Source organism: Amblyomma maculatum, chromosome 4 (genome assembly GCF_055883805.1).
Source record: "Amblyomma maculatum isolate TAMU_Amacu chromosome 4, ASM5588380v1, whole genome shotgun sequence".
Taxonomy (NCBI): domain Eukaryota; kingdom Metazoa; phylum Arthropoda; class Arachnida; order Ixodida; family Ixodidae; genus Amblyomma; species Amblyomma maculatum.
In genome coordinates, this window is record NC_139347.1 from 6,152,157 (window position 1) to 6,224,245 (window position 72,089).

The 72,089-nt window shown below is 46.1% G+C and overlaps 1 protein-coding gene across 1 annotated transcript; it reads right to left on the bottom strand.

The window, feature by feature from the left end:
- Positions 1-25,587: 25,587 nt before the first annotated feature.
- On the bottom strand, positions 25,588-53,963 carry LOC146190241 (uncharacterized). Its single transcript, XM_084599754.1, has 6 exons — positions 53,910-53,963; positions 50,526-50,652; positions 48,424-48,512; positions 47,358-47,459; positions 32,750-32,803; positions 25,588-25,851 (listed from the first exon to the last, which is right to left on the bottom strand). Exons 1-6 carry the CDS (start codon positions 53,961-53,963, stop codon positions 25,588-25,590), a joined length of 690 nt encoding a protein of 229 aa, XP_084455880.1.
- Between the last annotated feature and the right edge of the window lie 18,126 nt (positions 53,964-72,089).

A 72,089-nucleotide genomic window follows, 5' to 3' on the forward strand; every position in this document is an offset into this window, starting at 1 on the left:
AATCTCGATCAATAAACGCTGCTCGAATTACAGTTCTATACACGGGTAAAAAAGAAAGAAGACAACAAAATCCTAGCAGAATTTTGCTGCATTTAAGTCGCCTCCAAGACTGTTGGGCAGGATTTGGATTGCAAATCTTGGACTAACATTTTTACGTATACTTCATTTTTGCCTGCAAGCTGCTGATAGATGTATCGTGAAGGCCCTCTACATCACTATTTCTGTTGTCAACTTTAATCAAAACATTTCCCCCTGAGTTTTATTTCCCTTCATATTCCATACGCAACATTACCATTTTGCTTCTGCTAGATATATTGTTAGTGAGGGTTAATGGCTCAGCCAGCAAGCCAATAACAATGGGCTACAAAGCACGCAATTACTTGATCAGAATGTATTCCACAAACATTACCCACGAGTACGCCCTTGCCATCATTTTAGAGGTTTTATAAGTGGAGTTTTAGAACTTGGGCGTATTCCCCCGCTAAACGTGGCAGTAAACTTCTCAATAAGCGTTGGAATCCCTCTTCCGACATTGGGTTTGCAGAGAACATGTCAAATAAAACTTGAAAATTAGCTTAGTCTTAAGGTGGACATAAGTTCTTCGTACGCCCACAGACCGTTTAAATGAGAGAGGATTGGAAGCCGCATTGCGAGGCAAACGCGACGTTCCCCAGAAACCCGCTGTCGTAGCAACCACCAGGACACTAGTCATACAAGCCGTAGCAACGCCTTCTATCTCATTAGCGAAAGTCGCGAGGAACGGATGAGCAATAAAGGATTGGCCAATAAATCTGTGCGTACGGGTTTGGTAAAGCTGCGAGATGGCACCACGTGACTCGACTCAGATCCATGCTAGCACCTTCGCACCTTCATTTGCTGGCACTTTATCGCCCATCCATCGTCCTGACATAGGCTGCTGGGAGGCACTAGCCTTGTCAAGATATCGGTAGTGATGTACTAGCACCCCGCGCTTGAAGCGAGGGGTGCTAGTGTCTATGCCGCAGCCTGAAAAAAAACATCGACCATGCAATTGACATATGGCACTTTGCAGATTACAATGCCGGATTCTGCTTGATCTGCGGCGTGGCGTGACGAGCCCGATGGCATAATCTGGGCTAGAATTAGCTGCCAACACAGGCAGCTCCTTTTTTATAAAAGGGTGAGATTAGAATCGAACAGCGTTCAATATCGCGTGCTGTCGCTCTGTGTGGCTGTTAATGACTGCGACATGGCAACTAGCGTGGAAAAACACAAAGGACAGCGACAAAAGGTACCGACGAGACAGCACGCGCTAGACTTCAACTGACGTTTAATGCACACGTAGCAAACTTTATACACTCGCATTAGGTGCATGCTCAGGAGACTCTCCCCCCCCCCCCCCCCCTAACCTTTATCAAGAAGCATGTTGTCATAACAAAGAGTAAACATTTAAGCCGAATTGACGCGTAAGTGCTTTGACAAATATATTATCTATTTTTTCGCGAGGGCTATTGAGGGTGTGCTCACGCACTTATCCCCTGCCTTATCAATACAAAATGCCTCAAATATCTTCCTATCACCCTGCCTATGAAGCCGCCTCAGCTCTCTCAAGTGGCTAAAAAGTGGAACGCATTTTTCTTCTTTACTGCCTGTGGTTTATATTCCGCATTTGCGGCAATGTGCGGCCAAATGGCCATCAGAGCTGCGCCAGTAGTCCGGTGTTTTCGCAGTCTTTCATTAAGGCACTGGCCTGTTTGCCCAATATAACACTTACCACAGGTCAGTGGGATTAAATACACCACATTGGTGCACTTCACAAACCGCGTGGCGTGTTTCGTTGCGCAGGTTTTTGCCTGGTACGCATTGCTGACCATGCGGTACATCCTAGACAGCTTTTGTGGGGCTGTCACTTTCCCGCCGCCTTATTGAGGATATGGGACAAGTTGTGCATGTAGGGCACAGGCACCGGACGTCCCCGCAGGCCGTCATTACTGAAGCCTTCTGTCTTGCGTCGGAGCTCTTTAATAAGGCTCTGTCTGGGAAGCCAGCGCTACGCAGACGGAGAACCTGCTGCTGAACACTGATGCTCACTTGGTGCTCACAGGACTTCTGAAGAGCGGCTCTTAGGCAGTTCAGAGCTATCCCTCTTTTTACGGTTTTTGAATGGGCCGAATTATAGCTATGAACTGGCTTTTTTGAACGAGGGAATGTCGCAGTCATTAACGAATACACACCAACTAGCCCAACTGTCTTCCATGATCTGTGTAGCTATTTCCAGACATCACAACCACGCGATGCTGCGCAAGTAATTCTATAAGGCCATCATATATAGCTTAGCCTATGAGTCATCAATAATTAACCATGACCCAACCTTCGACCGTAACCTTTCACGATCACTTGAACTATGATTTAACATTTGACCTCAACCTAAACCATGACCCAAACGAATACTGCCAACACACTGCCATTGGAGTAACCAGATTCAGCCTCGTATTCTCTTTTTGCATAAAAAGCCGCGCCTGATGAAAGCGCTCAGGCAAGCACGCGAGCATATCAGGGAAAGCACACTATAAATATCTTGGAAACACGCTTCCCCGTCAGAAAACAATGGCATGCCATTCTGTCCATTCACATGATCCCTGCCTTTTCAGCACAACAATACTTCAGAAGTCCCCAGAAAAAAAATATTTTTTTTTATGTCCCGCCGTTGCACAATATCCAGACGTTATTAACGCGAAATCGTTGCTATGTTCACAGATTTCTGTCCGCAGACCGTGTCCGCAGACCGTGTCCGCAGCAATTGCGGGTAATTGAGAAGTGGTAGTGGTTAATGCGTGGTGTCAATCGATAGAGGGTGATGTAATGTTGTGTCCGAAATAATAATTAGGCCAAAGGGCAATTCGGTATATAACTAGAGGCAAAAAATTAAAAAGTAAAGGCGAAAATAGTCTCATTAGGCTTGGCGCCACATTTGAATGTATCAAATACTAAAATACCTAATTAAATCAGTCAATTAGGGTGACGTCAAAGATGTAACGTCACGCAACCGGAAGTAGAGCCGAAAAAGGGCGTAGGAATTGATTGGCGCGCAATTTGAAAGCATAGAATACCAAAAAAAAAAGGGAAAGCATGAAGTGAATAATGTGACTTCAAGGATGTGACATCACGCAACCGGAAGCAGAGCCGAAAAAGGGCATAGAAAGGGATTGGCGCTCAATTTGAAAGTACCAAAGACTAAAGTAGTTAATTAAGGCAGTCAATTAGGGTGACGGCAAGGACGTGACGTCACGCAACCGGAAGTAGAGACGAAAAAAAGGCATACGAAGGGATTAGCGCTCAATTTGAAAGTACCGAAGACTAAAATGGGTAAGGAAGTTGGCTGGCTTGTAGTTGGCTTGCGGGGTTTAACGCCCCAAAGCGACTCAGGCAGGCTATGAGAGACACCGTAGTGGAGGACTTCGGAAATTTCGAGCACCTGGGGTTCTTTAACGTGCACTGACAACGTACAGCAAACGGGCGCTTTGCTTTTCGCCTCCATCGAAAAGCGGCCGCCGAGGCCGGGATGCGATCCCGCTTCCTTGGGAACAGTATAGTCGAGCGCCGTAACCACTGCGCCACCCCAGCGTGGTGGATAAAGAAGTGAATTAATTTGACATCAAGGATGTGATGTCACGCAACCGGAAGTAGAGCAGAAAAAGGGCATAGGAAGGGATTGGAGCGCAATTGGAATTTACCAAAGCCTAAAATGAATAAACAAGTGAACTAATGTGACGTAGAGGATGTGACGTCATAAAATCGGTAGTAGAGCCAAAAAGGGGCGTAGAAAGGAATTACCGCGCAATTTAAAAGTATCGAAGACTAAAATGGATAAACAAGAAGTGAATTATTATGGCGTCAAGGATGTGACGTCACGCAACAGGAAGTAGAGCTGAAAAGGGCATAGTAAGGGATTGGCGTGCAATTTAAATTTACCAAAGCCTAAAATGAATAAACAAGATGTGAATTAATGTGGCGTTGAGGATCTAACGTCCCGCATCCGCAAGTAGAGCCGAAAAAGGGCATAGGAAGGGATTGGTGCACAATTTGAAAGTACCAAAAAGTAAGATGGGTAAACAAGAAGTGAATTGAGCAACTAGAAGCAACCAGAAGCAACCAACATCAGCACCCTGCTTTCGCATTACTCCAATGCAGATTCTGCAGTGCTCTTAATTTTAATCTGCAGATCGAGTGGCCTCGGGGGAAGCCACTCGGCAATTGATACGCGTATAATAAGAAACGAAATAATAAATTAACACACATGCATCGCGCCGCATCATCCCTGCTGTATGTACAACCCTGGCTAATAATTTGCCCCCATTGGGACGTGTGAGTAATATTCATACCAGCGTAGGCAACTTAAGTGTTGCCTTCTGATTTCGCGCCTTTTAGAAAATTTATATGTCTGTTGAAGCATGCCCGATCCGCCAAATACTCTACTCTAACCGGCGCTCGACAGAATATCTGAATAATGGATAGATACTTGCGAAATGCACTACGTTTACTGCAGCACGATGCATATCAACCGGGAAGACAAACGCAATACATATTTCGAAAATTTCCTTTCATCTCATCACTGCACAAACAAGCAAAAACTCATATGGTGTTTACTAGTGTGTAATACCAATGTTGGAGTGTTGCCTGCCAGCAAAATCTTTTTCGCGGACAGGGCAGTCTCTCCGAGCGCTACATGTGATTGACATTGAAAGAAACTAAAACACGCGTTGCCTTGACAACCCTTGACGTTAAGTCGCGCACACAAGTTGGGCTAGTGAGCTTCTCCGGTACGCCGAACGCAAAGCTCCGGGGCGATCCGTTTGCGCACGCTTTCTGCTCGCATCGCTCTGTTCCCGCAAGAATCGGTATTGCAGGGCGTTATCCGCTATGTGATTCGTCCGACCGTGTTACGAGGCAGTAGAAACGGCTGCACGAAAGTAAACACCATTGGCGCCTTCTGGCCGAATAAAAAAAAAAAAAAACATGGAAGCCCAGGCTAGGGAAAGATATCGAAGGCGAGGAAGCAACGCAAGACTAGGATTTATTTGTACCGCGCAGGAATCCTCTCTGTTTTGTGCACCGCCTGGATACTGCTATTGCCGCAGGGATATTTTTCTGCTTTCAGACTAAAGCAACTTTCGGTCTCTTCGCCGATTTACTTTCTCTGGACACAGTTGATGGGAGCAGCCAACAAATATGGCAGCTAACTTACAGAAGAAGGCGGGAACGGTGCGTCTAAGGCAAGCGACACTTCGATCGTCTAGGTTGCACTTTTGGCACTGGCGCCGAACCGTAAAGCCAGAGATATAGAAGCGCGGTCTGCTACATGCAAGCTGAATGCATCTCGGGGAGCACACAAGGCGAAATCATGACGTTAAAAGGTTAGAAAAAGAACTTTACATGGAATGTGTGATGAATTGCAGAAAATTCAATATTTTTTGTCCAAAATATACCTGACAAAGGTTGAAAGGGAAGCTCTGTTTACGTGTACCTTTCGCAAGAACTTTAAATCAGGATGCTTTGTGTACACCCTGCCTTGGTTATCTTCACATCTCATACAGAGCAGGCAAAACGATAAAAAATTATCCAGTATGCGTTTCATGTCCTGAGGAGACAATGCGATTATAGGGAACCCAAGCTCAAGTTTCACAGCGCGACGGCAGAGCCGCAATTCTCGCCTAGTGTCGAAATGTGACACGTGCAGACGCTAGGGTTTGTGCACGCGCTGCGAACGCATTGCGCCGAGCGGTTTTTTCGCGGCGCAGAAACGCTTCCGCCAAAACAAAACAAAGGTACGAAGTGCGGTTGCCTCCTGGACAGCCACAAAAGAGCGCGAAAAATCAAGAACGAGACGCACGTGTGAAATTCTAAACATTCCTCTGTCAGTTCTTCTGTTATCCAACCAAGGGGTCTCGTTTTGAGACGTCTCGCATTCTTTGTGGAAACGAAAAGAGACAAGTTATCTATTCTGCGTAAATTCGGAAATGTAGCCTGATGAATTGGAGAGGTAAGAAGAGTACAATGGTCTAATAAGAACATAGCATACAAAACGAAGGGGATGGAGGATTTTCCTGTGTTTCCCTCCCCGCGTGTAAGTTGTATTGCCGATTTCCTAAGCTCTCTCCCCGCATTGTGATCGGTCTGAAACCGAACAAATCAACAGATATCTAGCGTACGACAGCCGCGACTGTGTTCATTTGCCCTAACGGGTACCTGCATTTTCATTTCCACAACTACCGAGAAAATATCAAGGAACCAGGCGTTGGAAAGCACGCCTTTCTAAGAAGGTTACAGATTTCCGCAAACTGGCCAACAAAACTATGTCGCAATACAACGGCGCACCTGAGGCTCGGTCACACTTCGCGCCACATGAGTGCAAACCTAATATCATCCTATATAAAGCGCAATCATTTCATAAGAACCGAAACGAATTACACGAACACCTGTTTTTATGAGCAGTGCGAACACAACCAGGAAGAAATGCAGAGCGCTGATAAATCTGCATTTTTTCTTGATTGATTTCGTGCTGCTGATGCATATGGATCGCAACCAATTGGCGCGGAAGACCGTGTTATTCAGAACACCTGGTTTCATTGCGCTGGGATTTCCCTCTCGAGCCACCGAGCTGGTTATGTCCCCCGAGCACGCATGTTTCACACAGTACTATGCCTTTTAGTCGAGTAGCATTCTTTGCCCGTGAAGAATAACTTCTTTTCGACTGCATGGTTTCGGTTTGTGACATCGCAATACAAACACAAAACCATATATACTTCGCATGCTACCGGTCAAAATGGTAGTTAACGAGCGTACCGTCTCTCACAGTTTTGATAATGCTTTTGCATGTTTTGAAAATGTTATATGCGACAATATAGATACATAGTAGACTTAACTCGAGAGGCACTTCCTACACGATGTTGTCGCTCACATGGAAAACGCATTTCGCAATCAATAGTAATCCATCGCCGACAGTCGTCTGCTCTATAATGTAGACGTGAGTAAGAAGTTTCTCACCTTTTATTAAGTTGCTTCCTGAATTTTCGCGGCAGCCTGGCCAATCTCCAAGACAGAATGCAGGCGATACATCGCGATGCGTCTGCGAGAGCGCATACACGAGCAAAAGAAAGAAAGCGCGCTGCGCACTCGGCGAAAGCAGCCTTCAGCGTCCCTATTTGTGATTTTCTGTCACAGATAACGCTCTGGTGCATGAGAAGCTTCAGCGCCGCTCAGCGATGCTTTGGAAGCCACAGTGGCGGAGGTCTCAGGAAAAATTTATCCATATAATGCTCTCTTTTCTAGTTCGACGGTAACATCTAGTGAAAGCGCGTCGCACAAGCTCCGTTGCTGCCCGAGCGTTCAGACACAATAAAATTCCTAATCGGCGAAATAATTTTAGAGCTGATGCGCTGAAAAAAGCAAAGGTGTTCACGTCTACGACTGGATCTGCACCAGAAAAGTATCTCTTGAAAAACCAAATGCCTAATTAAAAATTATTTACAGCACGATGATAAAAATAAACTGCCAATTCAGAAGGATAGGTTTCATTTCGCTGCAATGCGTTTCCCATACGTTGGGCGTGCTACGCGTTGTTGAGTCACTGGTAGGCAACATTTGTGGCCAAAGTGTTCTCGATTATGAAAGCTACGGGATGAAGCTTCGGCTGAGCGGAGGAACCAGCACAACTTCATCTAGGCGTTTACAATCCCTACGCTCCGCAGTAATAAAGGTATACGAAAATTCTAAAGGCACATAAAAACGGGCATTAATATCTCCGTTTGCCAGAAAATGCGGCGTTGGTATTGTGATCATCAGCTTCGTCATTGTGGGCGTCCCGAGGTAAAAATCACGAGCATACCTATAAAAGGTGCTGCTAGAAATGTGGCATGGTCGCGCACTGATTGGTCAGTGATTACATGACGTCACGAGACACGACATGGTCGTGTAGGCAGGAGCGTGAAACGCAGGCAGCTGCTATGAGATGGGAGGGCGATAGCCCTCTTACCCTCCGGGAGCCTTGAATCTCGATCATATAATTTTTATTTTTATTTATTTTTTTTGCCACGTAGGCATGTTTCCTGGCGTTTTAATTGTTGGTTTATATCTGAGTCCGGTGGTCTTTGACCAAATATGATAGCACTGAGCGGCATGTTAATAAATATTTGTGAATTACTATGCACCACAGGAATCATTACGCACTTGGGCGAGTAGCAGAAGTGTACGTACGCGAACGAGGAGCCGCCGCGTGATCTGTAACCATTTTCGCATCGCGCACTTAAATGCGGAGGCCACCAAGTTTTCGTCTTTCCCTTCCAGATTATTCTTCCTTGTAGAAGCTCAACTGCTGTGTCTCTTTCTCACCTTCCTGTGTGAACTCACCAATAAGTGGCATCGTAACAGCAATGAGCGAAACGAGCTGAAAAAATATGCCGAAACATTTGCGACTAGCTGTTTTATTCAGCTATTGGGACTTATCGTACAAAGCCTGACATTGACGCTACCCCGATAACATATCGCCCAAATCAAGGAATGAGAAAAGGCGCGAAAAGTGGGCTGTTTCAGTTTCTGGATTCCGAAAACCGAAAATATAAGTGAGAAACTCAGCGACAAAAAAAAACATAATCACGAAAGTAACGCCTGACGGCGAAGCGCGGTAGCTGCTAGCCCTTCGAGAGCTAGAATAACGCTCCGGTCCTCCGGAAGAGCTTAATGTTCCGCGAGACGAGATGGTGGCAGATCTTCTCCCGCTCTACATTGCCGTCGACATCCACGAAGAGAAGGCTGGTTTATTTAATTTTCTCTGTTTTCTTTCTGTATTTTCACCTGTGCTTTCTTCGTAAAATACATCCTATAGCGCCTTTGGCCACCACCTGCCCGAGGCGAGGGCTTAGCAGGGTTTCGAAGCATGACGATATTCTGTACTCTCGCTATCGGACTAGCGACCACCCCTTGCTAACGAGACGGGACGGTAATGTAAGCTTTAGTATCGGTCTTGCAAAGTTTACGGTTGCTGGCACGGATTCAAAAGGCTCGAACGAAGGCCAGCGAGACATTGATTAGATTGGCACCGCTTCGACGAGCTACACCGACCCTAATTGCAACAGCCAACCAAGCCCTATTCCTAACGGGCCCCAGTCGCCCTCAAAGTGCACAGCCAAGGAATTGATTGCAATCAGGGTCGGAGCGCCCTATTTCGATATTCGAGCGATGCCTGCCGCATAGCAAGGAGCCGGCGGCGTCAGCGAGGCGCACCGTTGAACTTCCTATAGCCGCTGCGGTTCTAACGTCTTCGCCGAGAAGGTTTCGTCGGCTCCTAATTGCGTCGGCCGAGTCATTTAATGCACGACGAAATGGTGCTTGAAGAGCATCGGTCGTAGCCAGCTGATGACCTGTACGCAGAACTTTAACGGCTGCCAAAGCGCGGAACATCGAGACCTTAAATCCGTTTTTACGTCACCTATGTTCATTTCGAACTCGAGCAAGGTCATTTTGACTATAAATGCTACCGCTGAAAATTTGCGCATAGGAGATGACAAGATTTTGTGAGTCGGCAGTGTGGTTTTTTTTTTTTTTCTTTATATGCATTGCCGGGATTGCTGCAAATCTTAAAAATAGTTAAAAATCTATAAAATACTTGTCTTCTTTATCTTGCAGCGTATACGTGTATGCATTAAACAGATTTTAGGAACGGCGTAGCATATTGCAACATACCTGATACATGGCAACGGCCAAGTGTTTCGGCTCCGGACGGGTCGCCGACATCAACCACATATATTCAGCAATCCGGAGAGTGGGCATTGCCTCCCGGGCTCAAATATCCGTCGCTATTTATCGCCGCACTTCATGCTGTGCTACTCGCCCGTAACATTGGTATGCTAAACCCCAATGATAAACTAACTCGCAAAAGATGACAAGTGCGGCGAATGAAAGCAATAACACGATAAAATACAGAATGACGTCTTCTTGAATACATAGCTGAATGCTTTTCTCTACCTCCACATATGTTGTCAAGTAAAAAAAGAAAAACTGGTTCAAAATGACGAATACGGCGAACTAAAGCAATAGCACGAGAAAGCAATGAATGATTTTTTATGACATATTTGTGTGCCTATTTTTGCGACAAGATATCTCACCATGACGACATATACAATCTTCGCAACCACGTATCTGCATTCAGTCTCAAACATTGATCTAAACTTGATACATAAATGTAAATCGGTAGACTTCAAGCCCTGTCTATGCAAATTTCAGCACATATAATTAACTAGCTGGCTCAGAAAATTTGCGTTCTCAGGAATATAAAGTCAGCAGATCGCTTATGGAACAAGAGTTGCGGCTCAGAGAGAGAGAGAGAGATGTCATATCGGAAAGAATTAAAGAAAATATTCTGCTGTTACACCAGGATATTGTGTGCAGTGAACTTCTATTGACAATGCAAGTTTTTGTGCAGCATCAGATGTTAGTTCTTGTACAACAAAAGAAGTACTAAAGAACTACAGATTAGAAAAAAGTACTACAGAACACTAGAAAAGTATGAATTACAGAAAATTTTCTCATATTTTGACACAGTTCTACCTTCTGCAACATTACAAACGAAAACTATTGGCATCACTTTACTAAGTTAGCATTTGAGAGTAAAGCCGAACTCATTTAAAATGATCCGAGCGGTTCTTCATGACATCTTCAGATGGGTATGCTCCCGTCCTATTTTCACACGCACTGATGGCACCATTTTTCACACGTATTCAGAAACACTTCACTAATTCAGTTCTTGGCTGTCATGAAAAAAGCTTTGTGGTCGGAGAAATCAAGAGAGCAATTGAGTCATCGGGAGGCTGCGGGAGGTTGCGGGAAGCAGCGCGTGGGCCCATAGGAACGTTGCACGACGAACAGATAGCAGCGACTGACTGATGCCGCTGACGCCGCTAGCGAATGAAGCGGGAGAGAACGGGATGCACGCACCGTGATCCGCTGATAGCTAGCCGCCGTTTCGGCAACCGGAGAGCACCCTCGCCGCCACGCAGGAAGAGAGGGGGACCCCTTCCTCCTCTTTTTCATGGCGGCGACGGTGTTCTACGCAGTCACGTTGTCTTGACTGACTCGCTAGCGGCGGCAGCGGCATCAGTCAGTCGCTGCTAGCGCTGCCTCCTGCGACCCCCCCCCCCCCGCCCCCCCCCCTTTTCCTCGTATTCTTCGGTTGCTGCGCGCGCTCGTGGCCCCATTGTTCGCAGCTGTGTGTACCCCCACCCCCCCTCTTCTTGCGAGGCTTCGGTTGCCGAAGCGCCGGCTCGAACTGGGGGGATGAAAGGGGGCGGAGCTGGTTACGAGGCCGACGCGGTCGACGCCGACGACAATGACGACGCCGACAACGACGCGAAAGCCAGGAATGGGCGCCAAAGAGCTGCGCTCTAAAACACGTCAAGGCAACCCCTCTTGCAATCTCTGATCACGTTGATCAATCTGGCCACCTGTAGTTCGCAGAGGCTTTTGCTCTACTAGCTTTCTTCTTCCTAAGCACAAAATTCTTCTTAATTGCCTGGGTCCCTTCCCATCGTATAGGCCAGGCGGAACAACTACGAAGCCCTGTCCTTTGTCCGTTTGAAGAAGACGAAGGTTATTCCTCTAAAAAAAATCACGACTTGTAGAATACGTTTCATCGGTACCAGGTCCATCTTCCAAGAAGTCCTCAGTAAATCATCAAGCCCATCCAATAAGCACCTCTCATGCAACACACATCCCTACCAACATATATCTCCTTTTGAAAGGCTTATTGAAAGACCGTAACCAAATAATCAATATCAATAAAACCGCCTCTCTAGCTAAACCTTAACCAAGGTGTTCCTCACGTATATATTTTAGGCCCTTACTGTTCGTATTACATATTAATAACCTTCCTAACTCTATTAGTCCAACTCCCTGTGTTTTATACGCAGAGAACACTACCGTCATTATCTAATAGGTTCATTGACAATTTTACTGTTAATCTGAATGCCGTTTTGAGTAACACAAAGTAATCAGCTGATTATTAATCCCATTAGAACCAAGTTCAAGACTTCAAACGTAACCAGAAAATGCACTCCTGTAGTAAACCTCTGTTCCTATACTATTCCAGCTTTCGATAGCACGAGCTTTCTTGGCCTTACTCTTAATTCTACACTTTGATTTTACACCCACATCGCTCATCTGAAAAAAAAAAGAAAAAAAAGAAACTGTCCATGTTTGGCATCAGAGCTCTAATTAAAGCGCGCCAATATTTTTTTATCTCACAGTTTCTTATCTTTGTATTATGCTTCCGCTCACAGTCGCCTCACTTACGGGATGTTGTTTGGGAAAATAACTTACCCCTGCCATTTATCATCTGCACAGCATTTACAAAATCAAGCCCTCCGCGTTATCACCTACAGCTGGTTTTCTACTGATGTTCGTTCTTTATTATATGAACACCATATCTCATCAGTCCACCAGCTCTTTAAATGCCACCTTAGAATCATGTTCTTTACGCTATTAAATGGTCCATTCAGTTTGTTAATCCTATGTTGTTTTCGAGCTACAACTCTACAAGATTGGCACCAAATAATTTTCTATACCCGAAAGTATGAACTAATTAAGGATAAATGACGTTATCTTTTGCGGCCATTTTTTTTTTATTCTAGAACTTATTGCATTTAACACTGATAACATCAATCCCCTTGCGCACATTTAAGAATAGCTTGAGGGTGTATTTATTAAAATGCTGATTTGTTAAACTTCCTTAGGTTTAATACCTGTGTTAATGAGGTCGTTAGCCTTTGTTTTTGTGTAAAATTATTTGCATCTCTTGCATTGTATAACCATTCGCTAACTGTGCTCTTATTATTTCTTTTGCTGTAAGAACCTATGCAGGGTCACGGTACAATATTCTGGCTATTCAGCGTTCGTCTGTATTTTTATGTATCCTCTAAATATGTTCGAACTAATGAACTTTCTCTTTTACTTTAAGAACAATACCAGTAGCAAGAAAAAGTTTGTTTGTTGGTTTGTTTGTGTTAGTTTTTTATGGTGCATATGCAAGCAAGGCTATCGAGGAAAAGTGACTGAACAAATCGGTTATAAAATTCCGATATTGTTACGCACTGAGTACGTAACAAGGCGTTTATTTTCTGTTGGGGCAACCAAGAGTCCAAGGCTCACCAGCTTCCGCTTCTTCCTTTTTCCTCCACCTTTTTCTCTTCCTTTTCTCTTCCGATTCTTAGCACGGGACATTTCCCCCTTCGCAGACGAAGCCCCTAGGGCGAGTTGAACAGGCTGTCAAATGTTTTGAGCCGAGAGACATGGACTACTTCCGTTTTCCGTGAGCATCGGCCGCTTTGAGTGCAGCGTGATATGCGATAGTTCGAGCCACTCAGACGCTTCAAGATAACAAAATGGCCAGTATAGTGGCATGGGAGCTTCTTGGAAACCCACGCTTGCGCAACGGCGTCCACAGCCACACTAAACCACCAGGTGCATAGCAGACGCACGGGTGTCAGTTGTAACGCTCCTTGGAGCAAACCTGTGTGTCAGTAATGCGGAGTGGAGCGGCGATCTTCTTCAGCTAGACAGAGATTAGCGGCGATATAAAGGTTACCGTGAAAGATAGGAGGGTATCCCGACAGCTGCGAGGAGCATAGATGATGTAGAACGAACTGCAGTCTCATTTTGGGCTGTATTATATTGGTACGTGATAAAAGGGAGGATGTCATCCCAAGTTTTATGTTGGAAATCGACGTGCATTGCCATCATAGTGACAAGAGTGCGGTTGGTGCGTTCAACGAAGTGGTTCGTTTGGGGATCGTACGGCGTTGCATAACGGAAATTGCACGCACAGATTCGAAGAAGTGGTTCAATAACTTAAGCCTTAAACTCGTCCACGGTCACTGAAAAGAACTCGAGGAGGACCGTGTCGCAAAACGAGAAACCGGAGAAGAAATTAGGACACCTAGGAAGCAGTGGCTAGTGGTGCTGCTGTCTCAGGGTATTGGGTGAGGTGGTCGCTCTATGCACGATAATCGATCGGTTACCGTTGTTGGAAAAGGGCTGAAGAGGTTGCGGTCGCAGGTACGACAGGTTGCAGCGGCAGCCGTTATGTAATGAGGTTGTAACGCTGCCACTGCACACAACTGGCTACACAGCGTTGAATGGCGTATTTTTTGCCAGTAAAATCTTTCCTGTGTGTGGTGAAGGGTCCAATCAAAACCTAAGTGGCTACAAGGGGCGTTTTTGTGCTTCGTTTCAAGAACAGGAATTCAAAGTTTTTCGAGAACGACGAGAAGTAAACGCCCACCTTCGGGAGTGGAATTCTTCTTGTAAAGTAAGTCATCGCGAAGACCAAAACGTGCATCTGGTGAATTACGAGCAGCTTCGAAGAGCGTTCCCAAAGTCATGTCATTGTGCTGTTTATTCCGGCAGGGTTGAAGTTCAGGAAACGGTGGTGATGTAGACACGTCTTTAAAGCTATCACCATCGCAACCAATAGTCGGGAGCGCAAGCGTGAGAGGCAGTCAGCGTCGGTGTGATGACGGCCGCTCTTTTACATCACAGTGAAGTTGGACTCTTGGAGGCCCATCGCGCGTACGGCCGCATGGATCACGGAGGTTTACAAGCCAACACAGCGAAACGTGGTAGGTGAAGATAGTGAAATAATTTTCATATAGACAGGAAGGAAATCTTTGCACAGCAAACACAACTACGAGGCATTTGTGTTCATTCACTATCATTGCGTTCTGACTTGCTCAGCGAACGACTGGCATAAGCAATTACATGCTGAGTGTCACCGTGGCGCTGTATGAGCAATGCGCCAACGCCGACACCACTGGCGTCGGTGTGCATTTTCATGGGAGCAGAACGACAGAACTGAGGAAGCACAGGGCCCGACGTCAGGAGACATTTCAGACGGCGGAAGGCAGAGTCACAGTCAGACGCCCGGTCGAAGAGTGTGTCCTTGTGCAAATTGCATGTAAGAGGATAGGCAATGTCAGCGAATTTGGGGATAAAACGGGAAAAACAGGAACATACTCCTGAAAATATTCGAAGTTCCTTCACTGATTTCGGTGCTGTGAATCTGGTTAGAGCCTCAGTCGTCTGGGGATCCGGCCGAACACCGTCATTATCAACTTAGATGCGTTCAAGGGAACGCTGGTTGTGCTCAGTGCAACGCTCGGTAGTCTTCACCACCCTAGCCAAAACGCATAGCTGCCGCCGTTCGCCACTACGAACCGCCTGTCTACGTAAGCAGTTTCTTTCCTGCAGTTCTTTCTTTTCCATGATAGCATTCGCATGGCAGAGGCTCATCGCCACCGCCGAGAGCAGCCAGGAGTAAGCGAGGCTGAAACAGAAGCTCATCGCCGCTGCCGAGTAGACTAACCGCTCACGCGGCAGAGGCTCATTGCCGCCGCCGAGAGCAACTAGGAGTAAGCGACGCTGAAGCAGAAGCTAGGCGTCGCCTCCTAAGCACCCTGCCGTTTGCGCCACCGAAGCGGAAGCTCATCGACGCCTATATACCGTTTGCACTGTCTAGGCGCATCGCCGCCGCGCCGAAAGCAACCAGGAGTAAGCGACGCTGAAGGAGGAGCTAGGCGTCGCCTCCTACAGGACACTGCCGTTCGAGCCGCCGAGAAGACTATACCGTTCGCACTGTGATGGCTCATCGCCACCGCGTCAAGAGTAAGCAGGAGTAAGCGATGCTGAAGCAGAAGCTAGGCGTCGCCTCGTAGAGGACACTGCCGTTCACACCGCCGAAGCGGAGGCTCATCGCCGCCGTCGAGAAGGCTATACCGTTTGTGTGGCCGAGGCTGCGGCCAAACGCAAAGAAAGGCTCGAAGATAACGAGGGCGCACAAAGGCTTTCCGGGGACAGTTTACTGACGATCCGTTCTGAAGTGTGTGTTCAGTGTGTGATCAGCTGTCTTCAAGAATCGTGAAACCACTTCCTCTATCGAAAAGCTGAAAAAAAGATCTGATGAGCTGCGCTCAAATTTGTCATTAGCAAGTAACGTAATCGCCGGCAATTTTTTGTCATGTGTGACATTGTAATCGGAAGTGCGAGGCCAGGTCCGGCTGAACTGGCTTCCCATGTTTAGTACGTGCAGGTTTTAAAAAGATATGTGTGGCATGCAGGCGCATCAGTTTGTACGCGCTATAGATCTTCCAGGCATAAAAAGAAAGGATATTAATGCGGTGGTATGAATCAATAAAGCGCAAAAAAAGTAGCTCTTAACTTGGCATCTCAGATTAGCGCACAGCTATAATTTGTTGATGTGACGATAATTTGTTGATGTCAGTAATTTCGACCACCTGGGGATCTTCAACGTGCACTCACATCGCACAGCGCACGGAGTTGCGGTTTAACTCTGGTTAACCCCAGTTGAATTGCGATAGCAACAGCGGAAGCTTCTTTTGCCTGCTACATTATTCCCCTATACTTAAGCTCATCCTTTAAGAGTATGACGCGAGAGCGTAAGCTACCAGCCCATATATAAATGAGAAGGGTTCAATGCTGCTGAACCGAATGTGAAGCGAAAGCATTAACTGCGGGGGAATAGAGCGGTCTTCGTCTTCTTCTTCGTCTTCTTCGTCCTTTTCGTCTTCTTCTTCTTAGTCTTCATCTTCTGCATCTTAGTCTACTTCGTGTTAGTCTTCTTCTTCTTCTTAGTCTTCGTCTTCTTCGCAGCTGTTCAAGGTCAAACGTGGCCCTCCCAGGGACTACGCGACGGTCCGAACCCTGGCGTAGCATTGCTATCGCAATAAAAGCGCCGCTTAGCAGCAGCTAAGAGATACTGAGCGTAAGAAGGCGATGAGAGCAGCGGAGACGCATGAAGAAAAGGAGGAACGCCTTGCCAAACGGTGATGCTGAAGGGTCACTGAACAATGCATTGTAGTAGCTCATAAACACAGAGATGATATCACACGTTTTAGTACCAAGAGGGCTATTGGACGTCATTTCCGGTATCAACTTGGCAGTAGCATTACGATGCTCGTCAAGAAGAGCTTGTCGCGCAGGGATTTCACAGTGCAAACCTCGATTTGTAAGAGATCGAACTCGGACACCCCTGTATCTTTCAGCTTCCTGTTTTGTAGGTCTACACTAGTAATACGGTAGTTATTACTGCTAGCATTAGCCTGAGCAGTACCTCGGCCAGGGGCCGGCTGAAGCCTTTGTGCGGAGAACATCGAGAAACGCAACCGCTAGGAATAGCGCATTCATTAGTAGCACAGCTGGCGGCGCCGCAGTACTAACTAATGACTAACTAGTCACTAAGTAATACTAACTAGTCATAATTCATGACTAAGGAGTCATAATGACTATTTAGTCATGACTAATTACTAGTTAATGTCACATTCGGTCATGACGTCAAGACTGATGATGACGTCGCCGGTCGAAGAGAGGCTAGCTCAAAGCGATAGAAGAGTCAAGGAGCTAGAAGAACAAAGCGCGAATCTTAAAGCAGAAATCGGAAGACAAAAATCGCAATACATGTATGCCCTAAAAACGTTACAACACGCGAGGAAACCCACCTCCCCATCGGAGAGCTAACAAGTCGAAACGTACCCCCTTAGGAAAGAGTCCGCTGAAGTGGCAGCCATAAAGGTGGGCCAAAATCAACTGGAAGAAATCAAAGAACTAGATCAGGAGATGGTGAGAGCAACGTTAATCGCAGCAATGAAACACCATATCAAAGCCAGTTAAGACCTAGACAAAATGGGCGGAAAATATAATTATATCAAAGGGAAAGTTGCCTCCACAACGAAGGAAGCACACAGCAAATGCATGCGAGAGCATATGAGCAGCAGGCACATCCATTGTGACGAAGCAAGAGGACAAAATGTCTAAGGGCAAAACCTAAAACGCTAAACATAAACGTTTGGCGGTGGAACTGTAGTGGAATAACGGGAAAACGAACTAAGCTCATACAGCTAATAAACAACCAAGAAAAACCACTGGACATAAGTGCCATCCGAGAATACGGGGCAAGGACTAAAATGAGCCCAGCAGGGTACTAGATGTATGACGGAGACTGTACCGGCAAGGCCGTTACTCTAGTATATAAATCAATTACAGCAATGTCAAAAGCAACATAATGGAAACGGACGTACCCCACACGATACTAAAAATTGTGCCCGAAAAGCCTGTGAGCGCTTTTATCATAAACATATATAGCCCGCCAAACCAAGGAAAAGGCATAACAGAAAGAGAGAAATACCATATGGAGCTAGATAACGACCCTATGACTACGACGAGGATAGCAAAATGTGTCTGCAGAAACGCCACACCTGGCCTGGCCCTTTCAAGGAGCAATGAGAATATGCAATGGGGAAGCACAATGGAAGTCTTAGGGAGTGATCATTTCATCCTCATCATAGAAATAGCCACAGGAGAAATGAAAAGGTACCTAGGAAACGCCAAAATCACAGATTGGGATGCTTTTAGGGACCACAGTGGACGACCCACAAAACCGATAACCAACATCGAAGAGTAATGTAAGGAGCTCACGAAGGCCAGAGAAAAATACACGAAAAGAATCGCTCACACGGAACAACGCCCAGAAGTAGACAGTCACCTCCCTCACCTATGGGAAACGCGAAAAATCCTTATCAGGAAATTGAGGAAGCAAAAACACAACAGGTAACTCAAACTTAAGATCGCAGAACTAACCAAGAAAGCATCAAAGCACGCTGACAACATCGCCGCGCAAAACTGGCAACACACACATTTCCCGGAACGGATCATCAACTAACACAAGTACTGATGGAGAAATGCTATAACACATCCAACCTCTCAAAGCAAGACCAGGAATATACAGCAGAAAACCCCGAAATGGATAAGGCAATCATGAAATAATAAGGCCAGGGCAGCCATTCGGGAAGCCAAAAAGAATACGGCGGCCGGAAAAGACAGAATAAACAAGGCTACCGTTAGAAACATGGGAGACACGGCCATCGCTGAACCCACCAAATACCTAAACGAAATTTGGGAAAAAGTAATCGTGCCGACAGAATAGAAACACGCAGAGGTAATTATGATACCAAAGTTGGGTAAAAAACTGCAAATCGAAAACTTAAGACCTATCTCCCTAGCCTCTTGCCCAGGGAAGATATACGAGAGAGTGGTCAATAAAAGGACCACAAACTACATTGAGGACAAGGGATATCACCCTGATGCCATATCTGGCTTCAGAAGAGGACTATACACACAAGACGTGCTTCTACAATTAAAGCAGAAGTCTTTAGTGAAATACCAAGAAGTGGAGAACGCATAGTATTAGCACTCGACATAAAAGGAGCCTTTGAAAACGTGGGGCATGCGGCCATCATGGATGGTCCAAATAATATAATATATCAAAGCCTTCTTGACAGACCGAACGGCTACGATAGGCATCAGAAAAGTAAGAACGGAGAGCTTCATGGCGCCAAACAAGGAAACCCCGCAAGGCTCGATAGTATTGTCACGTAGTGGTGACGAGGTCGACGACACAAATGAAGGGGTCGATGATTGTACTAAAGAAACTCTTTATTTGGGCTGACTTGCGCCCGCAAAAGAACTAAGCAATTCGGCGGCGGCGATAGAAACAAACGTGTTCGTCGATCGTCGAACAAAGAATGCTCGTCACAATCGTCAACGCTCAGTTTAAAGGCTACACAGAACAATCTAGATAACGTCGCAAACAGCTACTAGCACGTTCTGGAACATTGTGGAAAGGCACCCAAGTGGCCGGAACCTTCGAGACAGATCTCGGTGCATCTTGCGCTACAGCAAAACTGATAAAGGTGTGACTCGCGACATCGAGCATTAACAAACAAAGATTACGGAACTGATACGCGATCCAGAATCAAAGTGCTAAGCCTGTATGCCGGCGGCTGTTAAAAAACAACAAATACTGTTTTGAAGGTTTCGCGGCAATGTCACCGCTACTATTCAGCGTAACGATGATAGGACTCACAAGAAGAACTCGACAAGTTAAAAAAAAAACATATCATACGCAATGTAGGCGGACGACATAACAATATGGACGACCACAGGCTCCCTAGCTAAAAAAAAAGAACGGCGTTTAAGGGCGATTGACCACACTGAACAATAGCAGAAAAATCAAAATATATACGAATCAAGAAAGGCACAAGGAAATACGACTCAAAAATCACCCTGAAACTTGGAAATGAAAGAACGAAAATCAGAGTACTTTGAATGTGGCTGCAAAGCACAGGGCGCTGTAGCAAAACTCCCTTAAGATTACAACAGATCAAGTCGCCAGAATCATGCGAAGAGTCAGCAGCGAAAAGAAGAGCATGAGACACACTTAGACTCATAGACAGCCTCGTCATGAGCAGGGTAACGGGCAGCCTACCTTACCACGAACTAAACAAGCAAGAGGTCCTGCCAACTGACACCATGCTACGCGAAGCTTCCAAAACTGCGCTAAGACTTCCGATGTCAGCACCAACCGAAAAGTTAATGGCATCGGGTGTATCGAACAACTTCGACGAGCTACGAGAAGCGCAACGCAGCTCTCAACTGGACAGACTCACGCAAATAAGAATGAGAAGACCCTTATTGGAGAAATTAGGAATACCCATGGCCACAAAAAAAGATAAGGAAGCAATTAAGTATGAAAATAGAAAAACAAAATAAGGGTACGACCCATACCCAGACGTATGGACCCCAAATATGCATCATGACAGAAGACAAGCCAGAGTCTACAGGAACGGAGCAAAATACCGACACCAACGCAAATCGGTCGCCGTGGTAACGGACGCTGGAAGGAAATAAATATGCAGCGCAAAAATAAACAGCCCAAGCACATAGAGGCAGCCGAAGAAGCCGCGATCGTTCTGGCAATAGCGCACGGCGATGCAAAGGGACAGAAACTCACTATAGTGACGGACTCCAAACATGTGTGTCTAAATTACACAAGGGGCAGAATTGACAGAATCGCCAGTCGTATCCCACAAACGACGACAAGACATTTAACAAATACTAAACACAGTATAGTATGGGTTCCGGGACACGAGGGGATGAGGGGCAATGAGGCAGCAGATGAGTTAGCTCGAGGGCACGTCGACCGAGCGGACTCAACACTCTGCACCACGGGCACCTTTGACCCTGTTATCCACACGTACTCAGATATACTAGATCCTTACAGAGGCCAGCAAAAGCGCTACCCAGCCCCACACAAACGGCTCACCCAAGAGGAGGCAGTAGACTGGTGCAGATTGCAAACCGGCACTTATCCACACCTACACAAATTACACAAGATTTTCCCTACGCAATATGTAGATGAATGCCCATGGTGTCATGGTACACCGACGCTCGAAAACGTCACATGCACCTGTCCTGATGCAGACTTGGAAACCAAAATAGAAAACCCGGGTGGGACGCAATTGGAACACTTGCTGGCCAGCGAGGACGAGGAAGAGCAAGAATTTCTCGTACTCCGAGCCACAATGGCAGCAGTGAAGTGCGGCATCCTGGACCGAGGATAGACCACGGCGCAAAAGTGGCCACCAATGGTCACAAACACATCGAATTTGTTGAAAATAAAGAAGGAAAAAAAGAAAGAAAAAAATTCACCATAGTGAAAAATATATATACGGATCCTTCCTCAGGACCATTTTAGTTTTTATTTATTTTCTTTCAGAAACATACCATACTGATATTTTACTAAAGCGTTGGTGTGAGCGGATGGCGAACTTATAGGTATGATTTTGTTATGCATTGGTATGCTTTATAAGTTTGTTTAACAGTATCTTAAAAATTTCCACAGCTGCCTTAAGTCAAAGTGATTTCCCAGAAATCTGGAAATCAAGCGTCATTTCATGAAAGGCTCAGGGTTCGTTTCACATGTTAGGGCAAATAGCATGTCTGGCGTTACTTGCGTATCTAAATGTTAAAGAACTGGCATACACCATGTTGAACTCGAGTTAAGCCATCCTAGGGGAAATCAAGAAGGAGAATTTGGCTGTGGTTTAGCTTCCGTTCAGCCAAGTGTGAAGTGAAAGCTGAAGCATGCGTACACATGACAAAGCTCTTTATTCAGCCGAAGATTTTTAGCTGGTTATGGCTAGGAAAAGACTCCGCTGATCTGTAAAGTAGTTCGTCTTGTTTCGAACTCGGCGTACTCGGAGTGCGTGGCGTGGCTGCGCATTGAAGCTCATGAAGGCCAGAGAAAAATGCACGAAGAAAATCACTCGCACGGAACAAAACCCAGAAGCAGAGGGTCACCTCCCTCACCTATGGGAAACGCGAAAAATCATTATCAGGAAATGGAGGAAGCAAGTATTCTGTAAAGTAGTTCGTCTTCGTTCGAACTTGGCGTACTCGGAGTCCGTGGCGTGGCTGCGCGCTCGATATTGACGTCAGCGATTATGTTTCGCCAAGCAGCTGCTCACGCTTTAAGCTACTTCCCACATCATCATCATCATCATCACCACCAGCCTGATTATACCCACTGCAAGGCGAAGGCCTCTCCCATATTTCTCCACTTAACCCGGTTCTGTGCTAGCTGCATCCACTTGACCCCTGCGAACTTCTTAATCTCATCCGCCCACCTAACTTTCTGCCGCCCCCTGCTACGCTTTCCTTCCCTTGGAATCCACTTTGTTACCCTCAGCGACCATCGGTTATCCTCTCCTCGCACTACATGTCCTGCCCATGTCCATTTCTTCTTCTTAATTTCTGCTAGAATGTCGGTAACTTGAGTTATTTCTCTGACCCACTCTGCACGCTTTCTATCTCTTAATGTTACCCCTACCATTTTTCGTTCCATAGCCCTCTGGGTTGTCCTAAACTTAAATAGAACTCTCTTGGTTAGCCTCCACGTTTCAGCCCCATAGGTGAGTACAGGCAAGATGCAACTGTTGTATACTTTCCTCTTGAGCGATACCGGTAAGCTGCTAGTCATAATCTGCGAGTGCTTGCCAAATGCGCCCCATCCCAATCGTTGCGCTCCAAATGCGCTCCATCCCAACTTCCCACATCAGTTGACTTTAAACCTTGACTTTTACCTTTAGTGGGAACATAGCTACCCAAAGTGGTTGTGGCTGAAGTTCCAACTTGACCTCGATGATGTTTGAAGACTATCGGAGATACGCATAGGCCCAAGCCGCACGGAAGCCCCCCCCCCCCCCCCCCCCCCTCCCTCCCCCGATCGGGCTCGGGCCGTGTCCGGGGGTATATTTTCTCGGGCGGTCCGAGCCGGTCACGAACACATTTGCAACTTTTGCGCAAGCGCGAATACGGCCGCCCTCGATAAGCGTCCAGAATGCATTTTCCCTGGCCTCCCCATGCGACAGCTTCCGAGTGCTTTCCTGGCGTCGAAACGCCTTTTTCCCCGCCTCCTCGCTGGGCCGCTTGTGGGCTATTTAGCTCGAGTTTCTTATCTCCCCTTGGGTATCACAGGCGCCGCTCTTTAGGTAGCTGTTTTGAGATTCGCGCCATGCTGTCCCCGATCAAATGTATCTGTTGTGGCTTACTCCAGCTGCCTCGATATCGCCTCGTTTTAAGCGGGAAATAGCTCAAAGCATCTGCGGGGCAAGAGTTTCCTATTGTTTCTCTTGTTGCGAAAAGTTCACGCGAAAACTACATGGTGTGCGAAGCGAGCTCGCCGAATACTTAGTCACAAAACGAACCTCAATCACTTGTTTAGATTTAGATCTAGCGCACTTTTGCAGAAACTTGCTTTCCTATCAAAGAACTTTTCAGTCATTCCAGTCATAATTTATAGCACCAAAACTTTAGCGGTACTGAGTTCATTATACAGGAGCGTCACAAACGCCGCAGTTTAATGCGTAACTTGTGTTTCTACAATAGGCTATTTCTACGTATGTGTTGTGCCTCTGTATATTCAGCAAAGTTGTCATTTCAAACGTGACAACTCAGCATTTCGCGATCTTAGATAAAGTTATCATCCAGAAATTATTTCCTTCTGTATCATCCCTCCGACTGCAATTATAGCATGACGGGTCGGACCGGGCTCAGGCCCTTTCACAGTCGGGCCGGGCTTGGGCTCAAAATTTCGGCCCATGCACACCTCTAATCGAAAGCACACGGTGACCTTTGAATTGTTTCGCTTAGTGAAGCTACCACATCAAAATTGTGGGCGTTTAAGCATGGCTTGAAAATAGTGATAGAGCGAAAGCTGCGAGTGTTACAAGTGATAGCCTCTGTAACATCGCCTCTTCAATCCGCGGTCTTCTCATAATTTTTCTCAAAATTGGCCTTGCGCTAATCGCAGATGAACAAAAAAAATAAGCAGCTCTGTCAGGACGAGCATAGCTGACACTGCTGAAGAGGTAGTCATTTCCCTTGCGATAGCAGGGACAACGGCTATTACAATTATAAGTCATTCTAAAACAGCAATATGTAATTTTCTCAAGGGAAGGGTCTCTCCACAGGCAAAGAGGATAGCGGAAACTTGTCAGGATGAAGGAATAATCCAGGTAATATGAGCACCAGCCCACTCTCAGCTTCAGGGAAATGAGGTAGCTCGTAAGCTTGTCCGCGGTCACACCTTCCGTGTAGGCTCTGACCCTCAGTACACTCTGAGCAGGGACAGGCTGGTCAGCTATAAAGAGATTACAGAGAACTATCGGCTAAACAGAGTAGAATACCTACCGGTAGATAGGACACTAAATAGGAGCCAAGAAAGCATCTGGAGGCGCTTACAAATAAGGACTTTTTCGAATCCAGCTACCCTTAGCCAGTCGTACCCGCAGCAATTCTCAGATAGATACAAACTGTCTGGATAAGACGGATCCGATACATATGATATGAGCGTGTCCTAAAATCGAAAAATTAAATCAGAGCCAGAAGCAGAATAATTTTGGGAGACTCTACTGTTGAGCTCACACCTTGACGCGCAGCTAGTAGTCCGACTAGCCGAATAGCCGCCCGGGTTCAAGGCCTCCAGGCCACCGTTTAGGCGGATAGGCTGATGCCTATCATGTATCTGTTGGATATTAAAGTTTTTACCACCACCACCTTATAATTGGTTCACAGGAAAGGAAAGGCGCAGTATCTGTCACACTTGTTCTTTGGACACCTGAACCGGGACTGCCTGACAAGGTCACATTTGCTTCCATGCTGACGGCTTGAAAACCTGGCGTAGTGAAGTTTTCGCTTAAAAGTGGTAATGGTGGGACATTTAGTGCAAAGAGAGAATAACCGATTATCAATAACGAGAACAAAATGAATTCAAATAGACGGAAAGCGTAGCAGGGGGAGGCAGCAAATTATATGTGCGGATGTGATTAAGTTTGTGTGTCTATCGAATGCAGCTAGCTAAGGATCGGGTTATGTGGAGGAGTATGGGAGCTTTTGTGCTTTCGACCTGTAGAGCGTAGATAGAGTCAAGCCTGTGATGATGATGATTATGGTTATGATTATGCATCGTGTAGGGTCATGCTGCGGTAACGCCGTATCAAAATTCACATGCAAGGGCCTCTGCCGTCATCTTTATTTTTGAACTGATCACGTGTCATGATTGTGGAAAAGCCCCCGAGGGACGGCTAATCTTCGAAAAAGTTCGCCACTTGGGAAATACATTATTGATATTCCTATCTCACATAGTGTCCGCTATGGAAGGCAAGGGGCGGGCATGCTGTTGGAGGCTCCATATAGCGGCACATTTGGGGGCGGAGGGAACTGCGGTATGAATTCCTGAGGCGTCAGCATCGTCTGGACGGAGAGTGAAGTGTCGAGCGCCATCTGTCGATCTTCAGAGGTGGCCTTTGTGGAGGCTTCTTCTGCCTCGTACTCGAGGCGCTTGTCCAACTGCTGCTTCTGGCGCTGCGCAACCACGTAGCTTGCGTAGTCCTTGATGCCCGCCAGAGCCACCATCTGCACGCCGCAGGTGTCCGTGGCTTATTTTCACGCAGAAAACGCAAATGCCTATGCAAACAATTATTTATCTGCATTCATAGTCTTAAACATATTCTACCTTACCCAGGATCTCGTCTTTAGATTCCGTAAGAGGTGTTAGTTTCATATTTTATGTTTTGTTGAAGACGGGAATATTTTAATATGGCAATAACTTTTCGAAACCGAGGAACGTTTACTGGAAAGGAAGACGATATACAAAAGGCAAAACTTGCCCAGTTTCTGACCCGCGATAGGCTTATCTAGCTCACGAGCTGAAACTAGGTATAAATAAATAACCCTGCACACGGCCAGTGATGAGCCAATTTAATGCGAGGTAGTGAACTCGGACGGAACCGCTAATCAAAGCATAACTGGAGGCGTTAAATATGCCTTAGGTCACATGCATCAAAATCTTCCCGCCATGGTTTCTCAGTGGCTTTGGCGCTAGGCTGCTAAGCCCATAAATCTCGGAAGCGGTAGCCGCATTTTCGATGGAAACGAAGTGCAACACAGGTAACTTGCCAGGTATACACACGCGTTAAAACATTGGCCTGGCTTAGCTCAGCTAGGTAAGGATATACGTAGCGAAAACATGTGTGCCTTCCTCTGCGTACTCCTCTCTAATACAATCTAATCCCATCAAATGCAGTCTAATCCAATCAAGTTCAGTCTAGTCTAATCCGATCCAAACCAATCAAATCTAATCAAATCCTGCCGATTCAAGACAGCTCATTCTAGTGAAATACAATCCAACCAATCCTGTCCAATTCAACCCAAACCTGTCCAATCCAAAACAGACCAATCGAATCCAATCCAAGTTCAAAATAACTTCACGATGTGGAGGCCCATCCACTCCCCTAGGAAGACCCTAGGGGGCCTCCAAGGGGGCCCCGCAGGGGGAAGTCTTTCGCAAAGCGTGCCAGACGGATTACTCGAGCTTGCTGCTCCAGCTCCAGAAGAGGGCATCCCAGGTTTATTTCTCTCCGCTTCCATCAATATGCCCATGAGAATCAAGGCATTCCCAAATGAGATGATCGATTGGCTATTATCCCGTATTTGGTGCAGAACTTTGGAGGTTCCTCTCCCTCCCCTTATAGATAAGATGGAAAGAATCGGTTTGTTTGTAATTTTCTCCAGTCTGTGACCCAATGCAAGGTAATCTAGTAAAGCCCAATGCGCCGCTGACTATCCTATCATCACTACCATCATCCTCACGCTAGAGGAGGAGAATTAAGATGCGCTACTCACTATGTCCAGCGATGCTGTTGTTTCATTAAAGACGAGACATATTCTTCTGGTTGCTTCTTGATTGCCAGACGGCGCGGTGAGCGCACGGCGTCTGCCAGCTGCGGCGGTTGCTAGGCAACGGCTCTGTGCCTCCCGCCCCGCGAAACTCCTTTTCGTGGCCAATGTAGCTTCCTCTACAAAAACGCCAGGTGATCGACATTATTCCAGACCCGCTAAACATGGCGCCTGACATGTATGTCTTCACGACGATCGACCCCACACAATACATTACAATGCGAGAACATTACTAGGTACATTAACCGAATTTCCGACAACGATCATTGTTGTCCCTTTGAGGGTAGCATAAGACATTCATCACTCCGTCTATAAGAGAGGCGCACGCGGCTCCGACCACCTAAACTGGACAACGCCTCTCTATTCCTTCGTGACGTCATCGCACTGCTGCCTGAACGCTCGCAGGACATGCGCGTTCGATCTTGCCCTGAAGCCTTCATGGAACGGATATTTTTTATTTATTTTTTATTTTTTATAGAATGGGAAAGGAGCGGTCACTGTCTCACTTGTTTTCTGTGGACACCGCGACCGCGCCGTAAGAGAAGGGAGGAAGGTGGGTGAAGGTGGAAAGAGAGAAGGCGGAGCCGCAGTGGAGGGCTACGGAGTAATTTCGACCACCTGGGGATCAACATGCGCTGACATCGCACAGCACACGGACGCCTCTTCGTTTCGCCTCCATCGAAACGCAGCCGCCGAGGTCGGGTTCAAACCCGGGTGCTCCGGCACAGTAGTCGGGCGTCTTACCACTGACCTACAGTAACAGCATTGTAGAACGCAGAGCAAAACAGAGGGGCGTCCGTGTGCTGTGCGATGTCAGTGAAAGTTAAAGAACCCCAGGTGGTCAAAATTTTAGGAGTCCTCCACTACAGCGTCTCTCATAGCCTGAGCTTCTTTAGGACGTAAAACTTTAAAAACCCAACCCGAAACATATAAATAAATATAAGTTAGTTTACAGGAAAGGAAAGGAGAAGTGTATGTCTTACTTCTCTTCGGGCCCCTGAACTGCACCATAGACTCGGTGGTGGCGCTACGAAACATGTGGGAAGACGAGGTGGGGAGGAATAGGAAATGTGCCCCCCTAGTGACGTCATCTGACGGATTCGCCTGTGCCTGCCTGTGGAGATGAGGGGCCTCCCAAAAGCGCTAAGCAACATCGAGGGGCTCAAGTTCAGCATGTACGTGGACGGCATCAATCTCTGGATAAACGAGGGGAGTAATGCGAGCATAAACAGACGACTGCAGTCAATGGCAAACACATTAGTGGACTACGCGGCCAGTAAAAGGCTTTCCTGCTCACCGCAGAAATCAGAACTACTAGTCTAGAACCCAAAATCGTTGAGATGTAAGCAAATCGCAGAATTCGATAACAAAGTGGAAGGAATGTCCGTACCAAAGGTTGACCAAATACGAATCCTAGGACGACACATTCAAGAGAACGGATGCAACGACGGGATACAAAATAAATTAGAAGGCTACGCCACACAGGTATATTCAGGAGAATAACTTTGATGGGCCGAGGCTTGCAAGAAGCTCGATCAAACTTATGCAGACATATGTGATAAGCCGGATAAGCTGCCATATTTAAACCTCAGAGCAGAGGAAAAAAATAAAACTAGAAGCACTTATTATACAATGCATAAAGAGGGTCCAGGGCCTACCAATGAGTACATCCACAGATAAGCGGAGGCAGTCAGAGTGTGGCAACTCGAAAGGCTAAGCCAGACAACTACAGGAAGAGCCATTCTAAATATGGTAGGCCTGCAGACAGACGGAGGGATGCAACAAAACTCTAGCATCCCACAGATATACCGAGAAAACCTAATTATTTCCCCCTTCCTGGAAACATACACCCGATATACAACGCGGAAAAGAGGCAAAATAGACTAGAAGCACTCAAACAAGCGCTTCAAGCCACTGGGCAGTATGACAGTTGCATACGTAGATACGGCGAGTGGGCAGTCGGGTGCAGCGGTAGCCTTGGTAGTCGACGGCCAAGGGGCTCCGGTATCGGCAGCCACTATCAGAAGCCGCAACACCGAAACAGCTGATGAAATTGCAATATCACTAGGTTGCGAACTCAAAAATTATAATTAGTGATAGCAAAACAGCCATCTACAATTGCGGAAAGGGCAGGATTGCAGCGGAAGCGGTGAGAATCCTGATCGCAAAATAGATGAATAGAAAAGTCAGTTTAATATGGACTCCAGCGCACGCGTCTGTTTCTGGTTACGAGGCGGCACACGAATTAGCCTGAGCTGTCTACTTCCGGGCAACCGCGGAGTTACCCAATTTGCCAGAACATGGATGAACGTCTGTTAAATTATACAGAAATAGTCGAAAATTATAGACAAAGTAGAAAACGGGGGCCACCATCGGATAAAAGCCTGGGTAACAAAGAGGCGACCATATGGTGGCGTCTAAAGGCACCCGGTCTGGGCCTATCACGTCCAGAAAGATAAGATTCAGGACAATAAACATAAACAATGTTGGGAGAGAGGGACCCTCAATCACTTAATCCGGGAATGCGCTAGCTCCCCAGGGGCTAAGACAAAAATAAATAGGAGATAAGCCTGGAAAACGCTTCTGAGGAGCGAGGTGCCAACTTTGCAGAAGCAAGCCATCCGCCTGGCAGAAGAGGCCGCAAGGAACCAAGACCTCATTGCCTGCCTCTTATCGCAGAGGTCCCAGCCCCCGTCCCTTAGGCCTGCGTGGAGCGGGCAGGGAGTAGGGGACCTCCATTCTGGTGGAAATAAAAGTTGTTCACACACACACACACACACACACACACACACACACACACACACACACACACACACACACACACACACACACACACACACACACACACACACACACACACACACACACACACACACACACACACACACACACACACACACACACACACACACACACACACACACACACACACACACACACACACACACACACACACACACACACACACACACACACACACACACACACACACACACACACACACACACACACACACACACACACACACACACACACACACACACACACACACACACACACACACACACACACACACACACACACACACACACACACACACACACACACACACACACACACACACACACACACACACACACACACACACACACTGTCTGTGCCTCGGGAAAGCCGCCGCAACGATGCTTCAAGGCTAAGCGCGGTGCATATATCAGAGGCCCAGTGCGGCAGTGTTGCCGCCAAAGAAATGTTGAAGCGACCAGAGTGGTCGCTTCCCCATTTTCTTATAAGGGAAAATAAACAATCAGAACACTGTAATTCGTCTCCACAAAATTCCCCTCACGCGCTGCTGTGGGGCAGTGTTAGGACGCTCGACTACTGTGCCCCAGGATGCGGGATCGAATCCCGGCAGCGGCTTTTCGATAGAGGCGAAACGCAAGGCGCCCGAGTGCTGTGCGATGTCAGTTTACGTTAAAAAACCCTAGGTGGTAGAAATTTCTGGAGCCCTCCCCTGGGGCGTCTCCATAGCCTGAGTCGTTTTGGAACGTTAAATCTCTTAAACCTAAACCAAACCATAAAACTGCTGTTCGAAGTGCCCGGCGTGTGGCGGTATTCGTTAACAAACCACGCACACAAACTATCCATAGCAGAAGGAACATTAACAAGATTCGGCCACGCATAAATAAATGCCGGTGCAATCCAACACAAATGCAACATACGTCTGCCTGAAGAACTTTTAATTCCTTATATCATTTCATGATTGGCACACAAAAAATTCTTAGCCGCAACGGGCAACTTTTCAAAGAGCCATAATTTTCTTCTTGACCTTGTTCCTTTTATTTTTGTTTAAGATATCAAAAATGATGTTGACAGCGCCCGTAATTACATGTTCAAGCTTATTCGCTCTACAATTAACTTTCCCATAAAATAGGCTGCAACTACAACGGTAGGTAATTCAGGACATAAGCAATAGTTTTCAAACGGTAGCCTTTAATGGCTCACGCTCGCGGATCGTGTCCGTCCGTCCGTAACGATTTCGTTACGTGCGAGGCGGTAGCTGGCAGCTGACATGGCCGAACGCTAAATGGACGTAGGGCTTCCTGATATTGCGTTTGGCAGGAGCTGCCAACTCGAGACTCTTCTTTCATATCGAAGGGTCATATCATAAACAGCCTGCCAAGACCCTTGCATTCACGTTATCCCTAGGCCACGCAGGCGCGTTCATACGGTTCGGTTAAAACGGGGTTTTATATGTCGGCTGGTAGCTTACGCTATCGCGTCTTCTCGAAGGCGGGAGTGAAAACAGAGAAAGAGGTGCCGCAGTGGATGGTTTCGGACCACCGCTCAATAGAGGCTTTCGCCTCATCGCAGTTTGTGATCCAAAGTGCCTCCTGGAATTTGTTTATTAACTAGTGATATAGTTGCGATGTATTCAGGGTTTTTGTTTTTCTTTTTATTGAGAGATATGCATTACAACAATGGGTGCTGGGTAAATTGGTAGTTAAGAAGGTCCCAAAGCGAAGCTATCAGGGGGCCTCCTACATTGCAGACACCAATCAAATAAAGAACGAAACTGCGAGGTCATTACTTTAAGTGTAGAAATACGTTTCCGTGATGCATACCCTTAAAGTAAATGAACACGCAAGGAAGCAGGCAAGAGCCCTTTGGAGAAACAGACGAAAGTAAAATTTCTTGAAAGTGTAGAATGGGTGAAAGAAAGCAGCACAGAGAGAAATTCACGGAGACCAAGGCTACCTTTCAAGGATACTGCCCTTAGTTGCTTTAACATCTGCTCTGCATCATTGACAGCATGTCCAGCTCATTCGTGACAAAATTATTAAGCAAGCTGACAGACTTCCATTTTGCAAATTTTGTTCTTAAAATACATACAAGCTTTTGTTGACCCATTTGTTTGAGAGAGGAATGCTATGAGCAAAAGAAGGATAAAGAGTTAGGGTAACCGTATCTTGGAACTGTATTTCTCTTGGAGAACCGCAACAATTGCCTATAGAGTTCCAGGGTTAAGAAACGCCATAATTTAAATATTTCCCCATTCTTCTCTTCGGTAGCCAACCAGCGTATCCTGTTTGGCAACAAACAAGATAAGTAACAAACACAGTGTAGTGCCCACATCCGAGGCATTTGAGGTATAATGCCTCGGATGTGTTAGCCATCTCATGGACTTCCTTCTCGCGTAGCAAGTCCTGGCGGAGCTGGCGCAGTTGCTGCCCAACGGGGCCCCTCCCCCGCCTGCTACGAACTGGCCTCTTACTCCCCGTTTCCTAATGGCGGTAACTTTGTACATTTAGAGATTATAGCCCAGAATTAAGAACGAGAGAGAAATACCTTTGCAAAGGAATGATGCCTGTAAGATACAGAAAAATACAGGAGCAGGCGATGGCAAGCTTCTCACAAATCGGAGCCACACATTAGCGGTAACATGCCTGAGTCAAAAGAATACACATAACTGGCTGTTTCCTTGAATACAGTGTAACCTCGCCAGCGATCTTAGAGCTTATCAACTTAGTTCCACGAAATCGGTAAAACCAGTCCAGCGAAGCGATCTCTCACGTACCTTGAATAGCAGACGAAATGTGACGTAAATCATGAGAACAGCAGTTTGTTCAGCCTGAAGAAGATAGAAGAAAAGAGTCGCTTTTACCCACAATCTGCGCTCTTGGGAACTGTCCCCTTTCACCAGTGAGTAACCGCTTTTTTTTTTAAAGGAGATGCACACACATGTTTACATGAGTTTGACCCTTTTTGCTTGCAGTACTACTGAAAACTTCCAAATACATTCCATCTACATCTGAGAAAAAAAGGCATAATAATGTCGAATAAGAGATCTAAAAGATAAGATTGATGGGTTTTGTGAGTAAGCTCCACTACGTCATGTGTCCCGAGGTCATTCATCCGTGTCGATGTGACCTTGAACACGCTTGTAGCAATGGAAATGGAAATCGGCATTTAGGGCAAAAAGCCGCCGAAACTGCCACACTTCTCCGTCAACACCTGTACCGCTCCTTAAGGAAAGGAAGTAAGTTGATATTTAAAGAAAAAAAATAGAACGAGGTGCCTTACTGGAGGACTCTAGAATAGTTTCAACCATCTGGGGATCTTTAACGTGCACTGACATTGCACAGAACAGGGATGCCTTTACGTTTTGCTCCAGCGAGACCCGGACGCCCCGGTCAGATTAGAACCCGGCTACCCAGATGGTCAAACGTATTCTGCATTCCTTGTTATGACACCTCTTTCTATGTCCTTTCACTCCCGCTCCGCCGCGGTGCCGCAGTGGTTATAACGCCTGTCTGCCACCGAATTTTTATCTGTTGTAGGCCGCCATTACACCCGCTACCGTTTCGGTGGTGGATGGCGGCTGTTGCGGCGTGCGTATTTCTCTTCCTTTTCTTTTTCTTCTCTATTTTCTCTTCTGTACGCACGAGGCTGCAGAGGTGACTCAGCTACAGAGCCACCAGCAGGCCCGTGCATTTTCTTTTCCTTCTTCCTTCAGTTGCAACAACAACAACGACGTGCGGCAAGCCGAATCCAGCGTAACGGATCGGCAAAAGGAGACAGAATTGAGCAGAACAGTGCGTCTGAGACCTCATGTGTAGCACGATCACTTGATGCGGCTATACCATGGCAACCATTCTCCAAGCAGCAGAACACATGGCGTCGAGAGAATACGTATTCCTGAATGAAGAGATGGTGCCAGAAGGCTGGTTGAAAACTAGTTAGGAGAGCGGCGCCGTGGCATTCCCTGTTTTGTCGGCTAGGGCACAGTGGTACCTGGTTACACTCGTCACCACATGTAGGGCGAGGGATGATTAGGATTAGGGGAGATAGGCGGAAGGGTCCATGGCGTGAGCCACCATGGCTTGAGCCCAAGGTGCCGACGTCGATTCTTGGGACTGAGGAAGCAATAAATAACCTAGCTTCTTCGTGCCCTTCAAATGGCGGAAACAGCTCCGGGCCAGCAAAACGCTGGATTCGCCGGTCATTTCAAGATCGTTCGGCTATGCTTCTACTTTTCTTGTTATTTTTTTTTGAAGCGAAAAGCTTCACCAAGCTAGTCAACTCCGAGTCTCGCATGTGCTCAGTCTTTGGCAGGAGCTGCCAACTCAGGTCGCTCTTTTCATACGAGAGGACCAGAATCAGCCTGCCAGAACGCTTTGCATTCCCTGGGGTTCTTTAACGTGCGCTTACATCGCACAGCACACGCGTGCCTTGCTTTTTGCCTCCATTGTAAAGCGGTCGCCGTAGCCGGGATTCGAATCCGCGTCCTTGGACGCAGCAGTCGTGTGCCCTAACCACTGCACCACCATGGCGGGGCCATTGTACCGGAGAACCGGGGTTCGAGCCCGAACTCTGGCGGCTGCTTTTCGTTGGATACAATTACATTCCTTAAAATAGCGTCCGCGATCATCTGTTTCCTATTCACATTACCCCTAGAATACGCAGGCACGTCCATACGGCTTAGTTAAAGCGGGACTTTATATGTGGGCTGGCAGCTTACGCTCTCGCGTCATACCCTTAAAGGCTGAGGTTAAGTGTCCTCAATAACGTAACGCCCAGCACTGATAGGGTGGGATAGGGGAATAGTGTAGCAGGCAAAAGAAGCTTTCGCTTCCATCAGAGTTTAACCAGAGCTAAACCACAGCAATTTTTTTGGCTGTGGCCTTGTTTTTGTAATGGCAAGCGGTGTAGGAAAGAAGGAAAGAATAGCTCTTGGTTGGTTGGTTCATAGGAAGGGAAAGGCGCAGTATCTGTCACACTTGCTCTGTGGACACCTGAACCGCGCCGTAAGGGAAGGGATGAAGGTGGGAGTGAAAGTGGATAGAGAGAAAGGGGGGTCGTAGTGGAGGGCTACGGAGTAATTTCGACCACCTGGGGATCTTTAACGTGCGCTGACATCGCACAGCACACGGACGCCACTTCGTTTCGCCTCCATCGAAACGCAGCCGCCGAGGCCGGGATTCGATCCCGGGAACTCCGGCACAGTAGTCGGGCGTCTTACCACTGCACCACCCCGGCGGGGCAAAGAATAGCTCTCTGTGACGGAATTTGGCGGGAAGACGAAAGTGTGTGCTTCGCGTCTGGAGAAGCTGTCTTGATTACTAGCTTTACTTAGTGTTTGCATGGATGGAAACTAGAAAGTAATTTAAAAGTAAATGAAGTACTCAATATGAGTAATTGTAATGTAATTTCATTAATTTTGGGAGCAATGATGAGTAATGTAATTTAATTACTTTTCTGCCGTTTTCAGCAAAATAATCAGCAATGTAATTTAATTTCTTTTCAAAAGTAATTTTGCCATGTATAACGGTTTCCATGAAGGCGACACGGAGTGCTGTGCGAAATCAGTGCACGTTAAAGAGCCCCAGGTGGCCGAAAGCTTCAAAGTCCTCCACTACGGCCTCTGTCATTGAATAATAATGCATAATAATTGGTTCACCGGAAAGGAAAGGCGTGGTATCTATCAAAATTGTGGCGTGGACACCTGAACGGGCCGTAAGGGAAGGGAGGAAGGTGGATCTGAGAGCGGAGAGGGAGAAAGCGGTGCCATAGAGGGGGCTGAGGAGTAATTTCGACGCGGGTACAGGTGGGTCGCCGCCGCTTGCGGCGTGGGCTGGCCTGCCACCGAAGTTTTGTCTGTTGTAGGCCGTCATTGCACCCGCCACCGCTTTGGTAGTGGACGACCGCTGTTGTTCCGGCGCGCGTCTTTCTCTCGCTCTTCCTTTTCTTCTCTATTTTCTCTTCTGTGTGCACGAGGCAGCGGTGGTGGCTCAGCTACAGAGCCAGTAGCAGGCCCGTGCATTTTCTTTTCCTTCTTCGTACAGCCACAACAACCACAACAACGACTGAGTTATAGGAAGGGAAAGGGGCGGTAACTGTCTCGCTTGTATTCTGTGGACACCTCAACCGCGTCATAAGGAAGGGAGTAAGGTGGAGTGAAGGTGGAAAGAGAAAGAGGAGCCGTAGTGGATGGCTTCGGAGTAATTTCGACCACCTGGGGATCTTAACGTGCGCTGACATCGCACAGCACACGGACGCCTCTTCGTTTCGCCTCAATCTAAACGCAGCCGCCGAAGTCGGGTTCGAGCCCCGGTACTCCGGCACAGTAGTCGGGCGTCTTACCACTGCACCACCCGGCGGGGCCCACAACAACGACTACCTTGCGATATTTAAGGTGCACTGACAACGCACAGCACGTGGACGCAGCCGCCGGCGGTCGGGTTCGACCCCGGGAACTCCGGCCATTAGTCGGGCATCTTAACCACTGCACCACCGCGGCGTCACGTGGTGGTGACAAGGTCGATGACACAAATGAACAGTCGGTGATTGCACTGAAGAAACTCATTATTGGGCTGACTTGCGCGAGCAAAAGAACTAACTCGGCGGCGGCGATAGCAACAAACGTGCTCGTCTATCGTCGAACAAAGAATGCCCGTCGAACTCGTCAACGCTCAATTTAAAGGCTGCTCAGAACAATCTAGATAACTTCGCAACTGCTACAAGCACAAGCTGGAAGGAACATTCTAGAAAGACACACGAGTGGCCGGAATCTTCGAGACAGATCTCGGTGCATCTTGCGCTACAACGAAACTGATAAAGGTGCGTCTCGCGACATCGAGCATTAACAAACAAAGACTACAGAACTGTTACGCGATCCAGAATCAGAGTGATAAGGCCGCATGCCGGCGGCTGTTAAAAAAACCAACAAATACAGTTTTGAAGGTTTCACGACACTATAACCAAACCAAAAAAAATCTTTCACTTTTCTTCCCTCCCTTGGAGCGCGGTTCATGTGTTCATATGGTGTCTCGATTCCAGCACAGCGCCGTCCAAGGTGGTGGCACCCTTTGACCGGCGTCGCGCCGCCGTTTACTTTGCGCATGCCGTCTTGGGGCAAGTCCCTGCTTGTGGCGCAAGGAGCGCTGCTGTGTAGTACTATAACATTTTGCGTACTGCACCGTCGCTACATTACATTACACTAGTCGCGAAGATTAGCACTACTCTGTACCGGCTTGTTAAAAATTATAAGCCACTGCAGAAACTGCTTTCGGACAATGCGAAAGCGGTTTTTTTTTTTACTTTTTTAATGTGCTTATTTTATTTTATATTATTTCACATTTTGTGTATTTATTGCATTTTTAGTTATTTGATATATATTTTATTGTTTGTTGTTTTATTATCGTTAGGTGTCATCATCATCATTATTTACTATTAATATTAATTATCATTATATGCCTTTGCATAGCCTGCTTTAACAATAGTAATCGGTTAAGAAAAAATTTGAAGGACGCTTAAGCTTCGCCTTCAAGAGTGGAACGCGACAGCGTTATTGCACCTCGTTCGCACCACCCACTCATTCGCTCGGTATGCTCTTGAGTCACACAAAGACAGTTTTCATACTCAACACTTCTAAGTGCACTGTACAACTTTTTTGTAATTATTTGTTCAAACAAGTGCTTCTCACAATCTACATTATCACAGTGTGTTGTGCACACTACAACGTTTCTTGCTCCCGTGTTCCTTTAGCGTTCACACTAAAGCGAGCGCGCAAGGCCCTGCAATACAACACCCGTCGACCTGCCAAGGAGTGTAAGACAATGCGCTACGGCGCAACAATCACTGATGAGGCGCCCCGCGTCGGACTTTGCACTCACGAATCACGCGGTGAGCGCCGAGCAACGCAGCGTTCGGCGCGGCAACGAAACGTGCGCCTGAGCAAGCGGAACGAACCGAAGAACTCGGTGTCTCGGAGGGAGAAAGCCGGGCAGCGACGCGCCATGAAGGCGGACGCGATCATGGGGCTAACGCCTTGATGGGATCGTCCTCTATCTCGCTTGGGAGCACCACGCAGAAGCATGATTCCTCGGAAGCAGCTCGGCACACATCGCAGGGGACACTTTCCCAGCAGAAGCGCTACGGCGCAGCGATCACGTCAGAGGCGTCCGGCATCAGACGCTGCACCTAGCAATCGCGCTGTGAGCGGAAAGAGGAGCCGCGTCGCCTAAACACCACTGTTCGAGTGACGCACGCTGGATGTTGGAAGGGGAGAGAGCGAGAAAACATTAAACGCAAGGGTATTGGGACATCCCCGCACCGGTACCCGCCCGACCCGAAGGGGAGAAGCGGGTGAGCGAAGATAATCTAAAGAAAGGAAAGACGCTTGATTCTACAACCCGTGAGGGTGCACGGCGAAACGTCAGGGGCGAGTGGGGCGCCACGTGTCGGGGCAGCGCCGCACATTGCGAGGGGAGGTTCTTCTGTGTTTGCTGCAAGATGGCTCTGCATGTGCGCAGAGCGCAGAAGAAATGTAGCGGAAACGTACTTCGCTACTCGTGCAACTGCGACTTCTGTAAGTAACATGATCATAATTACCGATATGCACCGCCAGTATAACGTTCTACGGCACGTTTCTAAGGCAACACCGCATTCACTAGAAGCGCTTTTGTACCGCTTTCAAGCATCGAACTCGTGGCTGAGTGGTAGCGTCTCCGTCTCACACTCCGGAGACCCTGTTTCGTTTCCCACCCAGCCCATCTTGGAAGTTTCTTTTTATTTATGAAGTGCATGCGGGATTTATCGCTCACGGCCAACGCCGACGACACCGGCTTTTCTGCGACACGAGCTCCTTAACGCTATCGCGTTAAAATACACAGTATCTGTTGCGCCATCTTTCTGTGCCCCTGAGCCTCTAAAGAAAAGTAAATGCAAATTGGTTTACGGGAAAGGGGAAAGACGCACTGTCTGCCACACTCTCTGCGGACACCTGACCTCCCCGTGTCTTCGCTTGCCCCAAGGTGGCGCCATCGATGGCCCCTTCGAACCCGACCTCGGCGGTTGCCTTTCGAGGGAGGTGAAACTGAGGCGCTCGTGTGCTGTGCGAGCGCACCTTAAAGATCCCCAGGTGGTTGAAATTACTCCGTAGCCTTCCACTACGACTCCTCTTTCTCCCTTTCCACTTTCACTCCCAACTTCCTCCCTTCCCTTACGGCGCGGTTGAGGTGTCCACAGAAAACAAGTGAGACAGTTACAGCGCCTTTCCCTTCCTATAAATCAGTCAAATCAACCATCGAAGCGCCCCGCCAGGGTGGTGCAGTGGTAAGACGCCCGACTACTGTGCCGGAGTACCCGGGTTCGATCCCGACCTCGGCGGCTGCGTTTCGATGAAGGCGAAACGAAGAGGCGTCCGTGTGCTGTGCGATGGCAGCGCACGTTAAAGATCCCCAGGTGGTCGAAATTACTCCGCAGCCCTCCACTGCGGCTCCTCTTTCTCTCTATCCACTTTCACTCCCACCTTCCTCCCTTCCCTTACGGCGCTGTTCAGGTGTCCACAGCTGCAAGTGTGACAGATACTGCGCCTTTCCCTTCCTATGAACCCCCCCCCCCCCCCCCCCCCTTAACCATCGAAGGCCGGTGTCTCCATACTGTACGGCGGCGAGCTTTATGGAGACCCCCTAGTGTCAACTGAGGAGTGCGACAATCAGCGCGTCTTTCTTTTCCTGTTAACCTATGTACAATTGTTTTATTCCGCTATTTATTTTATAATTTTCGGTGGGTGGGTGGATGGATGGATGGATGGATGGATGGATGGATGGATGGATGGATGGATGGATGGATGGATGGATGGATGGATGGATGGATGGATGGATGGATGGATGGAATATTGGAGCGTCCCCTTTGAAACGGGGTCGTAGCAGTAGCTATCATGCTCATTTTTCTCCATATATCGTAATTATGGATTTAGAATGGTTAACTAAACCAACATTCTATTTATTAAATTTTGCTCCTACATTACAAACATTATGTCACTTCTCTGCTTTTAAGCCGCCAATCTTCCAGCCGTTTTTTGCTAGTTTCCACCGCCGGTTTATTCACCCGGCCACTGTTATCTCTAAACCACAGAGCTTCAGGAACAGTGATTGCGCCTGCATCAACCTCCGGATGGATACCATTGCATTCGAGTATAATATGGTCAATTGTTTCACTGGAGTTTCCACATACAGCACATGTGTCATCTCCATTGTTAAATTTCTTTTTGTAGCTGCGTGTTCTAAGGCACCCTGATCTAGCTTGGGAAGTAGGGCACTGCCTCTTGACTTATCAAAGAAGTTATCAAAAGTGGAAGCGAAAAACAAGGCGCCCTCTACTGTGCAATGTCAGTTGCTTGTTTGTTCTTTGTTGGGACTGGGGCAAAGAAAAAAATTAGGGCAAATGACACTCTCGTCTCAGAATGATGACAGCGATGCTGGGTACATATGGTTCGGCTACGTTATCCGTGATTATACTTCAAGATTCGTCATTTCCCACAGTCACCGCCAACCACATTATTTTGCGCCATGTGCTGGGGATTCAGATGTTCGCTCAGCCCGAGGCGCTCACGCTTGACATGACGCTTAATTGATATACAATGACGCCGGAGGGAGCTTGCAACGATCAGAGTCCCCTCCGCTTCCGGTCGTTTACCGCCGCTTTGTGAGCAGGCGAAGTGCAGACGGCATCCCGACTAAGAGCGCTGTGCCCGAGAACAAGTGGTGCGGCGCGCCGAACGAAATACGGGCGCCGGGTGCGTGGCCCCGTTGCATGGAGTTGGACGCTTTCGATCCAGCGCCACGTCTACGACCTTCTTTCACCATGTTTGACTATCCGTATAACTTTTGCTATCTTACTGCCTATCATAGATTGTACGCCTTGTTTATTTGCCTCAATGCATCAATGCATTGCATCAATGAATTCTTGGCTGAAAACAATGTGCTTACAGAGTTTCAGCATGGTTTCGAAAAGGGTTATTCGGCTGTAACACAACTGGTATCCGTAATTAATAATTTTGCGTTATCCCTCGACAATAATGGACAAATAGATTTAATATTTTTAGATTTCACCAAAGCGTTTGATAAGGTACCGCACGACAAATTAATATTTAAACTAAGAATGATTGGCATACCTGACATTTTTGTACACTGGATTGCTGCTTACCTCACTAAACGAACGCAGTACGTTAAAATTGGCGAATGCAGCTCGGCCATTTTTCTAGTCACGTCAGGGGTGCCCAAAGGTGGTGTTCTGGGTCCCCTGTTATTCCTGATATATAATAATGACATCGTGAATGTTGTGAGTTCAGGTGTTCAAATCAGACTGTTTTGTATAAAGATGTAACAACTCCACATGATCGCATTGTCCTTCAAAATGATTTAGGCAACATATTAAATTGGTGCAGTGAATGGGGGATGTTGATAAACCTTGACAAATCAGTATTCCTCCGTGTTACTCGTAAGAAAGCCCCGCTTGTTTTCTCTTACTCCCTTGGTTCTTCACCACTGCGCAGTACTAACAGCTACAAATACTTGGGTGTTACCTTAACTTCTACTCTGTCCTGGAACTTACATATTAACACTATCTGCTCCTCTGCCTTCCGCAAACTCTGTTTCTTGAGACACAAACTAAAAAATTCACCCCCTTCCGTAAAGTTACTCTCTTACATCTCTTTCATTAGACCTAAGCTAGAGTATGAATGCATAGCATGGGATCCTCACACTAAGTCAGATATCAAGCACCTTGAGAAAATACAAAGAAAATCAGTTCGGTTTATATTTAATAAATTCGCTAGGTTTGACTCACCCTCTCAAACGATGACAGATAATTCTATTCCCACACTTGAATCCCGCAGAAAACAGCTGAGGCTAGAATTCCTTTCTCTCCTGATAAATAACAAGCTTGCAATAAACCAGTCCCCTTATACATCTCCTGCATCAACACGCTATACGAGACATCATCCTGACTCTCTGACACCCTATTATGCTCGAACTAACACGTTTATGTTTTCCTTTTTCCCTCGCACAATATCAGATTGAAACACTAACTTACAGATGGCTACGCATTGCGATTAATGTTGTATAATTTCTTATTACTTTTCGTTGTTGTTCTTTGCTCTTTTTTGTACGCAACTATGCCCCTCTGCTTGGACCCAAGGGTCTGCAGTTTGTAATAAATAAATAAATTGGTTAATATTGGCTTTGTGTTTACACTTGTTGTAACGTTTTCTGTTTGCATACTCTTTGTACCTTACTCTTGTTCCTTTTAATTCTTACCTTGTGTCCTCCCTGCTGGTAATTGAATGATTTTTAGGTATTTTTCGCACTCTCCTGATTCACCAATGGACCGACACATGTGAACCCTACATGGGCAGACCAAGACCAGCCTAACAATTTCCGTTGTTTATCACTGGCTCTGAGGTCAAATGTTAGTATAAAGCGGCCCCTGTGCCTCCACGATTACGCCTGGCAGCCGTTGACTGAGCAGTTTGGGACATCATTTCGGTCTGTAGTCGTCATTAGACCCCCCAGTATCAACGAACACTCAGCCATCAGTACGTGCAAGTGTTTATTTTAGTACTGTAATTCATTCGTGTTGAATTTGGCCATGGATATTTGCAATCGCTTCAACCATGCTCCCTTTTACTACGCCTACGTGATTTGCCCACCACAGACAAGGCTTCGGTGGCGGTGGGCGGACAAACCACGCACGCCGCCTTCGAACTCTGTCGAAGCAAGTCTAACGCGACGGCGGGCTTCAGAACGGTAAGGTAAGCACCTTCAGGACCGCGTTCAAGACCGCAAAGTGCGTCATCGTCGACAAAATCAGTATGATGTCGGCGGACAAGCGCGACGCGATCAACGTGCTCCTTTTATTAACCACGGGGTTACGTCGCGCCCAGTAGGGCATCTGTGGTTGTATTGGATGTCGTCCGTTTCGTCAGGGGGCGCCAGGCGTCCATGGGTGATGTCATTACTGCGACTACATGCGGCTGCGCACGATCCCCGGAAAAACCTCCGGCTGAAAGCAGCATCGCTGTTAATAAAGGAAAGTACGCGGGCCTACCAACAGGCTCTATAGCTGAGTAACCATTGCTGCTTCGAGCGAACAAAGAAAGAAAGAAAGAAAGAAAGAAAGAAAGAAAGAAAGAAAGAAAGAAAGAAAGAAAGAAAGAAAGAAAGAAAGAAAGAAAGAAAGAAAGAAAGAAAGAAAGAAAGAAAGAAAGAAAGAAAGAAAGAATCCGCCATAGAAGTGAGGGAAGTGCAACGACAGCATGCCCAACACATACAGATACACCAATAGCAAGGAGCCTCCACCGCAAAGGGCGAAGCCAAAGCCCCGGGATTCCGGGAGCGGTAAAATAATCTTAGGTGGTCTAAAGAAAAATCTACTGCGTAGTTAACTCCGGAGTCTCTCACAGCCTGAGTCTGTTAGGGACATTAAACTCCATAAGCCAAACTAAATCATTTGCTATAAATTCGAGAGGCACGTTAAACATCCCCAAGAGGTCAAAATTACTCCGCACCCTTCCACTATGACTCCTCTTTCTCTCTTCCTTTCTTTCTTTCCACTTTCATTTACACCTTCTTTACGGAGCGATTCAGGTGTCCAAACTAAATTTACGTTAGATACAGCGTTTTGCTTCCCTGTAAACCGATTTATTTATTTAGTTATTTTGTTTACAGCAAAGGAAAGGAACAGTGTATGTCGCGTTTTCCGTGAACAGTTGAACCACGCCGTAAAGGAATGGTTTGGTTTGGTTTGTGGGGTTTAACGTCCCAAAGCGACTGAGGCTATGAGAGACGCCGTAGTGGAGGGCTACGGAGTAATTTCGACCACCTGGGGATCTTTAGCGTGCACTGACATCGCACAGCACACGGACGCCACTTCGTTTAGGCTACTCTTGGGAGAAAGAAAGGCGCAACATCCGTCCTCACTCAGAGCTATTCGGACCCAGCAACGCAAAATCCGAAACCCAAGTTGTAGAGCTTACTCTCAAAAACCCAGTAAATCGTGAGGCACGAACCGTCACCCACGAACACGACTAAAGAAAATGACCAGGTGCTGGCCAGCTCCAAAAGCTCAATATTTAAACATGAAATGCTTCTCTATCTTGACACGAGGGCCTTCTTGAAAGAGCGCTTACCGTGAGTCGGTTGGCTTCGGCACCTGCGACTGCTCCTTGGTAGTCAACCACCTGCGATATACGTTCTTCTTGTATTAACCTGAATATCTAGTGACATTACAGTACATATTCGATGCTTGTCGGGATCCTTGACTGCCCAAACCCTTCTTACGAGACAAAAAATAATGGACCCCTGCGTTTTATGCCATTCAGCGCAAAAGCGCAAGCTGCTGCGCTAGAGTGGTCTAGGAGTTTTACAGGAACGAGCCCATCTATATGGATCCGGTTGCGCCGTGAGGACAGCCGTGAAATTTGAGGTTCAGTGGAAGCAGCGGAGGCCAACTAGAAACGAGAACACCGCAGCTGCAACCGTGTTGCTTAAAGGATGCAATGTGCGGATGGGGGAGTGGCCAAATAATTCAAGCTTCTACACAAAATGCACCTTAACGGCTGCCGAGGAGTTTTTTAAGGTGTCTCGCCAAAATAGGTGGAAGTACGTCATGTTTTTAAGTCCCCATATATTCTCCGCTTTAAACGGTTATAGCCAGATACATTTCTGCATTTCTATATTGTCGCGTGAAGGCGACAGTACCGTGCGCCTAGATCAGACAGGGGTAGTAGCACTGAAACCGACTCTTTACTGGGCTGACTTGCACCCGCAGAAGAACTTAGCGATTCGGTGGCGGCGATAGCAACACGCAGGCACGTCGGCCATCGAACAGCGAATGCCTGTTGCACTCATCAGTGCTCAGTTTAAGGCGTAGGAAGAAGCATCCATATAAAAACGGAAAAGATGACCACAGCAACCTGGAACATTTTGAAAACGGACGCGAGTGCCTGGAATCATTGGGGATGCCTCTCAGCGCGTCTTGCGCGACCAAAAGAAATGATAAAGCCGCATATCCCGACAACGAGCACGAACAAAGAGTACAAAATCATTACGTGCGCTACAAGCACAGTGATAAGGTCGACGCATTCTGGGGGCTGTTGAAAAACAACAGATAAGCATTTGAATGGTTCGCGGCAATACCATTGAAAGCAGCCATGATGCCCCCCTTGTGTACTGAAAGCTGCCGTTATATATATATATATATATATATATATATATATATATATATATATATATATATATATATATATATATATATATATATATATATATATAACCTGTGTGTATGCATGTATGTATAGTTGATCACATTACCTCATTCGCCTGTTTCTTCCGTGCACGAATATACTCAGAGTCGTTGTAAAAGGGTGGCTCTGTTGTGGTCGTAGGCTTCGATGTTGTCGGCGCTGGGGAAGTACCGTACATCTTGCGATATAACTGAAACGAAGTTGTAAGGACACCAGGGTAAGAAAGTGGTGTTAAAAGCTAGAAACGCTGTTCCTAGTACCCCCAGTTGAGAGCAAATTGGTCTAGTTCATGACTTTAGTCCAACCTGCGCCGAACTTAACAATTATGCTAAACACAAAGACGGCATTGGGCATTCCAGTTCTGCACAACTTGAGCTATACTTAGTTATTTGTAAAAAAAAAAAAAAAACATTCAGCGCAAATAATAGACAACTACCTGCTTTATTAACCATTTAATCTATTTATCATTAGGCCGGAGCCTACAGTTGAACGTAGGTAATGTCAAACCAAGCGTGGAAGTTCTAACTATACCAACAAGTTTTATTTATTTGCTCTAGAACCTGTTACAGAACGTTCGCCGCATTTGTATCTACCCTCCGCAAACATCGCTTTCCCTAGATTGCCGAAATTTTCTATTAGATTCATCGTCTTTTTACCCAAAAGTAAGAAAATAAAAAACATTCGACTGAGTTGTTCCTGGGGCAAGCAGGTGACAGCATTGGATCGTATGTAGAAAATTTCTTGAATTGAGGGCGTTCAACAAATTGCTGTGTGCATGAACATCTAAGTTAAATACATGCAACACTTCTAGTTACGTGGCTGGTATCTGTAGAATGTCGCCGCTTAAGTTAATCATTGAGCTGTTCATCTTTTAATGCAGGGCATATTTACTTACGTCTAAAGACTTTTCTGCCGACTCCGTGGTCGTTATAACGTACGGTTCTATCGCAAGGGCCTGTAAGTGACAGAATGTATAAAAAATCAAAACACTATGGACTGCTTACACGCTCATTACCGCGATAGCAACTGAAAAGCGGTTTCTGAAGTATACCAACCTGACGGCTCGCTTTATAGCCGATTACATTGAAGTAATGCGCAAATGTCCGTCCTCAGTCCGATTTTGGGACTTCTAAGCTAGCGGCAAAGCTTAGAGATAGGGCAGCGCACCGAGCTACGTAACAGAAAAAAAGAGGACGAGGGAAACGCGATCAGGCTACAAGAGAGTGGCTAAGAATTGAGAAGGCACATTACTATATATCAGCATAAATTTAGATAACGAACTGAATTTGAGCTGAAAAAAAAATGATATGGCAAATATACAAGCAATCATTTTCCTTGAGCGACGCAATGAGCTGTAACTAAACAAAGCGATCAAAGCGGCAAAGGAAAATTGTGGCGCAGCTTGACATTCGTAAAACTGCTGTGACACGGTGGCCATGGTCGGCGGAAAACTAGCCCAAATGCCTATGAGTGGAAGAGGCCTTTCAGTTGTAGCAGAGGAAGATTGGTTAAACCAATGCCGGGTGTGACGATGACGACGACGATGATGATGATGATGATGATAAAATGAATAAAATAGGCACCGTGCAATGCGAATTCGACGAAGCTTTTTTTTCTTTGTGATAAGTGCTAACGACAGCATTCACTGCCTGCACATACAAGTGGCCATTCATGAGGTAATTTAAAGCCCCATCCTGGGTGCCTGTTTATGCTTTATATCTAAAAAAAAAGGGGGGGGGGGGAGATTTGATTAAGATTAGAGTGTGTATTGGGTACGTGCGTAAAGCAGGCGTGAGTCCATAGACTCCCGTGCGACAGTAAGCGATACATATTCGATGCTGACAGTCAGTCCAATACATTCACGAAGTTTCTTTGCAGTACCTATAAACTGTGTCAAAAACGAACGGTATTCAGTACATCGGAAGGCATTCACCACGACACTCTCGCCTTTCTACGTTATTTCCCTGATCTAGCAGACACTGATATATATAATTACCTTGAACAACACAGGAAATAGATTGCGTGTAATGGGGAAGCTATCTTTGAGTACTTGTTGCCCGCTAGTTAAGGACAAGTGTGTGGACGGTGCTCTTACGTCCATAATGGTCATGTTCGCCGAGGCGATACCGATGGCTGCGTCCAGGGAACAGTCGATGATGCCCCACAACCACGCACTCAGTATCAACCCGGGGTGGTGCTACAAAGGACAAGAGTAGAACGATGAGGTTTCAAATGTGGCAGTCGATGTGTGGCCAATCTTCAGAGAAGGCGCTTAGGGCAATGTCTTATGCTCGGTGCATCGCAAAGTAAGGGACAGGCAAAAGGGATCGGCCGTTAGTCCAAAAGTTCTGAAGCTGCTCCTATAGAGGGCACATTTGGGTTTAAATTTAAATTCAAATATTCCTTTGTGAGCTCAATTACGCACAGCATAACACAGTCGTTTCAGTGAAATCTGTAGAAGTAGCAGTAGCAGAAGTTTTAACAGCAGAGCATGGGATTAGTAAGCGACAAATACTGACGCTAGGTAGTGGTTCTCTTTGTGTTTTACCTCATGACTCAATGCCACGTGCTCGCTCACATTATCACATTATCAGTGCAAGCCACTCTGTCACTGATAATGTGATTATATTACCTATAGCTGCCACACTTTGATAGAAAACCTTATGTTCGCGTCGGACAATTTTCATCAAAAGGCATTCAAAATCCTGAGTGGCCGTAAATATCGTATTTCATGCACACACCACCAACTTGAAGAATATTTAAAAAAGCAACAAACAATGACGAAGGAAATAACCCAACTCCAGCTATTAAGACTTGTTGGGGGAACGCAATTGCTAATTAACTACTCCACACACCTGCATCTCGATAGCTGTGTAATGCGCAATAAAATATTCAGAGCTAGCGCAGCTTACACATTTGTGTAATTTGAACGCCCTTCTCCTATTTACAAAGACTTCTCCCTCGTAGGCTTCTGTTTTATTTCAAGATTAAAACCTGCATTGTTTATCGCTGCGAGAAGGAGTGAGCTCTGGTAACTCTCTGCCTGAGAGCATTGTTTTCTTTCCTTTTTTTTTATCTTGGGACATCTACGAAGCTGAAATATGAGATTTCATGCCCGCGTCATGCTTCGCCAAAAGAAAAACCTTTCTTAGTTCACTCACTTGTTCTACCCCGGCGTATAAGATGTAATCGAACACAACGCTGATGGCTGCAAGAGAGCTCAGGAAGACTGTCGAGTCTCTTCGGCCCACTGTATTTAGAAAAACAAATGAGAATAGGAAAACAGCAAAACAATAGGCGCTAATAATAGAAACTGATCAAAATACATTTCGCACAAGTGGAAAAATAAAATCGATAATTCCAAAATATATTCTTATAGTCGACGCCTCTTTAGCCACGCTCTGTTGTACTTGTCACTGGACGTACAGTGTATTCACTCTTCGAGACAGCAGCGTGTCGAATATATGTTTGCCAGCGGTGCGCACAACCTTGCCCGATTTCCTGCGCAGAAAGTCTGTTTCTCTTTACCACATGTATAGCGTGTGCGAACTGAAGCCCAGGCTCGTATCGCAGAAAATAAATTGGCTGTATATTTTTTTACATCTCCTGCGCATAGCCTGCAGGAGAAAACAATACGACAGATGTTAAAGAGCAACACACAATGATTTGCTAACATTTTGATTTTAGATCGCGCTGCACTCCTCTTGATTTGTTGTTCTTGGTTTTCTAACAAGATTTTACCAAATAAAAAAACAAACATTCATAAAACCGCTAAACGGCAAAAACCGAAAACCGAAGATGAAGACGGCTTTTGACCAAAATGAGGGCAAGAAATGACGTTGTGGACGCTATCACGAAACCACTAGTGAGTGCGCTGGTTTGCTAAACTGGCCACAAGTGATAACTTCAGCCTTTCTTCGTCTAAACTGACCAATGTTCAAGTTACAAAATTTATTCTTATGCGAACGAACAAAGATAATCTAGGATGCTCACGACTCCCAACGCCTTCATTTAACGAACAAAATATTTCATTGCGATAAGAAACATTTCACAATTTGCGCTGCAACGAAGCATCTCCAGTACGCGAATGTTGGCTCACATTACAGAGAAAAGCGTGCCATAAACGCATCGGTAAAACAAGTAGACTCAAATATTAAATAAAAAATACTCGAGTTTCTATAAACCCTTAAATACCCAAAACTTTACGCTGTTTTTAAATGTTTAAGTAACATTTTAGGCTGCTAATGAGAAGCGTTTTATCCATGGTGTGAGAAAAAAAAAAAGTGCTCTTATTTGCAACTGCACACCAAAACTTTTCCCGACGATCGTTGTTCTCAACAACCTGAAGTTGACAACGCATTGTCAGGTTATGTAGATGCAATCCTGAGTTCTTCAGTCCTCGTCAGACGCACTTTAAATCAGACACACCAGTCTACAACTTCCTGCTATCATGCTGATATCACCTCATCATATTTTTTTTTTTTTGTCCTGCAGTCAGCCTAGTTCACTGCATGTTTTAATAACAATGTTCTGAGGAGGAATCTGTTAATGCGATTTTATGCAATTATGTCCCCAGTGTCCTGTCGCACGACGCATAGCAGCACAAATATTACAGTAGAACGAATTTTCAGTAATTTCATCTCATCAACGCCGGAAATTGATGTCGAGAAAAAAGGTCACAATGAAAGTATTTCACGCATGTCTTCTTGTCTGGTAATGCGCAACAACCTTTGACACACTTCTTTGGTTACAGCGTCCTCCTCTTCGTTTTAACTGGACCAGAGAGGCAGGAAGTATTTCTTGGCCAGGGAGAACTGGGAGGAATTCAGGCTGTTGACAATATCCAAGAACGTGCTAAAGGTTGCCAGTCTCACACTTGACTGGAATACATTATTTGAACGTCCGGCATTTTCACGTGTTCAGTGGCGCTCCATAGAAAGTTGAAAGAGCAGCAGGTACGGAAATCGACAAGTCGGGTGACCATAACTACGCATACAGCGAAGTGACGGGACAGAAAATTTGTTTCAAACAAACGCGAAGGATTGCTTAAACATTCTTCTTAAGAGTAAGACACGAAAAAACAAAACAGAAAGCTATTTTTTATAAGTGCCAACGACAGCTGACACTCCCGATCTCAAAGTGAGAAATGGAATTCAGGAGGAAGAGTGCTAATAATACTAGGTGTATAGCCTGTATGAACAGCACAATTTCTGTTTATGACTACATCCAAATTCATTTTGACGAGCAATGAAGGCGCACTTACTGTACTTGTCGAGGTTCTTGACGTCGGGCATCACACTCTCGATGTCTTTCCTGATGCGCTGCGCGTCCGGAGGCAGGAGGTCGTGGTAGCGAATGAACAGGTATATCAGGTTGAACATGTTCACGCACTTTACGGGGGAAAAATAAGAGGGCAAATATATAATGAATCTGATCTCATGAAACAATGTTGGAAATACTGAGTTGGAGCAATAGTTAGACGGGAAATAATGCTACTCCACCCCCCCCCCCCCCCCCCAAAAAAAAAAAAGGAGCTATCATAAAATGTTTTCAACTCACAAATGTGATCTTCGGTTTATCCTATAAAATAATAAGCATTATCAAGACATTTTCTGATTGCTACGAAAGTTAGCCTATGCGTAAAATTAATTTATGGGTGCCAATAATGTTGTAGTGTAGAGCACAGCCGTGACAAAATAGCCTTATTAATGGCAACTAATTGCATGCAATCTTTTTCATTCGAACGCTAGTTCTGTGACTTTAATGGCCCGAAAATATTTAAACCGATGGTTTTGCATGTCATCTGTGCTTTTTTACATGGGCAGAGAAGGAAAATGGCCTGAAGAAAAATGTCAATACCCCCAATGGTTCCGAAAAAAAAAAAAAACATGGCGGGAAAACAATACCTATGAGTACATAGCCTGAAGAAACATACGGCCCTAAACTATTGTACAAAGAAGTTAAAAGATCGTTAAAAAGCGAATTGTATTCAGTGCCGAGAGATAAATTTCACGATCCATCTTCTGGGAAATACATGAATTCTGGAGACAGCGTTGCATGGCCCCGGCTGGGCCCAGCGTAATCACCATGGTTCTTTCATTCTCCGGAATTCACTCTGTCAATGCCTGTGCACAGTTTCCAAGAAAGTGCGTTTCGCCACTTCGGCCAATCATATTCAAGAGGAAAACTTAGGGCTTAGACGAAGACGGGACCAGAGCAGACACGTGAAGGACAAGTGAGTGAATTGTTGCGCCGCTGAGGTAGGCCATATGGTTCCCAGCTTCCTGTTCCTGACCTCGGAATGACCTGTTGTCAGTGTCTTTCGACTACAGGGGAGAAATATGAGTCCCACTTCTGTAACGGGAAAAGTTTCATGTGTTACCCTTAACGCTACCACGATTTTAACTGGTTTACCTGTCTACAGCTTCCGCAAACACACCTTTAAATAAATAGCCTAACAGACCTATATTCAAGACTCGATCGTAGAACTCACTGCGTTAAATGCCGCGAAATAATTTCTTCAATTGGCAACTAAACATCAATATTTGTTGCACTGTAACCAGTACACTGCCCAAAATTCAAACTCGGCACCATATTTCATTTGGAGTCAGTATAGTTGTGAATGTTCACGTAACCTCCGAAGACACAAGTTATCAACGTTTTTCGAAATACGCTTTTTTATGTGACCTGTTTTATCGAATGCCCCAAAGCCTGCCGCCATCAAACCATGGTTCTAAACATTACTGAGCACAAACCGGACTGCGAACTGTGAAATCTATATATTGCAATCGAAATTCCCATCCAAACAGCCTCAGACAAAGTTAGTGGCAACTGCAGCCACTGGAATCCTGCATTCTGAAGATTAGAACTATCAGCAAACTCAGGTTCTGGCTAAATCTTGCTATCTTGAAATCTATGGCTCCACTCTTTCACACTTTTCATACAGAACCACTTCTTCCAGGGCCCTTTTTCAATTTCCTCTTTTATGTGCAGTCATAAACAAAAGCTTGCAGAATATGGGTTCGCAGAAAGAATATACCTCTATGTGAGCGAGCCCTGCCGCGGTAGTGTAGTGAATTCCCGACTACTGTGCCGGAGTGCGCGCGTTCGATCCCAACCACCAGCAGCTGCATTTCGATGGAGGCGGAAAGAAGAGGCGTCCGTGTGCTGTGCGATGTCATTGCACGTTAAAAATCCCGAAGTGGTCGAAATTACTCCGTAGACCTCCACTACGGCTCTTTTCCCTTTCCACTTTCAATCCCACCTTCCTCCCTTCCCTTGCGGCGCGGTTCAGGTGTCCACAGAAACAAGTGTGACAGATACAGCGCCTTGCCTTTCCTGTGAGGCAATTATTATTATTATTATTATTATTATTATTATTATTATTATTATTATTATTATTATTATTATTATTATTATTATTATTATTATTATTATTATTATTATTATTATTATTATTATTATTATTATTATTATTATTATTATTATTGTGGTCGTTGTTTTGATCAAGCAAAACAGGTAAACAACAAAAATCAGCTGCGGTTGAACTCTGATTAAACCTGGATGGAAGCAGCACCTTCTTTTGCCTACTACATTATTCCCCTATCACACCCTATCAGTGTAGGGTGCTACAATATTGGGCACATTTAAGCTTAGCCTTTAAGGGTATGACGCGAAAGGGTAAGCTACCAGCCCACATATAAAAGTCCCTCTTTAACCAGGCCGTATGGACGTGCTGGTCGATTCTGATATCACACTCTCATATGAAAGGAGCAGCCCGACTTGGTAGCTCCTGCCAGCCGTAATGTCAGGCAACCCTACGCCCAGTTAGTGCTCGACCATGTCGGCTGCCAGCTACCGCCTGTCCGTGTCATGCTCTAAGGCTTGACCTTCAAGTTGCTCAAGGGCAAACCGACTCTAACGCTTAAGACTCGAGCTGGCGGGAGTAGTGAAGCTTCCGCTTCGAAAAGCAATGAAGCCTATACGTGCTGCAGCGAATTCCATCGACTGACAGAATTGCAGCTGAACGACCACCGAGGTAGCACAAAAATAAATGCCATTTCGCAATTCATTACCTAACAAACTTTTTCCATAATATGATCATGCCGTTTTCTGTTTACTACTTCCTCAGTGAAGAAATGAGTGCTAATCTCAATTAAAATTCGCTGGTAACTAACATACCCGAGTACCATATCAAGCCGAAAGAAATCTCTGCTAAATGCTGTCAACTAAACTAAAATGCAACTAAACAGCATTAAATGCTGTCGTCGCATAATAAAACGTTTTTCTTTTTTCATGCAGAGCAGTCATTTCAAAGATATCCGCGGTTTCTATGGGCTGCCACTTAAATCGGATAACTTTCTGAAGCCACGCCTGCGGTTAGGCATGAAATGGTAGCGCGTCAGTATCTGATCGTGGTCAATAGCGGCATCATAAATCCAGAGATATTATACATCTTATTGATGCCTTACAATATGCCGATAGAGCATTGTAAGCGCGATGGCGCATTTCATAAAAGCAGTAACACTATGTATTGATCAGTTAGACACCTTACGGCATTTTGAGCAGTAGATTCAAGCACTGCAAGCCGTTTCGATGCACATGGTAAAGAAGGTTTAATGTATTAAGATGTATATAGTCAACTTACAAAGCAGAAGGCGGCCAAAACTTTGATTTTGCCCGGAGTGTTGAGGAAGCACATCTCGCGACCTGGAAGAGAGTGACGGAGTCATTGACGGATTCGGTGTTGAAACAATGTGAAGAAAAGCGAGCCAAGCATTGGACCATATTTCATATTTTTTTAATATTTCCCTACACTCAAATGGATGTGCCGGCAGCGTGAAACAACTAAACAGCATTCGGTTAACGTCGATGCGGAAGAAACATACCGTCGCGGCATCAGCTAGTCTTCTTCTGTGTCTTCTTCACTCTGTCGAACGAACGGCAGAGTCCAGTCGAATGGAACTGTGGTTTCACGAGGTTTGGGAAATATACATTTAAAATTTAAAGGTATAGCACTGTTGTGTTCGGAGTGCTGTGTCCTCGTCCGTTCTGTGGTGACTGGAGCAGTGCGCGTTAATGGACAGGCCCACCCCTTTTCGAGGTTCGCCAGGAGGACTCGCCGCCTGCCTGCGCCCACTGAGGGACGCCCGGGCTCCTTCACCCTCCTCTAGTTCTGGGAAGCAAGAACATCCCCATCTTCGGCCTCCGTTCTTCGTCCGGCCAGTTCGGCCTACGCCTCGGCCGACGCTGGTCGCACCCTCTCGTCTGGTGAATAAACAAAGTTAACAGATTAACAGTAGCGCGTACGTCTTTTCTACATCGACGACGCGCAAACGCGACTGTGGCGACGAGGAAGTGGATTAAACCCGCGCTACGTAACGTCATTGACAAGCCAAATATCAAGGCAGAAGAAGAAGAAGAAGACAAGCCATGGCTACGCGAGGGTTAATACCAGAATTCAATTAATACCAGAGGAAGAACAAGAGTATAGAGGGAGTGGTTCCGCAGAGCACGCCGAAGGCAAACGAATACGGTGATCCTGTGATCCTGTCCGAAGGTGATCCTGTGCTAGCTACAGCCAAAAAAAGGCTACTCAAAAGCGGTCCTGGGAGTCCTCAAGGTGTTCGGTGCCTGGTGCTTCTTCGTGGTGAGGCCTTTCCACGTACAGGGGGGGTTTTGGTCAGGGTTCAGGCTAGCTTTATAGAATTTGGTAATGTAAAGGTTTCATTACCTTGCGCACAGGCATGTCTTTCACCTCCCCGGAAGGGGGCTCGGCAGATTGGTTCGCCAGCCTGCCGATTGAAAGCTTGCCTCTGCAATCATTTGCTAAAAATGGTGTCGATGTGATTCCTGTCGCACTCATACCGATAGGCGATGGAATGCTGAAAATGAAAAATCCGAAAACTATTCAGCAGCAACTCAAAAGTCTGACGGATCACTACCTTGATATCTCTGAGGTGCGACCTTTCGGGAGAAGAGGTATAGTTTGCAAATCTGCAAACATTAATTGTGTGTCAGATCTGCTAAGCTGGAGTTCTTTTACCTCGATTCCTGTCAAAGTCTATATTCCTGAACAGCTGGATTGCACTAAGGGTATTGTACGTGGAATGGATCCTGCATCTACTGCTCAAGAAATTTTGGAGGAATTTCAGGACTCAGGAGCTGGTGTTCTTTCAGTGTATCGCTGCTCTTGCATGGTGGCCGGAGTGCGTGTTGCTACAGAGTCACTTATAACAACTTTTGCCGGTCTCATGTATCCATCTGAGTTAAACATTTGACCAATTATTTATTGCATTGACCCGCTATGTCCTCGCCCCCTTCAATGTACCAACTGTTGGCGATTTGGACGCAGTGGAAGAGCGTGTAAGTCTGCGACAAGATACAGGGTGTTTGGGGAAGGACACTCTTCTAATAGCTGTACCACTGCAAAACCTAGCTGTTGTCTATGTTGTAACGAGCACTCGGCTGATGACGCCAGTTGTGAGAAACGTTCTCAGGAGCAGGCGTTACTAGAATTAATTCAAGAGAATCGTTGCTCTCGAGCAGATGCTTATGCCCTTTTGATCGGAAAAGGCACACTTATGCCAACTGTGTGCGCCCTTCTACCCCAGACTTTGAGGCCACGTTGTCTACCGCAATTGTGAAAACGGTTGAAAAAGCCCTTTCTGTCGTGGTTGACCGTATGCTTACCAGGGGCCGAATTACGGACTCCGCTCACAAGTTTGTGAGCGTGACGTCGAAATTACGAAGCCGTGACGCAGCCTTGAGACGTCAATCGTGACGAAGTACGAAATCGTCCAATTACCAGCGACTTTTAGCGTGGCTCCGCCCTAGTAGTCCCGATTCCTCGGCAAACGTTAATGCCACAGTGTGCCACAAAACTGAGCAGGGACCGCCTCCTAACTTTTTTTAACACGACGAAACTAATACGCAATTAATAAAACAAACAAAGATTTATTTTGGCAAGATACTATTTTTAGTATTGATTAACATTGAGCTCAAGTAGAAGCGTTCTTAGTTTTGTAGTTACACTTGCTATTAGGTAACTTTGTTTGCCGCGAGGGTGCGCCGGCGCCGTCATGGCGTGCACATGGCGGCCTGCAAGCAAACAGCTGATTCCCCGAGAAGGTGCTGCTATTTTTAGCGTCGTCGGTAATCGAAGTACCGTGCGGGTGCCATGAGCATGCTGAAAATCTAATAGAATGCAGTCGAAGTTCAGGGCCTGCAGCGATAAAATTTCATGGAGCGCTTGACACGGAAACGGACAAAGACAACTTGCGAAAGTGTTTTCGGTCGGCGCCTACTAGTATCGATGAGAAAAGTGCTGAAAGTGCAACGTGCAGGCTCCGTGGTTCTATTTGTTTCTCTTTAGGAAATACAAGACGACTGTGAAGCATGTAGTGTAGGCCAAAATGGAGCTCTGTTCTTGCATGATCATCTGTATGTATGTAGCTGGATAGTTTAGGAAAGAACATGATCATGGGAATGCTTCCACCCCTGCCGGGACTGAACCCGAAGCCTTCATTCACTGCAGTACCACCGTGACAGGGCTTTCGATGTAGCTTTCATTGTAGTGTGCTTTGTATTTTTTTTCTTTGTTCTCATGACTGAGTTGCTTTGTTTTTGAGCGATACCTTCTGCCCACACACCATTTGCTTGATGCATATGTGATGTTTTTGCACCAGTTTGTATACCTATGGGATTTTCTGCTTACGCTACAATCATTGTGAGCACTAAAACTCGCAATATTATGCATTCAATTTGTCAGCTTTACACTGTTTAGCATTAAGCAAATGCTTTCTATGCGTCCTAACGGTATATGCAGGCCTGTAGTCCTGAAAGGTTCACTAATGGAGACTACCCTATACAAACATTGTACATAGCACTACTTGTGTCATGTTTCTGCACTGTTAAGTGCCATACTTTGTTTCCTGCTTCTGAAATGTGCCAAACCTATGACAACTACTATGCAAGCCTGTAATCATTAAGCAACTATTCTTTTGTGTCATGCCTCTGAGTCGCAGTTTTATGCACAATACTTTCATTTCTTGTTTCTGAAGTGTCAGACCTGCGACGAGTACTGTGCCAGCATACAGGCTCTAAAAAATTATTCGCGTGCGTCTTCTCTGTATAGCACAATTGTGTAGCACGTGCAAATAACTGCCTGTGCTATTGCAGGCAGTTGGTTTCACTGTTGCATATTCAAGCGTGTGAAACGCTGCAGGAAAATAAAGGTCCACATTGGATACACGTGCTTCTAAAAAACTTCTGTGAGATTTTCCCATTCCGATAGGCATCACAATTGCTGCCTCGTTGTGAAACACTTTAATTATGTACTCAAACACATGCACACACACACAAACACCAATATGCACGGTTGTCAGCAACAGTGAAGGGGGGGGGGGGGGGGGGGGGTACGAAGACAAATTTGACTTGATAGATGAGGTTCGAGAAGATTCATCTTTATCGCAACAGGTTTCTGCCACAGACATTAAACGAGAAGGCGCTGCACTTGGCTGATGAGTTGGTCAGCTACGTGTGGTATATCACAGCCGATTGTTGTGCTGGGATTGACGCCGTAGCTGCTGCCACACCATGGGCATGCTCTGCCAGCCAGCTCTGGTGGCAGGTTCTGTGGAACAGGCTCACAACATGATTCTGTATGGCTTTTCTCGAGTGGTACGCATGGCAATAGTGATCCCACTTCGAAGTAGCCGGTACATAGATGTGACCCTTTCTTGACCAAGCCAGCTGCACCCTCCTCGTCTGCAGGCAGGAAGACATCCAAAGAAGTTATGCAACACGGCACATGCTACACGCTCTGGCTGGTAGAGGAGCGTCTAGTATTTTTGCAAGCACTGGAAGCGGCTCTTCAGCATGCCTATGTAGTTATCCACCATTAACCTTGTGGAGGTGTATGCCTTGTTCTATAACCGTTATGGAGAGTCCGGACCGGGATGCCATGGCACTGGCAGCCATGTCTCCAACAGGTGCCCCTTTCACCAGCATAACCAAAAATGGCACGCTGTTAAGCACATTATTCGTCGTTGTCGACCTCAACAGCCTCATAAACTTTAACAGCCTTGCTGACACAATGGAAGAGTCGCATCAAGTAGCTCATTGCCAGGTTTTGCTGACGATGACATTCATGAGCGTGCAGACAATGAATGATTGAACGTTTCAGCAGCACTGCTGTAAGGACAGCCTTGCACTTCATATCGGTATAAATGGTGCCCTATTCCTACTCAATAAAGGCATCAAACACACGCATTCCCATCTTCGTTTCTTACGTAGGCATTTCAACAATGTACGACGTGTTTTACGCTCCAGCTTTTATAAAAGCCCAATAACGGCAATACATGTGAGGCATGTGGAGCCTACCGTAACTTATCTTGCAAAGAGCAGCGCGGCTCACTGTCGTGAATTCGACGTCTCGCAGAAGGCCTGCCTCGGCCTGTGTCATGCCTGTGTGCAGCCGAGAAGGCCACCAGAAGAAAGCATCATGCCAAGATCCCACGTAGGAAGGTTCATGGCCCAAATCATGTTGGCATCTCATATCTGAAAACAGGGACATCACAAGGCTACTCGCAGACGCCCGATGGGCCGTCGGCAAACCCGACGACGCCTGGTATGCTGCCGTGACGAAGGAAGCCTTTCTTCGCCGCCGTCCTAGCTGCACGCCGCAAACGCTTTCGAACTGTCGGCTGCGCGAGGTCGATGTTCGCCTCGTTGCCAGTAGCGACTTGGAAGCCACTAGCAGCTCGGAAAAAGCGCAGTGCACACATTATCTGTCGCCGCACAGACAGCGCACTCGGCCGCACACACCTATCTCACTTCATCGCGTCGCACAGTCACTGTGCTATATCCTTCTCGAGTAGCAACATGCGTCGAAACATCTCGCCCGGCACGTCAAACAGTCTTCGTACACCGTCCTTCGCCGATGATCGCGTCGGGGCGCCGCCGCTACCGCCTTACGAGAACGCCGGCCGCCGCATATATCGGCGCCATTTTTCCTTTGTGAGCGGCTCGCGTCGCTCACAACCCCCACTCACAATTCACCCGTAGCCAACGCCATCACTTCAAGTGTGTTCATGACGTAAACAGCAGACGTCGATGACTTAAAGAAAGGCCACTCCCGCCATGTTGCCGCTGGCCAATAGGAAGATTGTGAGTGTGAGTGTGATTGTGAGTATGAGCCGTCTGTAATTCGGCCCCAGCTTTACTGAAGCCTTTTCTGGTAATGTTGGTAGCCAGTCATGTCATCGTGCCCACCTCAACCTGTGCTGACTCCAGCATCTATTTTATCTCAAACCTGTGCTGAAAGTTTAAATGCAGATTCTCCTCTAGAGCTGGCTCGAATGCACCCTATCGACAGTGTCCCTGTAAGCATTTCTCGCAAAAGTATTTGCTCTAATGATGTTGAAATGGCATGCCCTACTCAGAAGCGCCGTGCTTCTAGCTCACCCTCTAAGTCCTCCATTTTCCATACCAAAACTAAAAAAGGGCCTTCCAAAGTTTTACAGCAAACCGATGTGTTAAAAGAGGCTGTTGTGGCCTCAATTTTAGATACGTAATTATGCCAGGTGTACAAGTTCTGCAGTAGAATTGTCTCTCTATTGTATCTTCACTTCCAGATTTATATCTTCTCCTTTCAACACATAAGCCAGACATAGTGCTTTTGCAAGAAACTTTGCTCTCCCCCGCAAAGTCATTTACCTTAAAGAAATTTCATGTTTTCCGCGCCAATCGAATAAACGGTAGGGGAGGTGGCTTATTAACTTTGATATCGTCAAAATTATGTCACCGGGCAAAAATAACAACAACAATAATGAATCCTGAGTGTGAGATTTTGGCTGTAGATATCACAATGCCGCATTGTGGCCCTGTCACAGTCGCTAACGTCTACTGCCCCACAGGTGTACGTAGCACAGACTATTTTGACAGATTACTTACAAATTCTAATAGGGTCGTTATTGCAGGTGATTTTAACTCGCACCATACTCTTTGGGATAACTACTCCGTCGCATGTGAACAGCTGTTATGGACGTGGATGTCGGTAAATGCTGTGCGCTGCTGCAATTCTCGGGCTATAACCTTCATGCACGGAAACTCGTGATCTGTCATCGATTTATCCCTGGCAGCAGGTGGGATAGGTATAGGAGGATGGTCAACAGTAGACAGTGGTACATCTAGTGACCACTTTCCAATAACATTTACTATCATGATGAGCACAACACGAGATAGCACTTTTGACCGTAAACTAGTAAACAACGCCAAATATGCAGCTTCGCTACGCTCCTCCCTCAAATCAAACCTTTGTTCATGTAGGACCGACAAAGCACAAAAGGTATTTTCCTCAATTGCGAATGCTACGGTAGATTCCCAGTTCACTGTGCGGTCTGCAGTAAACAATAAGTCGCCATCCCCATGGTGGAATGACGCGTGTGAGAAAGCCTTCCGCCGTAGAAAAGCAGCATGGAAAAGCCTTTCTTTTAACTAGAGCCCAGTAAACTGGATAGACTACAAATTTTGTTCGGCTTCATTTAAAAGAGCCATAGCGCAGGCAAAGGACGAGTACAACGAAAATTTAAATACTCATTTGTCAAACCCTAAGCACAGGAAGGCTTTGTATCGTTCCATGGAACGAAATAGAAACTCGCACCTTTCTCAGTCATTATGTTCAGTAGTGTTGTCCCCACAGGAGGCAAATGATGAGTTGGAACAAATTGCACAAGGGCTAGCATTACGTTTCCAGGAGAAGTGCAGAGTTGCCTTGCACGCTCCCATTTCCTGCTCAGACTATGTTGAGGTTGATAGGTCAGAACTCCTATCTGTGATTTCTTCCATTCAAAACTCGGCTCCAGGTTGGGACGGGGTTACGGTAGGAATGCTCAAAATTTTAGCAAATGAATTCACTCAGAATCTCCTGGATCTGGTTAATGAATCATTAGAATCTGCATGGCTGCCGCACGTCTGGAAAGTGGCGAAAATTATATTGCTCTTGAAAGACCCTGGTAAAGGATTTCATGTTGAAAACATTCGGCCGATAGCTTTGACTTCGAATCTAGTAAAATTAATAGAATGAATTGTGCATGGCCGCCTCTCAAAGCATATCTCAGAGATTAATGCTTTGAGTTCTTCCCAGATTAATTTCCGCAATAGATGCTCAATATGGTCTGCACATGTAGATTTAGAAAGCAGGATTCGCCTTGCAATGTGCAACAAGGAGGTATCAGCGTTAGTGACGCTCGATATTGCTAAGGCATTGAACATTCCATTCTACTTAACAAGCTGTCATTATTGCGTCCTCCGTTCTACATTTATGCGTGGATCAGGGAACTTTTGAAAGGACGAGAATTCTTTTTCACTGATGGCTCATTAATCTCAGACACCTATGCACAGACAAGAAGGGTGCCTCAGGGCTCTGTGCTCTCCCCACTCCTTTTTAATATATTAATGTGTGATATTCCGGTTCATTCTGATGTCACTGCATATGTATATGCAGATGACAAAGCATTCTTCGCCTCTGAAAAATATATTTATGACCTATATCGTTCACTACAGGCTTACCTAAATGCACTTGAGGTCTGGTTGGACAAAATTAAATTGGTTTTAAATGTGTCCAAAAGTAGTGTGCTAGTTTTTAAAACCATAACCCCCTTATATGTTTCGCTAAACTACCGCTCAGATGTCTTTCCTCAAGTGGAATCTGTGCGGTATTTAGGCATCACGTATGATGCTAGTATGGATTGCAGGCTTCACATCAAGTCTAATGTTCGGAAAGGTGACCGTGCCCTGGGTAGGCTTATACGGATAAGTAACAGGAAATTTAGTATGCGTCGAGATACTCTTCTACTTTTGTACAAAGACTATGTGAGATTGATTCTGGAATTTGTCTGCATTCTTTTTTCTGGGTGTCCAAAATATAAGCTGCATCCTTTGCTGCTTTTAGAAAGACGGGCGCTGCGCCTGTGCCTAGGGCTTCCACAATCAGTCTCTACCACTGTTCTGTACTTGGAGGCCCGCATTCCGGACCTTAACTCCCGTTTCCGCCTTCTAACTGTCAGATCATTCTTGCGATCATTTGAGGCTACTCCCGGTGTGGCTATACCTATTTTGTGTCAAACCCCGCCCTCTTTCTCACTCACCAGTGGCCAAGGGTCTGCAAGCCCCAGGTTGTTTTCACGCAGAGCATTTTAGCAAACATTGGTGTGGACCTTGCTTCTATATGTCCCATTGGTCACTCAACGTACTTCGTGGATATAAATTATGATCCTATATTTCCATCTAATGTGAAGCACTTACCCTCAGGTCCAATATCCAGTCTCCTATGTGAACACCTTTAAAAGTTCCCTGATGACACTGCACTTACACTGATGCGTCTGTGATTGCGCAAAAAGCAGGGATTGGAATTTTTTCAGTCTCTTTCCAGGAGTTTTTCGGTGCGTGTCCCGGATTACACACCGATATTCTAGCAGAGTTTATGGCAATTGGTCTAGCACTACTAAACGTTCCCTGCAGTCAATCAAAAATAATTTTTCTATCCGACTCCCTTTCTGTTTTATTGTCACTGGAGTCAGCACGGGATGCTCTGTTGAGCCCCTCACTAAAGTATTTCATACCGGGGTGGGTGAAAGAAATACGCTTCATCTGTGTCCCCGGTCACAGCGGTATTTTCCAGAACGAAGCGGCAGATTTCCTGGCTAAATCAGCTCTTGATGCATCTGTTTCATGTACCATCCCTAATATCACCATTTTTGGAATGTCCCGTTTCCCGCGATATCAATACCTAGCCGCTTCATGCAATGATCATTTGCTATCTACAGCCTAATACCAGCATCCCATATACTCATGGAAAGTTAGTTCATGTAAATCACGGCAGTGCGAGGTAACGATGACTCTCCTGAGATGCAGGATTCCTCGCCTAAATCTTTATTTATGTAGATGTGGGATCAGCCCCACAAACCTTTGCGGGCTTGCGGTGAAATTGAAAATATTGATCACTTCCTTCTCGCTTGCCGAAGGTTTTCACATCAGAGGAGGGTGCATTTAGAAACTCCAATTGCACGCTTGGGATTTACGTTTTCGGTCCTCCTTCTACTTTCCTTCGGTGCGAGTGCGAAAGGATTTGCGTTGCCTCAAATTTGTCAGTACTTACATAACTACATCACAGCTACGGACAGATTCCCTTGCTAATTGTATTCCAAATTTACAAAATTCCAAATTTTTGCTTCATATTTTTTCTTTCAATAACTTTTGTGATCTTAAAACCTATGTTTTTGTTTGGCTGTCAATTACTTTAATACACTAATTGAGTTTGTGTAGGACATTTGGCAGTCCACACTGAACCCTGGCCAATCCCCCTTCGTGGGTATGTGCCAAATATCAAGGCAGAAGAAGAAGAAGAATTGAACGGATCATCTTGGTCATCGTGGGATGGACGCCTCCAGTTCTACTTTGAGGCTAACAGCATCACAGACCCAGCCTTGAAGAGGGCCAACCTGCTAACGCTGTGCGGGGAGCAGACTTACGACACTGTCTGCGCCCTTATTCAGCCAAGCACACCAGCGGAAGTGCCTTACGAAGACATCGTTCAGTCAGTTCAGTTCAGTCGTTCAGTCGTGTCCGACTCTTCGTGACCCTATGGACCATGCCATGCCACGCCACTCTTTTCGGTCTCTCACTATCTTCCTAACATCACATAACTTCATCTGCATTGCCTCGAGGTTGCCATCTAACCATCGCGTTCGCTACCTACCCCTTCTCCGGCGACCCTCAACCTTTCCCAACATCAAATCGTTCTCCAGCGACTCCTCTCTTCTCATCAGATAACCAAATTAGCTGAGCTTTAACTTTAGAATTTGACCCTCCAATGAACAGTCAGGGTTTATGGTCGACAATATCGGCTGATTTGATCTTCTGGCAGTCCAAGGAACTCTCAAGAGTCTTCGCCAGCACCACAATTCAAACGCGTCAATTCTTCGGCGGTCAGCCTTTTTCACAGTCCAACTCTCGCATCCATACATCACAACTGGAAAGACCATAGCACGAGTTATACGGATCTTGGTTGGCAGACTAATGTATCTGCTCTTTACTAGGCGGTCAAGGCTAACCATTGCTCTCTTTCCCAGAAGCAGGCGTCTCCTGATTTCATGGCTGCAGTCTCCTTCCGAGGTAATCTTGGAGCCCAAGAAGAGAAAATCTGTTACAGCTTCCACTTCATGTCCATTGATGCTCCAGGACTTGATAGGGCAAGACGCCATGATCTTTCTCTTTTTAATGGTCAGTTTAAGCCCAAACTTCTCACTCTCTTCTTGTACGCGCATCAGAAGTCTCTTGAGTTCCACTTCACTTTCTGCCATTAAAGTGGTATCATCCGCATATCTAAGGTTGTTGATACGTTTTCCGACAATCTTCACTCCAGCGGAAGACTCGTCCAGACCGGCCTTCCTCATGATGCACTCTGCATATAGGTTAAATAGGCAGGGCGACAGTATGCAGCCTTGCCTCACTCCTTTCTCAATCGGAAACCAATCAGTAAGACCATGCTCAGTTCTGACTGTGGCCTCTTGTCCTTCATACAGGTTCCTGAGGAGACTGATGAGGAGAATTGGAACTCCCATCTCTTGGAGAGCTTGCCACAATCTGTTGTGATTTACGCAGTCAAACGCTTTCGCATAATCAATAAAGAAGAAGTAGATGGGTTTCTGGAACTCTTTTGCTTTTTCCATGATCCAGCGAAGGTTGGCAATTTGGTATCTAGTTCCTCCGCCCTTGCGAAACCCAGCTTGCACGTCCGGAAGCTCCCGATCCACATACTGCTGCAGCCTACCTTGGAGGATTTTCAACATCACCTTGCTAGCATGCGAAATAAGCTCGGTCGTGCGGTAGTTGGAACAATCTTTGGCACTGCCTTTCTTTGGAATGGGGATGTAAGCTGACCTCCTCTAATCCTGTGGCCACTGCAGGGTTGTCCAAATCTTCTGACATAATGTATGCAGAATGTTAACAGCGTCATGGTTGAGGTTTTGAAGCAACTCAGCTGGAATACCATCAATTCCGCTAGCTTTGTTCTTAGCAAGGCTGGCTAAGGCCCATTCAACTTCACTCTTCAGGATGCCCGGCTCGAGATCAGTAATCACAACCGTCTTATGTTGGGTTTGCACATTCGGGTCCTTCTTGTACAGTTCTTCTGTGTATTCCTGCCACCTCTTCTTTATCTCTGAGGCTTCAGTGAGGTCCTTGCCTCGTTTGTCCTTTATCACGCCCAGCTTAGCACAGAAGCTTCCTTTGATATCTTTGACTGTCTTATACAGAGCTCTTGTGTTCCTAATTGGCTGTTGTCCTCAACTGCTTGGCACTGTATGTTCAGGAAGGCATTCTTATCTCTCCTTGCTATTTTCTGAAAATCCGCATTGAGAACCTTGTATCTTTTTCTTTCCCCCATAACTCTTGCCATCCTCGTTTCCTCAGCTATTTGCAAAGCCTCTACAGATAACCAGTTTGCTTTCTTGTATTTCTTTTGCTTTGGAACTACCTTAGTAGCAACTTCTTGTATTATATCACGAACATCAGTCCACATCTCTTCGGGCTCTTTGTCTTCTAGATCTAATCCTTGAAATCGATTCCTCACTTCCACAGCATATTCTGATCGAATTTGATCCAGATCATACCTGAAAGGCCTTCTAGTTTTCTGCGTTTTCCTCAATCGAAGCTTAATTTTGGCAACAAGAAGCTGATGATCGGTGCCACAATCGTCCCCAGGCCTTGTTTTTACTGCTTGTATAGCGCTTCTCCATCTCTGCCGGCAAAGAATATAATCGATCTGATTTCTGTACAGACCGTCCGGTGGAGTCCATGTGTACAGACGCCTCTTGTGCTGTTGAAAATGAGAATTCGCTATGGTCAGGTTGATTTCTTGACAAAACTCTACTAGCCTCTGCCCAGCTTCATTTGGCTCGCCAAGACCGAACTTGCCTATAATTCCGGATATTTCTTCACTCCCGACCTTAGCATTCCAGTCTCCTATGAGAAAAACGACGTCTGATGATGGGGTGCGGTCTAAAAGGCATTGTAGGTTCGCATAAAATCTCTTAATGCCAGCTTCTTCAGCAGTAGTGGTCGGTGCATAGACTTGGATAACTGTTATGTTGAAAGGGTGACCTTGGATCCGAAGTGAAATCATTCGGTCGTTTTTGGGATTGTACCCTAGCACTGCTTTGTCCATTATTCTGTTTACTATGAGAGCGACGCCATTCCTTCTCTTGGATTCGTGCCCAAAATAAAAGACATAATGGTCGCCGGAGTTAAATTCTCCCATTCCGGTCCACTTGAGCTCGCAGATACCCAAGATATCAATGTTCAATCTGTCCATTTCTCGCTTGACGACATCCAGTTTACCTTGTGTCATAGATCTTACATTCCATGTTGCTATGTGATATATCTCCTTGCAACATCGGACTTTCCGGTCGCTTCCCGACACATCCACAACTGAGCATCCTTTTGGCTTTAGCCCAGCCGCTTTATTCGTCCTGGAGCTACTAGGAATCGCCCTTTGTTCATCCCCAGTAATATGTGGGACGCCTTCCAACCTGGGGGGCTCATCTTCCGGCACCATATCATTAATGGTATTGTTACTGGCCATAGGGTTTTCTTGGCAGGAAATACTGGAGTGGGTTGCCATTACCTTCTTCAGTGAATCACATTTTGTCAGAACTCTCTGCCGTGACATGTCTATCTTGGGTGGCCCTACACAGCAGAGCTCACGACTTCATTGAGTTTCGCAAGCCCCTCCGCCACGACAAGGCAGTGATCCATGAAGGGGGAAGACATCGTTACAGCACTGCAAAAGCACTACGACCCGAGGCCATCAGAAGTCTACCGCCGAGCCCGCTTCCAGCGACGAGATCAACTGGAAGGCGAAACTGTGAGTGCCTACGTAGCAGCGCTCAAAAAGCTCCCAGTTGACTGTAATTTTGGGACGCTGACCACATCCAGGGCAGCTACCGGGCAGGAAAGAGGCGCAGCTTTTAACACCACCATACTTCTATTGGACGTCATGTTACGTGACAGATTTGTGTGTGGACTCAGTGACGAGTCGATATACAGCAGCGCCTGTTCGCCGAGAGAGATCTCACGTTCGAGAAAGCTTACGACATCGCCGTGCGAGCGGAAAGCTCCGGTCACCAGCAAAGAGAGATACGCCGGAACACCGAGCCGGTACATCAAACGAGCAACCAGGTACGCAAACCTTCTGTTGCAAAATCGGTCAAAAATGTACAACGCTTCTGGCGGTGTGACGGCCAAGACAACCCCCAGGAATGACGACTCCAGTCATTCACATGTCATTTTTGCCACAAGCAAGGGCATATTGAGAAAGCGTGCATTACGAAGCGGAAGCTTGCCAAGATAAAGTCGCATTCTCAACCTAACCGCAGCGTCGACGCCTCAGAGAATAGGCCGCCATCTGATGTCCAAGAAGCAACATCAGTAGCATCATCAGCGTTGTATCATCTTAACACCGTGAATCTCGGCACGCGACCGAAGATTTTTATCGAAGTCGCAGTACATCACAAGCTGATTAAGTTCGAAGTGGACTCGGGCGCGGCCTGTACTCTAATAAGTGAGGACACGTTTTTATTCAAGAGTTGTATTGCGTCTCTTGCCCTTATATTTTTTGCCACTTTTGAACGTTCATTTCTTCCTGTATGTACACAAATGTAGCCCGTTCACATCCTGCGCATAAAGCGCATTGAATTCTAACAAAAAGAAGAGAACAAAACAATGCCTTCGACAGATTTCGACCTCTCAGAAACTACATAGCACACATACAATTCAGGTTATAGTGCTTTTTACGATGCAAACTAAAGTACAAAAAAAACAATTTATGCACTGGTTTTCCCACTCCTATAGTACCTACTTCAAGTAAATCTTTCGAAGGAAGCAGCCGGAAAAGCAAGACGAGAGTGGACCCGCTGATTTAGCACAACATCCTGTGCGGACCTCTTTACATTCTTGAGTGTGCCAGTGCCAGCCCAGACTAAAGCATTAATAAAAGATAAGTGAATTAGAAGGCATAGTCGTACTCACGAACAAAAAATTCGAGCGAAGGATTTTTGTTTTGTTTTAGAATGAATATTTCAAGAAGCCAAAATGAAGCAGACGACTTGCGGCGCTGGTATCGTGCTTTGACTGCATTGCTGCCACCTGCCTCTTGCAGCGCGCCGCAATAACAGAATTAAACTTTTACCACTCAGAGAATTAGGCGGCCTTCTAGAGTTTAAGTTGCTAAGCCGTAAAGTTTCGGCGGCATTACGTGCACGCATTTTCTAAGCCGCCTGTCTTTCAAAAGCCTCCGCTTGAGGGAATTTCTTCACAAGCAGACAGCGCCAACTTATTATCAAAGCAATACCTAGAGGAGACGCCGGCGATATAACTCTGGTTGCAGCGATAATTGATTCGTATCTGCTGCTTGCCATTCTATGCAACCCGCTCCTATATTCTAATCGCCCCCGCACATTACACCATGTACGCTCCGATGCTTATCTACAGGGCATCTGAAAGACCCCTGCACATGCAACTTCAATGGAGCGTCAACAATCGCGATATGTCCTGTTAGGAAAACTCTGCGTCGCGTCTGTGCCTACTTTCTTGCACGTCCAATGCGAGTTTAATGCGGAAAAAGCGTCGGATTTCCTCGCGCTACTGAGTTTTATGAAATTAGTTTTAATTCTTATCAAAACTTGATGGAGTCATGTTGCCCACGGCTTCAATCTGCCTATTGACACTAACAACTGGACTCCGTTATGTATGAAGTTAATTGAAAAGTGTGTGTTAGTCGCATAATTAGAAGATTTCTGCAGTAGTCTGCACCCGCCAAGGTAAGAGAGTTTGTTGCTGCTAATATTTTTACTCTTTCGAACTCCTCCCTGGCGGAAATTTTTAAATGTGTTCGCTGCAACACCCTGACGGAGATAAATAAAAATTATATGCCGGCAGGCGGTTGACGCACAGAATCTGGGCACAGCTTGAAAGACGCAGTATCCTGGAGGGCTAATTTCGACCACTTTAACCCACAGCACCAATGTGGATTTATCATTTCGCCTTCGTCAAAGTGCTGCCACCAGGATTCGATCCCGCGAACCTAGACTCGGAAGCGATAGCCACCCACCCCACTGAAAGGGAAGAAAGTATTAAAATGTGCAATTTGCGAAACTCCTAGGTTACTTTTCGTATATCAGTGAGGAGGTTCGTGAAATCCTCAATGCAAACATCTGTCGGACTTATCCGGGCTGTATTTAGGTAGATTCCTTTTGGGCAGTGTGAAAGCGATGGTTTGATGCCTTCGGAGCAGTCTGGTTACTTTTGGCAAAGACCTCGGCCTTGTGTTTTTTTTTTTTCTTCTTTTACGTGAATTTAGCCTGTTTCTAAGTGTTTATCATGCTCTTGCCCACTTCAACTTATGGTTGTGGCTAGTGCAGCTTACTGATAAGATTAATTGCTGCATTCATCAGCATGTCCTTAGATTGTTGATGCAATTTTCTTGTCAAAATTGCTACCTTTATTCCTCCATCCTCGTGTCGTCTTTTCTTTTTTTTTACTGCAATTAACAATTAGGACGAAGTTCTCTTCAGAAATCTGCATTAATTTTCTGCACTATATTTCGCTTTATTCGTAACCTTCCTTAGCACTCTGTCGGGTCTCTTCAAACACACGTGTTGCAGAGAAACGCTATGTTGAGGAATTTCAACCGGATACCGAGATCAAGGACAGATGTTTACAGAGATGGCTTTATTGTATTTAGCGGGACGCCACAAAACGAAACAAAAAGCTGCAACAAAATCAGCATTTGCTTTTCCGAGAGCACTAAAACTTTGGACTGATAGGGTGAAAAACACTCGCACACGTCTCGTTTCGATACCTTCTACAAATGCTCTTGGCATGAAGGTTTCTCATGTCCTGATCCAGCATAAGAGGAAACACATTGCCGCATGAAGGAACTCCGACCTCCGAAAAAGAAACCACAAATAGGCTACACGGTGTTCTGCATAAATAATTACGACTGAACAAATGCTACGCTCAGGCTGTGCGCTGGAATTTAAAGCGGCAACGAATGATTGCAAACCAAACGCTCCAGACAAGAGTTCAAACAGGAAGAGCAGCGCATGCACTGACGGTGAGACACACGCAGCATGAACACCCACGTGGCCTTACCTTCAATGTTTCGTTACTAAATTTTCTCTCACTCTACAGTTTTTCTTGTATTAAGCCCTTTCTTCCTATTTCTTCTCTTTTGAAAGCCTTTCTGAGAAGAATACGCGTCAGTGAACATGGAAGACTGGAAAAGTTCATTTTTCTTTCGCGTTCAACATCGACGGCTTGCTATGCCGAGCACATCGGTCTCTCCCAGCCTTGCTCCAACTATGAAATGGTTACTACATTCTTTTACACGTTTAGTTCATAATTTTTGAAACTTAAAAGAACTGACGCGAGAACTCTTCACGCACCCACACAAACACTGGCAACAATGGAGCATAAAGGACCAGCGTGCTGTCACTGTGTCCCGCTCAACAAATGTGGTTAAGCTAAAAGGCGCACCGTGTATAGGCACGAATCACTAAATAAATAGTAACGTCAGCTGGTCGATGTTGAACATTAAAAAAAAAAATAAAAGAGAAAATTGGTGTAAATTTTTCTGCGCCTGTTTTCTGCGAATGGTTCTGCACTGAAGAGAAAGAGCGAGCAAAAAGAAACGGAAGGAGGACTGTCGAAGGAGTTCATCGAAATTCGCCGAAGTCGCTCCCTCCATGGATCCGTCGGAAAATATTATCTGCTGCACTAACTTCCTCCTCTTCGCCCCATCGATTGTAGTTTTGGCCACCGCACACCGACTACTGGCTGTGCGGCTTCGATTGCTGCCATAGCTTTACGCAACCTGGCGCATGCTCCACTTCTTCCCGACTTGAACAAAGCTTACGCTGTGGCTACGTGCGGCTGAGAAACAAAAAAAAAAAAAATAAGCGGCATTTCCAGATAGAATTATACTGGACCAAACGTAATACAAAAATAAGTACGACGGCGCCGACTCAGATGGAGCCTCCGCTTCTGCAACGTTTCGTACTTCCGGAGAAGTGGAACAGCTCTGCGTGCAGATGTCGGAAAGGGTGGGAAAGCAAAGACAAGATTGACCTGCGCTGCGGCACTGGCTAAACTAGAGATATTAGAATGCGTCGCGCCCCAGGCGTTGCGGTCGTTAAGCGTGGGCAACCGTTGCCAGTGAAAGCGATTCTGAGAGGAATAATCAAGTTTTGCTCGCGCCATCTCCCCCGCAATAATTTGTGAGGTCCCGCTTTTGTTGTTTCTACAGCGGTCGCTAGCTGTTTGTCTCTGTACCAGTGTTGTAAAGAGGAAAAAAAAAAACAAAAAAAAACGAGGGCTGTAGATTTTCAGGTGACTTGAAAATTCATTCATTAAATCGTTTTTATCATGAATAAGCGAACACCCACCGTTTTGTGTGGCTCAAAAGTAATGCATTTGAAAGCAGGAATTTCGCCCTATTCTGCACCATGGCTGTCCTTACTGCCCATTCGCCGGCTTTAGTACAGATGGAGTAAGGTTATTCGAGTAGCTCACTCAGTGTAATTAGCCTGAAGTGCGTGCTTTTTCGTTCCTAGAGGTCATATGAAAGCTCTGCAGCGTAACCGCTTCCTGAGTGATTTTCGGCAGTTACTAAACAACAATATCGAAAATTAGTGAAAGACTGGAAGTGCAAAATCTAAATCGACGCTCAATGAGAATAGGTATTCTCAGCAACGACTTCTTTGAC

Bases quoted from the DNA above. Each gene is read 5' to 3' on its own strand.
- LOC146190241 (XM_084599754.1), bottom strand. From the start codon at position 53,963: ATGTGCTTCCTCAACACTCCGGGCAAAATCAAAGTTTTGGCCGCCTTC. The intron at 32,804-47,357 runs GTAAGAGCACCG...TATCTTCTTCAG, and splicing joins CGAACATGACCATTATGGAC to GCTGAACAAACTGCTGTTCT. The intron at 25,852-32,749 runs GTACGTGAGAGA...TGCGGCGTGCAG, and splicing joins CATTTCGTCTGCTATTCAAG to ATGGTGGCTCTGGCGGGCAT.